Raw genomic sequence first — 71,906 nt, forward strand, 5'->3', positions numbered from 1 at the left:
TAAAACGTGAAAATAGTTTTATTTTTAGACAGTCCAACATGTTTTGAGCACTCTCTTCATCCCAGTACTGACCTTCCTTTGCATTTCACAGGCTCGGGTATGATGGTGTAGTCATTGTAAACTGTGTGTGTGTAGGCATGAAGGGAAAAAGCACCACCAATAACAAAGTCCCCGTCCTTTGAAAATGCAGGTAAACGAGTGCTTCCTTGCAGCTTGCATTTCACAGATGATACTACCGTACCAGCCCAAGCCCCTGTAGACATGGTTGTTTGAGTCAGATGAGCAGCCAATACCAGACCAATTAAAACAGCTGATCTTTCCATCTCTGTCTGACATCCAGCTTGTGCATATGGGCGTACGTTTGTTTTCCCTCGTTTATATAAGTCTTTGGAGAAATCTTTTTTCTTGTTTTTTTTAACCTTCTCAAGTACATCCTCTTACCAAGTATTTTTTTCAAAACCCCCAGATATTAATCATATTCTATGCCGTCCCAGTGTGGTTTGGTGACTTTGAGTTGCCTAGGCCAAAAATCATTTCATAATTAGTTTAACTTTTAACAATTGATATATTTAGAATGTATAAATAGCTTGTCTCACATTAAGAAATTGATCATTTATTAATTATCCATTGATCCAGAACATCCTAAATGTACAAAAAATTAGAGCACTTGTATAGCAGTATAAAATAAGAAAAAAAAAGGTATTTAATTTTTGTTTATTTATGTCACTTCTGTGAAACATCATCAAATGTCAGGCAAAAACAAATTAGGATGTCTTTGCTGTCAAAACTGTTCAAATTTTACCTGAAAATTTTTGCTATCAATAAAAGAGTAAGATGAAACATGTAATGACTTGGATGTAGTGATAGAGATTGTCCCCATGGGGGAGAGATTTGTCAATGGAGCAAATGTTGATGATTGATTTGTAGTTGCAAGGAATAGAGAAGCTAAAGATGTGTTTGACAGATAGGATATTAAGGAGAGAAATGCAGGAAAATAGATGGTGGTGGATTCTGCAGAAAGGATGCAAATGACTATGGAAATAATTATCAAGAGACACATTGTGTACCTAAATAGACACTGAGGGTGTAGTATTAACATCTGTATGGCCTAAGGCCTCTTTCTACATCATTTTCAATTACTATCTCCTGCATAACTTTGACAGTATACCAAGGGATTTGGGAAATTTGAATGCTGAGTTGGCTGTATGAAGCTGTCATTGTAGAACCTATACCTACAGGCTCTGCACATGCGCAGCTTAAAAATAAATGCACAATTGTTAGCAAGACGTTAACATCAGTGTTTGTCTTGATGCATGCTCAATTATCCAGGTAAAGAAATACCCAAAAAGTTGATTTTTAAATACCCAAAACTGAACATTGATTCAGCGTAACATCTTAAAGTTTCTGGCATTGGTCCTCAACCCCACATCCAAAACACCTTGGATTTTGTTGAGAAGGTGATTATGGAGGCAGATGACACAATGGTCTCATATGATGTTACGTCACTTCACTCTTGTTCCAGTCACTGAATCAGTGAAGGTAGTTCGTAAGAGACTTAGCAACACTTGGTCGGTGCACTTGGTCAGCACCGACCAAGTGCGTTTGCTCTTGGAACCGTGAGGATATGAGAAGAGGCAGGTTAGCCTTCTTAAACTGTAAGATTTCCATCAGCAATGGAGGACATTTAACTGTTGATGTGTATCCTGAATATATGCATACAGGTCATAATTTAAGGTTTGACTCTCATCGTCCACCGGAGTACAAACTGGATGTCATCAGGATGCTACAACACAGAGCGAACATTATCCCCAAAGACACAGCACCCAGGGAAGCAGACGAACATCATATCAAGAAGGTCCCCAAGCTAGTGAAACACTTTGGCTGGCCTCTGTCAGTGCACCCCAGGGTGGCTGTGGCTACAATGTAACTTGCCATCATCAGTGTGTGTATGTGTGCGTGAATGGGTGGATGACTGGATATGTAAAGCGCTTTGGGGTCCTTAGGGACTAGTAAAGCGCTATATAAATACAGGCCATTTAAATGTGGTTGTCTGAACTGGAAATACCCAAGCAATCATGAGAAGGACAACTGCTGCCTATGTGTCAGGGGAATTGGAACAGTTGAGCAGATTTTTTTCTAAACGCCACGTCTCTGTGGCTTTTAAACACCAAAACTCGCTGTGCCAAAAATTCGTCTACCCCAAGGATCTGGTTACCCGACACAAACAGAGTAATATAGTAAATGCTGTTAAGTGCCAGTAGGGTTGTCATGATTTATACATTGGGGAAACCAAACAACCTTTGGCTAAGCAGATGGCACAACACAGAAGAGCTAACTGCTAAGAGCTAACGACTCTGGAGTCTATTTACACCTGCAGGCCAGTGGCCACTCTTTCAATGATGAGGATGTATACATCCTGGACAGGGAGGAATGCTGGTTTGATCAGAGAGTCAAGGAGGGCATTTACGTGAAAAGGGAAAGACCATCTCTGAACCGAGGAGGGGGCCTAAGGGTACATCTTTCACCATGTTACAATGCTATGATTGCAGCAATTCCCCAACTCTCTATGAATGGTACTCATTTGTCATTTGGTACTCAATTGTCATGACCACTGATCATTGATAATTTGCATATCAATGACCTAGGAAGTGACCTCACAGTCCATTGTTCATTCAGTGGGCTAGTTTCAGTCATTATTATTGTTTAGAGAGAAGAGGTTAAAGATATTTAACCAGCTTAAAATACTACAGGCAGATGTTGATTTGTGTTACGTGCGTATGTTGGTGGGTTATTTATTTCTTAATGTGTGTATGCAAATTCACCTGTTCAGGAGCTCGGCTGTGATTGGTGGACCTAAGGAATGGCCTGATGTAACTGGTTCCTGCTGTGGACGTGAACTATAAAAGGGCGACTGAAGAGCTGTGGTGCGGGGGTGTGTGGCAGACTTCCCGTGCACTTGCCTCAGGTCCAGACGGAGCAGCCGTAGCCATAGCTACTTGGTTACAAGGTTGGGCATGTGTATGAAGTGCGGAGCAAGTAGGGGGTGAGCTGCCGATTATTTTGGGAAGCCTTCTTTTCTCCTGTGTTTTTAGACCAGGAGGGTCAGACTGTGTTATTTCTTTGTTTTCTTTTCCTTGAACAGGTCAGAGGGGAACCGAAGCCTAGGTTGAGTTTTGTTTGTTGTGTTGGCCTTAGCTCACCCCGAAATTATACATTCACACTACCGTGAGTGCCATTGTTGTGAATAAACTTTTGTTAAAAGTCAGATGCTGTGGCTGTGTCTGTTTGAGCGTGGGAAGTCACGGGACACCCCGCTCTTGTTACGGTCATTTTGAGCCGGGTCGTAACAATTTGTTACAGGAGGCTCATAGGCCTGTCACAGCTACAGATTAATTTAAAACACCTGAGTTTCCAAATGCGTTGTCAGCCTGCTATAACTCTAGGCAAAGGGGAGTAGCAATTTTAATACACAAAAAGTCCACAAATATAGTTGAACAGTATGTCAGCGATTTCGGACTTTGCGACACATGGCATTCATCTCAACCATAAGAAATATACTTTATAGTAGTCAGCAGCTCACTGTTGAGTGACATTGAGTGACAGCTGTCAGCGATCATGCTCCTGCATCTCTAACACGAATACATAAGAAGAACATTCCGCCAAGTAAAAACTGCAGATTTAATACATCACTGCTCAAAGATATAGAATTTACTAAATATTTTAAAAAAGAATAGACTTCAGGCAATAATGACACTCCTGGGACATCAGCATCTCTTCTCTGGGAAGCAGGGAAAGCTGTGATGAAAAGTAAAATAATTTCTTTTTCATCACATAAAAAGTGCCACATGGAGCAAAACTGTTAGCCTTTGTTTGCTCTAATTTGTTATCAACTGCCTGAAAGTTCATCTCATTCTGCTTCCATAATTAAGGTAACACTTAAAGTACAACTTATGTTGATTTTTATTCACGTTGAGACGTCATGTCACTGTCATTAAAGACTAAAAAAAACATGCCCTGTTATGTTGTTTAGACCCCTGCATGTTCCGACCGGGAGACACCATATCATTGTCTTTGGCCATGATACACTGAGATCGGTGAGCACATATTGTATGTCTCAGTTAGTTTTAATCTGTTTTGACCTTTATAGTTGAATAACTGAATTCATCTGAATTGTTTGATTAATAATTGTTGCATATCCAATAAATTTAAAACTTACCAATCGAACTAAGTAATATTTTCATATTGTATTTGGAAAAGTACTTATTTTGCAATTTACAAAAAAGTGTTCTGACAATACATTGCAGTAGCACATAGTTTGTATAAGAGAGATGTTTTATTGTTTTTGCAAATTTGAGTATTTTAGTTACAAATTGATGCCAAATGTGATGTCAACAAAAGCCTAAGTTGTGGATTATAGCTAGAACAGCATAATTAATTGAATTACTCTTCTGACCCTGCCTGTTGACTATGGAACGCCAGGACTGCCATAATGAATTAATTAAATACACCATTAAATAACACCGGTGGTGTCTAACGCGGAGCTCAATCGTGGATAAGGGAAACCGAAGGCAGGAGCGTGAGGTGGTGGCTGACGCGGAGCTATAACAGAGAGCAGCTAGCCACCGGTGTATGTCTCTTTCCCCTCATATGTGGGGAAAGAAACATGCGAGGCAGTGAGGCGGCCGCCGATCGACCGGTGGTGGCTTACGCGGAGCTCAATCGTGGATAAGGGAAACCGAAGGCAGGAGAAGCAGGCGGCTGCTGGTCGGAGCATGAGGTGAACTGAATTTCAGGTAAGAAGTTATGAACTGCACTCTATTTGGGTCAGATATAAACCGAGTTTAGGTGTAGTTTATTTTCGTTGTGCTGACGGTTACAATAACTCGTACTGCGTGCTAGCTAGCACGACGGAGTTTCTATACAGCTGTGTGCGCTAAGTTACTGATGTTGAACTTTGACAGCCTCCCCTGTCATTCTCTCGCCTGTTGAAACTTCAGTCATGAAACTGGTCAATGATCGGCTTTTCTCTCGTTTGTTTATTGCGCTAAACAACAGCAGCAGTTTAAGCTTGATCAGCTGTTGTTAGAATTCATTTGATTTTAATTTCTAGTATCAGCTGATGTTTGCTGGAGCCACAGCTGTAAAAAAGGGCTGGTCGAAACCAGGAGATGTCCTTACTGAATCATCAGAGCTGAACTGGTGATGGAAAAACAGGTTTACCTTTTAGGTGACATGAATGAGTTGAAGGGAAGTTATGAACTGTTTCTGAGAGACAACTAACACCAAGCTCCTTTTTTTGTGTAGCTGACAGCAGGTAACTGTGCAGGGGCGGATCTAGCACAGCTTTTGCCAGGGGGCCAGGTAGGGCATTAACAGGGAGAGGGGGACACAAATATGTACTTTTCTTTCTTACTCTCATATAAAATATTTAGCTTTTATTAAATAGTTATCTGAATCTTACAACCAAAGTTTGTATAATAATACACAAGATTGGCTGTAGACCATTGTTAATCATTCAGAACACTGTGTAAAAATAACAAAAAACAAAAAGTGAGTGCAAAAGTGCATAAATATTTATTTTACGTGTTTGATGTGTGTGGCAGGGCGTGGTCTGCAGTGCCGCTGCAGGGGAGGTGGACCCACCTCAGCGGCATCTGCAATCACGCCTCTCAGGCGTAAAGTCTGTGCTCTCTCGGCTGTTTTTTTTTTTTTTTTTTTGTATGTGTCGGGCTGTGAGATGAAAAGCTACAGCCGGCTGTGTGGGTACAGCAACTATGTGTGAAAAGTGGTCCATAACGTAATGCTTCAAAGCGTGTTCATGCAAACATTGTCAGGTCTGCTTATGAACCTCTGTGCACAGCGTCTGCAAATCGGGGCTGTACGAAGTCACCTCATCTTTACACAAAACTGTAAGCTGTCATCTGTGAGGCGCGAGCGGTGTTTGGTTTTACCATAGTTCATGGTGGAGAATGGCTGCTCTGCTGAGTTTTGCTCTCTGTAGCCGTTTGAATGGCAAACTACACTGATTAGCGGCGGCATAGGCACACTTAAAATTTCTTCTGAAATTTTCGCTTTCTAGTTTATGTTTGATGTGTGTTTATTACTCCCTAAATATCGTCGGTGAAGTTTGCCATGCACGTCAGATTTTCCTGCGCATTTTTATACCTCTGCCAACAGAGAGAGAAAAAAATTCACATTCTAACAGACAGCTGGTGCTTAGAATACAGTTGAATAACTATTAAATAACAGATGATATAATATTTCTGTCCAGGTTGCACACTTCATGATGAACATGAAACCCTGCTCCTCTCGGTGGAAATGCGCCTTCTCTTTCCTCTTTGTATAAAAACATTTTAAAAGTCAGTTTAATCTCAAAATTCACTGTTAAATCCAAAACACACCAGATAAAGAAAAGCGAATAGTTCAGTCTAACACATGTGCCAGTGAACCATTAAACGTCTGTGAAACTATGCAGTTATGAAACGTAACTTTAACCTCAGCCAAACCGATTTGCTCAGTTGTAAATAAAACAGCGAAGTAAACGTGACCCGACAGACAGAACCTGAGTGAATGAAGTCCAGCGTTTAACCACTGAGAGCTAAAACTAAGGTGAGGTTTCAAAGCTGTGTGCCGGTGATTGGACATCAGCCGCTGATGAAGCTGGTTCGCCTATAAAGTGCTCTGTAAGGAAACAAGCTCCAGCAGCTCTGCGCTTGGGGAAAACACTATATTTCCTTATCTTGTGCAGAAAAATGCGCTGACATTGCTTTATATCGAGCACCGGCTGCCCAGTTAAACTGTGACTATCACCAGGTAACGTAGGTGTGTTTCTTGAATTAGCAGCAGGTGTTAAACAGCTAACAGATGAGGAGGAGGATGCATGCAGGTAAACTGAGGGTCTGTTGAGCTGATCGCTGGTTTCGTGAGAAAAATGTCAGCTCGTTCTTTATGTTACAGAAGCACAGAGACACAAGACCAGGCGGAAAGAGACGATCGTTCGGTGAAAATGAGAATCTGCGAATGCAACATGTGGAACACGGAGAGTGGAATATGTAAACAAACCGGTTAACGTAACCCCCTGGGTGCACTCTGCATGCTAATTGTTAGCAGAGCTAGTGAAATCTCTGAAAACATCTGAGCACTTTTGCTATGTTGACAACCTGACCAGACATATGGCGCGACATTCGCGGCTAAAACACTGTTAAAAGTGTAGTTGGTGACAGAAAAACGGGGTATTTTAAAACTACACCACCACCATAGCTGCCTGTGATTTGATCTGCATTCTGGGATACCTGGCTGCCCCAAGTCTACACAAGCAATCGATTATATAGGATCGACCTGTTTTGACTTACTTTGCACGGCAACCAATCAAATGTTAGAGAAGCTGCATGGGCAGCGTTAACCCCGCCCCCTGAGTTTGATGGGTGAGGCTGACAGATAAAATTATTTCAAGATGAGAGCCAGACGCCAGGACTGCCAAAATGAAATAAATAAATATATCATTAAATAATTCATTAAATGTGTCAATAATTAATTAAATGTGTCAATAATTAATTAATTAATTAATTAATTAAATGTGTCAATAATTAATTAAAATGTGAAGTACATAAATAATTAATTAAATGTGTCAATAATTAATTAATTACATGTGTCATAACTATTTATTTAATTAATTAATTCCAATTTTAATTAATTATTGACACATTTAATTAATTATTTAATCAATCAATCAATCTTTATTTATAAAGCACTTTTCATACAAAAAAAATGTAGCACAAAGTGCTTTACATAGTTAAAAGCAGCCCACCCCACCCTCCAACTCACTCCCCACACTCTCATTAACATAAATGATGTGAATACAAACATATCCCCCCCCCCCCCTTCCACACACACACACACACGCACACATGCACACACGCGCACACTTAAAGAGTAAAAATTGGGCTGGGCTCGCATGAGCCAAGTGAGGAAACACTATAACAGGGAACCGTCTGCACCGGGAGCCGGTCACAGACCGCAGCCTCCTGGCTGGGCACACAGCAGGAGGGAGGCCAGCCAGGCTGAGAGGACCCCCAGAAACCCAGCAGCCACAGTCGATCACAGCCCCGGTGCAGAGAGCGCCCTCTGAGGAAACACTGGAGATATGACACAATAGGATATATACAGGGTAAAATGATAAAATAAATAAGAACAGGATACAATATAAATATAAATATAAATAGAGTAAGAAGATTAAAAAATGAATATGGAAAATGAGCTCCTCCGGCAGGCTGTTTCACAGACGAGGACCATACCACTGAAAAGCTGCCTCTCCGTGAGTATGTGTCCTGACTTTAGGGACAATTAAAAGGCCAGTACCAGAGGACCTCAGGGTCCGCGAGGGTTCGTATGGTAAAAGCAGATCTGAGAGATAAGAAGGCCCAAGACCATTAAGACATTTAAAAAACAATAAAAGAACTTTAAAATCGATCCTGAAACACACGGGGAGCCAATGCAGCGATTCTAAAACCGGTGTAATGTGGGCCCGCCCTCTGGTCTTCGTCAGCACACGAGCTGCCGAGTTTTGCAAAAGTTGTAAAGTTGAAATATTCTTCTTAGGAAGACCAGAGAGCACGGCATTACAGTAATCAATGCGACTGGTAATAAAAGCATGCATCAGCATCTCCGTGTTGGCCCGAGAGAGAATAGGGCGAACTCTGGCTATATTTTTTAGATGATAAAATCCAATTTTGGTTACATGTTTAACATGTGGGATAAAACCAAGCTCAGAGTCAAAAATAACACCCAGGTTTTTCACTTGTAGCGAAGGACATAGTGAAAATGCCTCTAATTTAGACAAGAGTTTCTCTCTCTGAGCCTCAGGACCGACGATTAAAACTTCAGTCTTGTCCTGGTTAAGCTGTAAAAAGTTTTCTGCCATCCAAGATCGTATATCTAAGATACAGTTAAAAAGGGCATCCATTGGTCTGGTGTCATCAGGAGACACGGAGATGTACAGCTGCGTGTCATCAGCGTAACTGTGGAAGTTCACTCCATGCCTCCCGATGACACTGCCGAGAGGGAGCATATACAAATTAAAAAGTACAGGGCCTAGAACCGACCCTTGAGGCACACCACATGTCATTCTATGGATCTTAGAGGAGCATGTATCCATACTCACCATAAAAGTTCTGTCAGAGAGATAGGAAGTGAACCAGTTATGTACAGCACCAGAGAGGCCCACCATGTGTTGGTGTATTTAATTAATTCATTATGGCAGTCCTGGCGCTCCATAGACAGGTCAGGTGTTTTTTAGTATACTGGATTGCTCCTCAGGTGGATTCCTCCAGTGAATTACATGGCGAGCCTTCCCACCTGGACTTAAAGAGACCGAGAATCCCTTCTTTTCCACTTGATGATCTGCTGCACCTTGCGGTGTGGTTGGACTGTATCACTCACACGGTTGGTTATGAAAAAGACCACTGACTGACATTTTCCCATCCCTATTTTCTTTCACACCCTGGGAATTTTTGGACTGTACCCCTTGGACGTGTTTTATTTGGGACTGTGCATAATAAGCGGCTGTGTAGAACATTCTCCACATGTGAAAGGTGTGTGAGATTTTCTTATGAATGGACACTGAATTTGAGTCATCGGTTTTCCATAACAGTTAAGGAGTCAGGGTACCAGGGTGCACCCAGCATTAAGGATTAACACTTTTCCAAGTCACTGTTTTAGTAGTTTATGTGTTTTACTTTTCTTTCATTTTTTGTCATTTTCTTTTCCACAATTGTAAAGTGCCTTAAACCTGTGGTTGTCAACCATATGGTTTATAGACCCATTAATACAATCGTTTCAGCAATTCCCCTAACTGTGTTACACTAAGATGAATGATGGCTAGAGTTATTTATTCAACAGAGGCTAACATTGCTAGGATTATGCACTTGAATTGAGAGGAGAAAGAAACTAGAATTTAGTAAATTGCAGATTACATCTGCAATTTAGTCAGGGATAATTTGTGACACAAGCATAGCAGCAAGAGTGAAAGGTAAAGATTACAAGATGATAGTGAGACCTGCTATGATGTATGGTTTGGAGATGATGGTAGTGACAAAAGGGCCCACCAATCACATATGATTGTGTTACTGGTGCCAGACCTAGAGCAAATCTAGACCTGTATCAATAGAAAGAACACTGCAGTTAGCATCTTTCTAATAGCACATGCTTGGTGTCTATTTCGGTATACCAGGTTGTATTTTTCCCTACCACCTGAGCCAGCTCACTACTAGCTGTTGATCAACTGCTATCTATTCTACCACCAATCAACACAATGTATCAAACCCCTAAAGTTCCTACTGGTGGTAGCCGACCCACAGGAGATTGGACACATGTGGCTCTTTCAGGCTAGGCCCAACCAGCCACGAGACATTCCCCTCAAGCCTAATGGTAAATGGCCTGTATTTATATAGCGCTTTACTAGTCCCTAAGGACCCCAAAGCGCTTTACATATCCAGTCATCCACCCATTCACACACACACACATTCGCACACTGGTGATGGCAAGCTACATTGTAACCACAGCCACCCTGGGGTGCACTGACAGAGGCGAGGCTGCCGGACACTGGCGCCACCGGGCCCTCTGACCACCACCAGTAGGCAACAGGTGAAGTGTCTTGCCCAAGGACACAACGACCGAGACTGTCCGAGCCGGGGCTCGAACCGGCAACCTTCCGATTACAAGGCGAACTCCTAACTCTTGAGCCACGATCGCCCTGTACACCAAAGTTCCAGTAACCTTGTTGTGGAAAAGGTAACTGTGCCTCTTGATAATTATTTCCACCCTTCCCACAAAATCCACCACCATCTGTTTTCCTGCATTTCTCTCCTTATAATCTTACCTGTCCAACACCTCTTCAGCTTCTCTATTATTTTGATCTACACGTCCATCAATATCTGCTCCTTGACAAGTCTCTCCCCTATGGGGACACTCTCTATCACTACATTCAACTCATTACACGATTCTTCTTTGTCTTCATCGTGATATTGCCCTAATTTGTTTTTGCCTGAAATTTGATGAATTTTTACAGAAGTGACATAAATACACAAAAAATAAAGATTTTTTAAATTTCATACTGCTATGAAAGTGCTTTAATTTTTTGTGTATTTAGGATGTTTTGGGTCAATGGATAATTAGTAAACTATTTATTTATGTGAGACAAGCTATTTATAAATTCTAGATATATCTGTTGTTTAAAGTTAATCAAACTTATTATGAAAGGATTTTTGGCCTGGGTAACCCAAAGACACCAAACCATACTGGGAAGGCGTAGACTATCATTAATATCTGAGGGTTTTGAAAACACTACTTGGTAAGGGGATGTACTTGTGAAGATGAAAAGAAGAAAAAAAATTCTCAGAAGACTTATATAAACCAAGGAAAACAAACGTACGCCCATATACACAAGCTGGATGTCAGACAGAGATGGAAAGATCAGCTGTTTTAATTGGTCTGGTATTGGCTGCTTATCTGACTCAAACAACCATGTCTACAGGGGCTTGGGCTGGTACGGTAGTATCATCTGTGAAATGCAAGCTTCAAGGAAGCACTCGTTTGCCTGCATTCTCAATGGACGGGGACTTTGTTATTGGTGGTGTTTTCTCTCTTCATACCTACGCACACACAGTTTACAATGACTACACCATCATACCCGAGCCTGTGAAATGCAAAGGAAGGTCAGTATTGGAAAGAAGAGAGTGATCAAAACATATTGCACTATGTAAGAATGAAAATGTTTTCACGTTTTATTTTCTGTGGTATTACATTGCTTCTGTATGGTTCTGAAAAAAATCACCAAGAAAAATATTCCAATAGTCAGTCATTTATATTTGTGGAAGTAATATTTGTGTTTTTGAAAACAGAAATCATATTTTTAAACAACAATCTTACAAAAATCAAACAGGAAATGACAAGCCTTTACATATTTATTTATACATTTTTGTGATTTATCATGATAATCATTTCTGCTGAATTTAACTGATGAAGCAATGTGTTGAAGTGCCCGTAAAAATTTAAGTCATTATTTGGCCATGGTCAAAACCCACAACTCCTACAATGTTTTCTTGTGACATTTAACCTAAGTCTGTAGTTTAATTTCTAAAAGTGAGTTAACTTTCTGCAGGATTAATGATCTGCAATCATTACGTGCAATGATCTTTGCCATAGAAGAGATTAATAACAGCACAGAGCTGCTGCCCGGAATTAGGCTCGGGTATCAGATCTATGACTCATGTGCATCAGTGGCTGTGGCAGTGCATGTGGCATTTCAGTTTCTAAATAGCTTCGACCCTGTGTTTTTCATTGGTAACAATTGCTCACAATCTGGTATGGTGATGGCCGTTGTTGGGGACTCTGGGTCTATGACATCCATCAGTTTGTCACAAGTCATCAGTTCTTTTAACATTCCCCAGGTAAATGCCAATTTCCAATTTCTGTTCATTTTTGTATTTAAAATATGCCATGTGATATTTGTGTTTGCAGTATTTTCTGAGCTACACTTTTTTATTTCTTTTGGTTTAGGTGAGCCACTTTGCCACATGTGCATGCTTGTCTGACAAGCAGCAGTACCCAAGTTTTTTCAGAACAGTCCCCAGTGACCAGATTCAAGCTGAAGCACTAGCCAAGCTAGTGAAACACTTTGGCTGGACTTGGATAGGTGCTGTTCGGTCAGATTCGGATTATGGAAATAAGGGCATGGCTTCTTTTCTCCAAGCAGCACAGAAAGAGGGGATTTGTGTGGAATACTCTGTGTCTTTCTATCGGACAGACCCACAGAGCAGAATTCAGAGAGTGGCAGATGTTATCCGCAGGTTTCTTCATCAGAGATAATTATTGTGCATTGACTTGTTTAATTATCTTTAAAATAAACATTTGATGATGTAAAAAGACACAAAAACATTTTTCAAATGCACTATGTCGTCTCAGCAGGTCTACAGCTACAGTTGTGGTGGCATTTGCAGCTTTAGGAGACATGAAGATATTGTTGGAGGAGCTTTCACGTGAGCCTTCCCCACTACGCCAATGGATAGGCAGTGAGTCATGGATAACATACTCAGAATTAAAGAGATTCCATTTATGTGCTGGGGCCATTGGATTTGCGATTCCGAAGTCAGTAATTCCAGGTCTAAGAGACTTCTTGTTGAATCTGTCTCCCTCTGAAGTGGCTGCTTCTCAAGTACTTACTGAGTTTTGGGAAGATTCATTCAACTGCACACTTAAAAACAGTAAGGAATGTTTCTAGGTTTAAATGATCCTGTCAAACTTCTGGTGTTACAAGGTGCACTGTTGATCCATAAGCTTAGCAGTTTTCAATTAAATATTATACACACACGCACACACACACACACACACACACACACACACACACACACACACACACACACACACACACACACACACACGTATGGTTTTCAGAATATTGGTCACAGTGGAAAGTACATAAAAGAGATCTGAGACTAGTTTGAATTTCAGAGTTTAAAATGTCAGTTCTGTCTTTGTTTATTTTTAGATACTGTTGCAGACAAGAAGGTATGTGATGGAAAAGAAGACATAAACAGTCTCCATAATCAGTACACTGACACATCTCAGCTCAGAATTACTAACATGGTGTACAAAGCTGTGTATGCAATAGCACATGCCATTCATAATGCAATGTGTCGAGGAGCAAATGTCACAGCTCAGTGTGACACATTAACCAAGTTGCAGGCCAAACAGGTCAGAAGAAATAAATATCTTAATGGCAGTTTCCCTCATCACCTGCTTGAATTCAATTTTGTATTAATATTGATTATTGCACTATTTTATCTATTTCCTTTCTCTCCCACCCTCTCTCTTTATTCATGTTTACAGATTTTAACTGAACTGAAAAAGGTAAATTTTTCCCAAAATGGATATGATGTGTCATTTAATGCTAATGGTGATCCTGTGGCTATTTATGAGCTCGTTAACTGGCAGAAAAGTGAAAGTGGCATCATTGATATTATAACTGTAGGGCTTTATGATGCATCACTACCAGTGGGCCACGAACTTTGGATTAACAGAAATATAACCTGGATGGAGGATAGCAGAAAAGTAATGACTCAAAGGATGAGAATCTAACTCTACTGAACAAGATAATTTATATTTATTATGCCACCTTTGTGTGTTGACAGGTGCCAGTGTCAGTGTGCACTGACAGTTGTTCTCCAGGAACTCGTAAAGTACTGCAGAAAGGAAAACCCATCTGCTGCTATGACTGTATAGCGTGTCCTGAGGGAGAGATCAGTAATACAACAGGTAAAATGAAAAAAATTCTATGCATGTAAAATGTTTTTATTGTGAACATATGAAAATTACAGAAATTACAAGGAGCCTATATATTTTTTTTCTCTCTTATTCAGATTCAGCTGACTGTTTACCCTGCCACAAAGAATTCTGGCCTAATGCAAAGAGAGACACTTGTATCCCTAAACCTATAGAGTTTCTTTCCTTTCAAGACATCTTAGGAATCACCTTGGCTACATTCTCAGTCATTGGTGCCTGTCTGGCCATTATCACTGGAGTTGTATTCCTTTATCACAGGACATCTCCAATTGTCCGAGCCAACAATTCTGAGCTGAGCTTCCTGCTGCTCATCTCACTGACTCTGTGTTTCTTATGTTCATTAACTTTCATTGGAGCGCCATCTGAGTGGTCCTGCATGCTGCGTCACACTGCATTTGGTATCAACTTTGTTCTCTGTATTTCCTGTGTACTTGGGAAAACTATAGTGGTTTTAATGGCCTTTAAAGCTACAATTCCAGGTAGTAATGTGATGAAATGGTTTGGTCCTCCACAGCAGAGAATGACTGTTATGTCTTTCACATTTATTCAAGTTTTAATATGTTCTTTTTGGTTAGTATTCAGTCCCCCTTTTCCAATAAAAAATCTAACCACATACAAGGAGAAAATCATATTGGAATGTGCATTAGGCTCTCCTGTTGGCTTCTGGGCTGTTCTCGGGTACATAGGGCTACTTGCTTTGTTTTGCTTTGTTTTAGCCGCCTTAGCCCGCAAATTACCTGATAATTTCAATGAAGCCAAGTTTATCACCTTCAGCATGTTGATATTCTGTGCAGTGTGGATCACCTTTATCCCAGCATATGTTAGTTCACCTGGGAAATTTGCTGTAGTTGTAGAAATCTTTGCCATTCTGGCCTCCAGCTTTGGACTAATAATGTGTATATTTGTTCCAAAATGTTTTATCATATTGTTTAAGCCTGAGAAAAACACCAAGAAATGTTTAATGAACAAAAATTAATCAGAGTATATTGGACTTTTCACAACAAGCTAGTATTCCATTTTTAAGCTGAAATTCTACATATTCAATATGCATAGGAAAGTTTTGGTTACTTTGTCAAATTAAGATTATTTCTGTTGTGATTAATAGCAAACACAGAAATGTATTTACAAATTAAGGGAGTGATTTGAAAAGATGGATGGGATACTTTTTAAGGTCTTTTTTTTTCTGGAAAACCTGATTAATTTGCACAATAACTTTTATGCAATAAATTGGACAATATTGCCAGATGTAGCAAAAGATGATACAAATTAAATTTCATTTATGACTGATAATTAATTTATTTTATTTAAACGGTTCAGAAGTTTCAACATTTCCTCCAGTTAGGGTTAGGGTAATTGATTTACTGACCATCATCCAATTATTTAGGGAAAAACAGCTATCCAAAGTTTCCTGGCCCTGGAAAAGTAATCGCCCTCCCCTTAGTGAGAGCCATTATCCACAAATGGATGAACCTTAAAACCAATTACCTACCGAATTTGTCTCAGTTAGGGTGAATGTTTGTGATTCAAAAACAAGAAAGAAACTGGACAAAAATGGTATTCATGGGGGAGCCGCAAGGCAAAAACAACAACAAAAAACTGCTGACCAAAGTCCAAAGAATACCAAACTGGATATCCTGAAGGCAAATGCTCATGCTCTATAATTTAAGTACAGTCAGATTATGTAGCAGGACAATTATCAGAAACACACTAACAAATCTATTTTATGCTCAAAAAAAGGAAAATAATGATTTTGAAGTCACCTGTAGCTCAGGTGGCAGAGCAGGTCAGCCACTAATCAGAAGGTCGGCGGTTCGATCCCTGGCTGCATGCCAAATATCCTTGGGCAAGATACTAACCCCGTGTTTGCCTACTGGTGGTGGTCAGAGGGCCCGGTGGCGCCTGTGTCCGGCAGCCTTTCCTCTGTCAGTGCGCCCCAGGGCAGCTGTGGCTACGATGTAGCTTGCTATCGCCAGTGTGTGAATGGGTGAATGACTGAATGTAGTGTGAAGCGCTTTGGGGTCCTATGGACTAGAAAAGCGCTATACAAATGCAGGCCATTTACCATTTATTTGTAAAATCTCTAATGTGATGAGTCAGTGAAGCTCACTTCTGTCTAATGACAGCAATACTGAAGTGTGTTGTACTCAGAGACTTTGCAAATAAACTCTAATAGAATAGGAGAATGGTATCAAAGTGTTTATCATGGCATCTAATAAGAGAACTCTAATATTTGATTCTTTCAAAGTCATTATACAAATGATAAACTTTCAATTTGGCCAACAATCTCAACTGGAAATAAAAATAATATATACTTTTTTTTTTTTTTTTTTACCACAGAACTAATCTGTTTGTCAAAGTTGGCACTAATAGTTGTTTCCTAATTTATGCACCCATCTGCTACCAGAAGAAGCATTGTTGGTGAGAAATGCTATCAATCTGTTAACCCTTTAAGACCTACCATAGAACCAAGTCTGCCAGAGTTATCTTTATATTTTTACATGCTGTAGTGCCATTTTTGGGAGCATTCCAAGTTGCTATACATCAGTATAACCATTATAACCCAAATTTTAATAATATTTCTGCATTAAGTCTATAATAACTACACAAATTGCAACAAAGTGCAATTTACAAAAAAATAGAAAATCGTTTTTGTTTTTTGTTTTTTTTACATATATTTCTAGTTAGAGAAATTTAAGAGGTTTGTCCCTCAAAACTGTAAATACAAAAAAGTTGCACAAAATAGTTTCTTTCAACAGGAAATTTATTTTGAGTGTCTTCATAGTTTTATTTTTGAGATACACCAATTTTTATATACTGTTGGAAAAAAAATATTACAATGCAAATTTGCAAAAAAACCAGCATGTGCATCAAAATAAACTATTTCCAGCAGTGTAACATGACTTTTAAAAACACCAGTACAGGCTTATAAGGCCCCAAAGGTAAAAATCTACATTTTGTGCGAATAATCAGAATCAGAATCAGAATACTTTATTGATCCCTGGGGGAAATTATTTTTGTTACAGTGCTCCATTTTAAACCAACATTAAGACAAGACAGACAATACGCTAACTAAGAATAGTACAATATATACATATATATACATACATACATACATACATAAGTCACTTATAAATAAATATTTGGAAAAGAAACATGTGTAGTTGTAGCAGCAAACAGTGTGTTAAGTGGATGCGTTGTACAGGGAGATGGCCACAGGCAGGAATGATTTCCTGTGTCGTTCAGTGACATCACTTCCAGTTTTGGCCAGGTAATGGTGGACACGCGATAGTTCACGCTGACGTCTATTCCTTTTTTTTTTTTCCTGTTCTTTCTCTCTTTTTCTTCCCTGATGGGAACACACACTGGTCATTTTACTATTTGAATAAATGTTCCCCGACTGACAGCTGCCTGTCTAACTTACTTAGCACAATTAAACTGAATCTTTGCCAACCAAAACCTCTCAGCCCATGACAGCTGGGATATGAGCAAGGGTTTCAGAAAATGAATGGATGTTGTGTGATTTGGACTGGAAAGAAAGAGCATCCAAAGAAAACCTGTGAGTACCTTCATAAGCCAAAAGTTCATGTGCATGTCTTGTGTTTAGGCAGTGAGGTAAAAAATGGTAGCTGCTGTTGATTATAAATGTAGTATTACTCAAAATTATAATCAAGGAAGTCTGGGAAATGTTAAAAAACTATAAATGCACCCCAGCAGCTACTGGATTCTAGAGGCTCCAATTCCTTGTTAGCTATTGGCTGTTATTTATACTGTCAACAATAAAAGCTGTTGTTACACGTGGGTCACTAAACACTTGCACAAAGTCTAACTCCTTGGGATTGCTATATGATGAATATTGATTTAAAAAAAAGAAATAAACATGTTTCAGTTTACTGGGGTATTTAGCATGACTGATCTGCTGCAGTCCTGTTCCTATTTGATGAGACAAACCCTCACAAACGGATCCCCCTCATGCAGCTCATCCCTTCCAATCTCTCCCATATGGGACAGATTGAGTTGTGACCACAGCTCCTCACTCCCATCCTGAGTAAAGCCCGCACAAATCAGTCTCCTTTCACACTTTCCTGAGGCCACACAGAAAGTAGAGTACTCAGGTCGGATGTAAATCCCCTTTAGGTCGGGGGTCAAGTGTTTTCATCATGTGTGCAGCTATTATTTTACGCGTCATTATCAGCTGTGCAATACCGTTACTTAGGCAGGAAACGGGCGTAGATGCTAGCGAGGAAGTAAAGAGACGCGGGTGGATGGCTTGTTGCCCTGCAGCTGTGATTTGAGTCTCCCCCCCCCCAGGACCTCACACAAGCCAATTCACATCCATCCACCAAGTCCTCACCATTTCAGAATGTGAAGGAAGCAGCTGCGTTTCATCCTCCCAACCACCGTTGGCAAGCTGTAGTGACCATCAATGGGCCCAAAGCGCAACTTCCTTGTCTTCTGACCACAGCTGCTCAGATTTTTGATAAGCTTAGAAGTTTGAAGGCTGTTTATTAGATCCCAGACTTCGCTTCCCACCAAAATCAACCCATTCTTATATATCCTACAAGAAGAGCCAAAATACATTAGCATCGTTGTAATCCAATCCAAGTGTTGCATGTTAGTGCTGATAGAAAGCAGTGAAGTAGGGACTCCATCAGTTTCTAAAAGGTTTCTCTTGTTTAGATTTATTAGCCGACACTCAAGTATTACCCGGGTTTGGGAATAAATTTATTATGAAGTAAAGGCTCACACTTTTCCATTAGACTGGCTACTGCTCCGCCACACACATCATAGATGTCCCTGCCCAACATCAATAAGTTGTGCTGTTAACAGATGAAGCCGTGATTATCTCTACATAATGTAAATGTTGTCTTCCCTCCCTGTGCATTAAGAGGCAACAAGAAATATTTTCTCTGTTGCATAGCAGCAAATGACTGCTAACTTGGCAAAGTGCTCAGATGTCTGGCCCCGGGAACAAAATTTATAGCCTGCATAATATTTAAAAAAACGCACACATACAATTACGAAGCAAGATGATTATATTATAGTCTGTCTTTTACTCTTTGCAGTAATGGAGTGTTATCATTTACGGCAAAAGCAAGTTTTAACAAAGGTCAGTCAGTGAATTAAACATCTAAGGTCTCACATTTCTTTATTTGTATCTGTTTCTACCCATTAATGGTCAAATCTAATGTCTTGATATCAGTATATTAACTTTATAAACAGGACAACTGGATTGACCTGATGTCCTATAAGCTGTTTTGTGTTTCTCGAGGTCATCCATCAAACATAATTTACAATAGCAGTTTCTAGGAGCAGTTAATAGTGCTGAACCAAACGGCAACCTCAAGGGTTTGAAAATGAAGCCAACAGTCTCTCCAGTGGTCAGTCCAAACAGGCAAATGTTCAACCCTACAGCATTAAAAATGATGTTTACAACACAGCACATGGATAGTTTTCACCTTCTAACAACTGTATGGCTATAACCATCCAATTACAGAACCGTAGCCTCACTTTTGTAATTACAGTGACCAAACTAACCTTCTACATGTTTTGTTGATATCATCTGGAGATTTTGAACATACATGGCTGGATTTGACACATATGTTTGTGCTTCTAGTGAGTGAAATTCTAGCAGTTTACTAGTCGGCTACAATACACCTTTTCATCTAAGTATGGTGACTTCTGGCTCCAGAAATAGAAAAAGTGCAAGAAACACGAGGATTGAAAAACAGTGGGTGAAAGAAACTTGTAAGTTTAAGGGTGTTTACTTAAAACAACATAATAGTTTAGTCTAATCTACATATGCTACCTTTTATACATATGGCAATCTATTCTGGTATATCTGTTCTGAAATGTTTGTAGTCAGCCTGGTGCCAGAATAAGACTTAGTTGGTGTAGCACACTTATTGTGTGAAGTGTATGTCAACATACTTGAAGTCCTGGGCCCTATTTCAGGAAGCCGGTTTAGAAAACTCAGAGTGAAAAACGATACTCAGGGTTGAGTAACCCCGAACTGTCCAACTCGGAATATTCGGTTTCAGAAAGGCTGATAACAATTAGTTCAGTCAACGCGGAGTTGCTTTAACCCCAAGTTAAGCACGCGCACGAGGATACATAAAGCCCTAATTAGTGGAGCACAGATTAAGCGAGTCACCATGGAGACGGAGGGAAAGAAGGCGCGGTCAATGTATTTTACAGCGCTTGAGGCCGAAATTCTGATGGCAGCATATGCCGATAACATGCAAATTGCGCGGAAAAAAAAAGAAAGGGAGCATGCATGGCAAAACAAAGCCGACAGAGTCAATGCGTGAGTGTTAATTTAAACATTGATCTAGGGATTTCCACCCATTTAACACGTTATTGTCATGGTCTTGCGGCCATGACTGAGTGACTTTGTGTTTGTGTCCCTTATTGTTATTATTCTCTTTATTATTCATGGGCTGTTTTGGGATGGTTTGTGTTTTGGGATTTTAGATACTGGGTTCTGGGTTTGTGCTCCCTCTGTTGGTCCCTGGTGTTAGTGTTCCCCTGTCTCGTCAGGTTAATCAGGTCCAGCTGTTTCCCCCACCTGTGTGTGATTTCCCAGTGTCTCTTTGTGTACTTATAGTGTGTGATTTCCTCCGCTCCTCGTCACGTCGTCTGTGTTCATACCCGGTGAATCCCATGCGTGCTCTCCCTGCTGTTCTCCCTTCATGTTCAGGTTTGCCACTCCCTTTGTGTAGTTTCTCCCAGTTTAGTTCGTCCTTAGTTCTGTTTTGCCATCTCCACTTTATGTTCAGTATTGTCAATAAATCACCTTCACATCTGAGTAAGTGCTGCATCTGAGTCCTCCTTTCCACTCTTCACACGGCCGCTGCCCCGGACCGTGACAGTTATTTTATTATATTATATTTTATTTTTTATTTCATACATTTTATTTTGTGATGTGATGTGAGCGCAGGTGCAACCCAACAGGCCCCAAACGTTCCTGGCAGCAAGTAAAAATGAAATATAAAAATATAGTCCAAACAGGTAAGGTGTAATTGTATTATGAGCCATAGTGCTTGGTCTGTTTGTCCGATGTAAATCAATTGCAGTTAGAGGCTACATTAATTTCCCCTCTGTAAGCACTTATTGAAATTATCTGAGCACATTACAAGTACATATTTGCTTACTCTGTATGCTCATATGCGACCCGTTATAGCCAACAGAACAAAAGCGGAGGCCCGAAAAACAGGTGGGGGTCCTCCACCACCACCACTCACAGAGGCTGAGCAGTTGGCTTCCACATTTGTGATAATGTTGGCAGCATCACATATGATCTTCACAGTGCAGAGAACACAAATTAGCATCCATTACTATAATGAAATAATCTGTTAGTTTGAAATGCTACAGGGAACTATGTACCTGTACATTAATGCTGTGGAAAGACTTCCTGTTCACATACTCTCCTTCATTTACTGAAGGAGCAATGATTGGAATGTGAGTGCCATCTATACAGCCAATCACGCCTGGGAACCGTGAAAATAAATGTAAAATTTAAGTAGTAGTTCAAGTATCACCACATCATGGATTAAGTTTTGTTCATCCTGATACCTGCAATTTTGTGGCATCCCTCTTTGATAAATCTTGTGGGTCTATGACCGGGGAACACCACAAACGAGTACAGGAGACGTTTCAGTGCAACTGTAACATTCCTGACTGCCCGAGAGACGGTAGCCTTGGAAACGTGCTCAGCGTCACCAATATTATACAGAAAGCTCCCGTTTGCAAAAAACCGAAGTGCAATACAAATAATATGTACAGAACTGAGAGAATGTCCGCGATGTGTCACATGAGCAATATTAGGCCTGAGGATGTTATTCAAATAAATTATAGGTTGTGCTGAAAAACGGTAACGTTCACACAGGAAATCATCAGGAAATGATAAAACGCGCTCTAATCACTCTCTCCTGGCGGAGAGCTCTGCGGAGAATTTGGGCTTCAACATCTACTGGCTCTTCAAGGAAGGAGCACGCAGTGTCTGACACTTCCTACAGTCAGGTTTCCGACAAAGAGGCGGAGAAGGTCAGGGTTAGTTGAAGTAAACCTGCTAGGGGGCAGGTTAGCTTCACGGAGTGTGTCGTCATAGTAACTCACTCAGAATTAATCTAAACTCGCTTTGTGAAACCGAAAGCCCAGAGTTTTCGTTAACTCAGCGTATACTTACTCAGAGTTTGCACTAAACCGGCTTCCTGAAATAGGGCCCTGGAAAGGAAATTTTAGGGTGCCACCAAAAACTTTCTGGCAGTGCATCTGTTCTAGCAAAGTAATGCAATTATCCTTAAATTGCTACATCTAGCAATTAAGCACCTTAACTGTGAAAATGATGGTAAATAACACTTTAATAACTGTTACCATAAAATAAACGCGCTTGCAAGAGAATTTTGTTTACCACTGCTCTACTAGTGCTTTTTATGCTGTTTTTGCAAGGCCATTTGTGGAAGGAAACTGTGACTTAAGACAAGCTGATGGTATAAGATGTAAGTACAACTCCTCTGGTTTCATGTGCAAAAAACAATTATTGTGCTAGCTTACGTGGTTCCAGTTCTACAGGGATTTAAAAATAGTTACTCAAAACGGAGCGTTCCCGCTCCGACTGGTTTTAAAGGGTTAACCTCGGCCTGATTTTTTTTTTAACACTGTTTTGCTAGTTCTTTTAAAGGGAGAAAAATGAGATTGGTGATACACACGGCAGGACGGCAGGAATTGCGAGAGATTGTATGTATCGCCTGCCCTGGGAAAGCCTCATTGTTTTATGTTTGTGGAGGTGACTGGTGAGATGGAGGTATATAAAATACGTAGATCAACAAAAGGCTTGTTTGAACAGAAAAGTTTTTAACTGCTTTTTAAAAGAATCCACAGAGCAACTAAGGTGTGTTGCTTATGAAATCCATGAAGTGCGGCTGTCCAATTGGCCTCCCTGCTGCTGCGGAGCCTGGGACGGTCTGCTTGCCTCCACCCCGGGGGGAAGGGTAACATCTCTTGGGTCTGGGTGCCGTTTCCCCCTCTGGGGGCGAGGGTACCTGGACCCGGGGTATAGAGTATGTTTGGGGAGTGTGATTGTGTGTACATGTCCATTTATGTCAATCCTTACGTTGGGTGAGTGCTGAGTGTTTGTATATGTGTGCATGAGGGTGGGAATGCATGTTTGTGTCTTTACGTGCCTGTTTGTCTGTGTCTATGTCAGGTCGGGTCTTAGACTCCACCTCTTTGGGAACTCCCAGGCCCTCCAAGGCCTATCTCTCCTCACCAAACTCCCTGCCGGTGACTGATGCCCTCAGGGGTCGGTGCATTGGTGGTTCTTGGTGTCCGGGGCTGGGCACTCAGGTATGTACCGGCTCACTCCCGGTGGCTACTTGGGGGGGGCTGGCGCCTGTTGCTCGGTCAGGCTTCCTCCGGGGTGCGGGGGGCCCTCGGGCCTCCGGCCTCTGGGCCTGCGGCTCGGTTCACTCTGGCACAGCTGGCTGCCGGCAGAGCCGGCGGGCACGCGGGTGCAGCCCCCTCTAGCTTCTGCTCGGTGGCTACTGGGTGACGCCTCGTCTGGGGATCCTCAGCCCTTCCCATGAGGGTGGCATGGATGCCCCTCCGGTGGTCCTCCTTGGGCTCTCGCACTCTGGGGCCTCTGGATGTCTGGGGCCTGGATCTCCTCCATGCCTGCTTCATGCCCTGGGGGACAGGGCTATGGCTCTCTACATCCTCTTGCAGACCATTACATGTGGAAACCATTTGAATACAAGCGCGCTGATCCACACAGGTATGCACACGGGTGTTCACTGTTCGTAGACTTAAATTACACCTTTCTTGGCTGCTACTTCAAAGCACATTGTGCGCTGTCTGTCCTGCGTGCTGCACAACAACATTGAATATTTAGTATTTACTCCTGTTTACACTTAGCTAGATTAATGCGATGGTGTTGTGTTTAGTATGTTGCTTTGGGTTTTTTTGCTTGTTTTCTCTTCTTTCTCTCTCAACAGGTGATCCAGGAGATTTTTTTTTATTTTTTTTTCCCCCTTTCTCACTGTCCCTCTCCCCTTCTGTTTTTCTTTTCCTTCCTCTTTCTTTCTCCCTTTCCTATTCCTCACTCATGTCTGTCCCGTCTGTAACAACTGAAAATAAAATTAAATAAATAATAAAAACAAAGGTCGATCAAATGGACCAATACGGCAATGCCATGATGATCCATTTGGCAAAATAAATCCATTGGGTATCCTTGTTGGTCTTCAGACAACAATTCTGACGGCTAAAGAACCAAAGGGGACAAGCAAAAAAAAAGAAAAAAAAGAAGAAGAAATCCATGAAGTGCTACAGAGAAATTTACATTTTATTTATGTAATTAACACATTTTGAACTCTTAAAGAAATATAACAAAAGGAAAGACACCCAGCTGAACTAAAAGGATCCATGTAGCAAACAAAACTGTTGTGAGCCGCCACCCTCATATCGCCTTTGAACTTTTGGAGCCTTGACCTGACTTTTAAAAGTAATTGGGAAAAAAAGCACTATGCTGCGAAAAAAAAGTAGATATTTGCAAAATTCTGCCTAAATATGTATTTTATCTGGTTAATGTGTGTGGCGGGGCGTGGTCTGCAGTGCCGCTGCATGGGAGTCGGACGCACCTGAGCGGCACCTGCAATCACGCCTCGCCGCCTTAAAGTCTGTGCTCTCTCTGCTGTTGTGTTGTCAGGCTGTGAGCTGAAAAGCTACAGCTGGCTGTATGCGTACAGCAACCGTGTGTGAAAAGTGGTCAATAAAGAAATGTTGAAAAGCAGCGGGTCTGCCGTGGTATGTTTACAATGGAAGTAATGCTCCTGAACCTCTGCGCATATCCCAAATGCGCACAGCGTCTGCAAATCAGGGCTGTACAAAGTCACTTTCATCTTTACGCAGGATTGTAAGCTGTCATCTGTGAGGCGTGAGCGGTGTTTGTTTTTAACATAGTTCACGGTGGAGAATAGCTGCTGACATAATGTGGATCCGAAGATCCATAATTGGCCTACCTGGGGTTGAATGAAATTTGCCTCAGATCGGTCCTGGTAACGCGCTTTCTGATTCTCCCATTTTTGTAGCTCTGATGTGTGCATCAGTTTAATCGGCTTGGAATACAAAGCGCGATTGAACGCGTTATTTTTTTATGTGTTATTTTGTGAAATTAATGAATCACAATTAACGCGTACTATGATCTAGGACAGCGGTCCCCAACGCCTGGGCCACAGACCAGTACTGGTCTTTGAGTCATTTGGTACCGGGCCTCTAGAGTTAAGGCTTAATATAGTTACAAAATACCACAGCTTTTGTCTTGGATAATTTTATTTTGTTGTATTTATCCGGGACACCTTAAAGGCCGGTCTGTGAAAATATTGTCTGACATTAAACCGATCCATGGCGCAAAAAAGGTTGGGGACCACTGATCTAGGACATCCTGGTGACTGTAGTATGCCTCTGCATGGCATTACAAAAGACTTACTAGTACAAAATGTTAACTTTTTTGTCAGCCTTGATAAACAACAGAAGCCCGTTTAAGCTTGATAAGCTGTTGTTAGAGTTTATTTAATTTTACTTTTGAGTATCACCTCATGTTTACTGGTTCCACAGCTATAAGAGCTGTTGGTCATAATATCGGTTTGGATATCTGGTGAGAGGGAACGCCTTGTCTTCCCCCGAACAAGCTGGCGAAGTTGGCCAGGGAGAGCGAGGTCTGGGCTTAGGCTACTGCTGCCACAACCCGGCCCCAGATAAGCGGAAGAAGATGGATGGCTGGATGGATGGAGAAAGAATTTTGATCATTTGTCAGAAGAGGAATTTATGAACATCGTGCAAAAAAATTATTAAAGCTTTGCCAAATAGCTCAATATACACTGCTGAATAAAACATTTCTGGAAAATTGGTCTGGTCATATAGTAGGAGAGGGGATTGTTAATCAGTTTTAACTCGGTTGGTGTCATTAGAAATAACAACAGGTCCACTAGACTGTCAACAGTAAGACAACTCACAGAACAGGAGTGGTTTTACAGGTTGCCACTCGGTTGTCTTTCTGGCTGCTTTTCTTTTTCACTTGCTTTGCATTTGGCTACGGTCAGTGTCAGTACTGGTAGAATAAGGTAATACCAGAACCCTACAGAGGTTGCACAGGTAGTCCTACTCCAAGAGTCTCCAACTTCAGTACTCGAGAGCTACTTACCTGCAGCCTTTAGATGCATCCCTACTCCGACACAGCTGAATCAAATGGTTGAGCTACCTCTTCAGCATGCCATCAAATTTGGCAAAGGCCTCGTAACAAGTCAATAATTTGATTAGGTTTGTTGGAACAAGGATGTATCTAAAAGGTGCAGGGCTGTACAGTGGCGTGTCCAGCGGGGTGGCCTGGGGGGGCACAGGCCACCCCCCCAACCAGACTGGCCACCCCAGGTGCCACCCCAAAGGCAAAACAATAAAATTCAATCAAATATCAAATGTCCGATTATGTTTTCACGGTGAAGCTCAGATATCCGAGTGTAAGTGAATGCAGCATCGGCTTCTGCGCTATGTGCATCACGTTAGCAAAGGTAGGAGAGCCAAGCACGAAACACGGCACTGCAGGAAAAGAAAATGAGGACAGAATAAATGTCCCGGTAAGTAATATTAAGTTTGTTGAGTTTAGTAAACTTTGGTGAAATTAGAATACCAAGGAAAAAATAACACTTAAAGAATTATTGCAGCCGTGGAATACAATGGGGCAAAAAAGTATTTAGTCAGCCACCGATTGTGCAAGTTCCCCCACTTAAAATGATGACAGAGGTCAGTAATTTGCACCAGAGGTACACTTCAACTGTGAGAGACAGAATGTGAAAAAAAAAATCCATGAATTCACATGGTAGGATTTGTAAAGAATTTATTCGTAAATTAGGGTGGAAAATAAGTATTTGGTCACCTCAAACAAGGAAAATCTCTGGCTCTCACAGACCTGTAACGTCTTCTGTAAGAAGCTTTTCTGTCCCCCACTCGTTACCTGTATGAATGGCACCTGTTTGAACTCATCATCTGTATAAAAGACACCTGTCCACAGCCTCAAACAGTCAGACTCCAAACTCCGCCATGGCCAAGACCAAAGAGCTTTCGAAGGACACCAGGAAAAGTATTGTAGACCTGCACCAGACTGGGAAGAGTGAATCTACAATAGGCAAGCAGCTTGGTGTGAAAAAATCAACTGTGGGAGCAATCATCAGAAAATAGAAGACATACAAGACCACTGATAATCTCCCTCGATCTGGCGCTCCACGCAAGATCTCATCCCGTGGGGTCAAAATGATCATGAGAATGGTGAGCAAAGATCCCAGAACCACACGGGGGGACCTGGTGAATGACCTGCAGAGAGCTGGGACCAAAGTAACAAAGGTCACCATCAGTAACACACTACAACGGCAGGGAATCAAATCCCGCAGTGCCAGACGTGTTCCGCTGCTGAAGCCAGTGCATGTCCAGGCCCGTCTGAAGTTTGCCAGAGAGCACATGGATGATACAGCAGAGGATTGGGAGAATGTCATGTGGTCAGATGAAACCAAAGTAGAACTTTTTGGTATAAACTCAACTCGTCGTGTTTGGAGGAAGAAGAATACTGAGTTGCATCCCAAGAACACCATACCTACTGTGAAGCATGGGGGTGGAAACATCATGCTATGGGGCTGTTTTTCTGCCAAGGGGACAGGACGACTGATCCGTGTTAAGGACAGAATGAATGGGGCCATGTATCGTGAGATTTTGAGCCAAAACCTCCTTCCATCAGTGGGAACTTTGAAGATGAAACGAGGCTGGGTCTTCCAACATGACAATGATCCAAAACACACCGCCCGGGCAACAAAGGAGTGGCTCTGTAAGAAGCATTTGAAAGTCCTGGAGTGGCCTAGCCAGTCTCCAGACCTCAACCCCATAGAAAATCTGTGGCGGGAGTTGAAAGTCCGTGTTGCTCGGCGACAGCCCCAAAACATCACTGCTCTCGAGAAGATCTGCATGGAGGAATGGGCCAAAATACCAGCTACTGTGTGTGTGCAAACCTGGTAAAGACCTATAGTAAACGTTTGACCTCTGTTATTGCCAACAAAGGTTATGTTACAAAGTATTGAGTTGTATTTTTGTTATTGACCAAATACTTATTTTCCACCCTGATTTACGAATAAATTCTTTACAAATCCTACCATGTGGATTCATGGATTTTTTTTTCACATTCTGTCTCTCACAGTTGAAGTGTACCTCTGGTGCAAATTACTGACCTCTGTCATCATTTTAGGTGGGGGAACTTGCACAATCGGTGGCTGACTAAATACTTTTTTGCCCCACTGTATATCAGACAGTATGCTACTGAGGGCAGCTAACACAAGAGTTATGAGTTATAATATATAATCTAAGTCGTAACAATGCTGTATGGAGCTGCAGATTTGGTTGCAGGTTAACATAGCTGGACTGGCCATCGGGCATACCGGGCATATGCCCGGTGACTTATTTTTTATTTTTTTTTGTAATGGCATGAACAATGAGAGGTGGTGGTTTGGCCAGATGCAGGTCGATGTGTAAAAATAACTCAGTTGTTTTTAGGTGGTTATGGCGGAGCTTCCACAGAGGCCAGGTGGATGAGGGAAGGGGAGGCAGGAGGAGAGCCCCGAGGCGGCCACCAGTCCGAATGTCAGGTGAACTGAACTTCAGGTAAGAAGTTATGACCTGCAGTCTATCTGGGTCAGATATAAACCAAGTTTAGGTGTAGTTTATTTTCGTTGTGCTGACTTTTTACTGTCAGTTACAATAACTGGTACTGTGATGGAGAAACGGGTTTACCTTTTAGGTGACATGAATGAGTTGAAGGGAAGTTATGAACTGTTTCTGAGAGACAAATAACACCAGGATCCTTTTTTATGTAGCTGACAGCTGGTAACTGTGCAGGGGCGGGTCTAGTAAAGTTTTGCCAGGGGGCCAGGTAGGGCATTAACAGGGAGAGGTGGGCACAAAGAAATACTTTTCTTTCTTATTCTCATTTAAAATATCTCACTTTTATTAAATAATTATCTAAATCTTACAACCAAAGTTTTTATCTGACGTAAAATGTATAGAAATCATACATATACCAACAAGACTGTGTACATCACTGTCACAACAGCATTTGTTTTCATTCAAAGTCTTTATGGCTTTAATACCTGGTGGGCCGGTCTCTAGTCAAAATGCCCGATTTTCTGTCCCAGTCCAGCCCTGCAGGTTAATACTGGCAGTGTCACCATGCCAGCTGACTGTATTTCATCATCAGCCAGTGTTGTTCTTTATCAATATTACCAAAGTTTACCATAAGGCAGCATAGAAAGTATTTACTTGCTTTCAGGTTTTATTCAAATGATAGTCTTTTCATTTGTTTCCCCACTTTTTTCCTGTTTCAAAATCAAACACCAGTTTGTGAGAAGATTATCTTCTTTTTTTGATTGGCACATAAAGTTTTACATTGCCATTGGCTAATTTGTTTGTTTCAATTGTTTGTTACAAATGTTTGTAGTTTAATATTCAAAAATGTTTTTGCCCAAAACATATGTGCACTACATGTCAGTAAAAATACTATGCAAATATTGATGTCCTTGACTGCTGAATAAACATTGACTGATTGTATCTCTTGTACTTTATCAACGCAGTATCTAAAAACTTTGCACCGTAGTGGTTAAAATCTCATTCTAATAAGAGTTAAAAGTGCATTCGGTTATTAGGTTTATAGGGTTACTGAATTATGGTTAACGGTTGGTAGAATTTTTTTAAACATTATCTGCCAATTACATCTGCCACCCTTCTCTAAATCTGTGCCCCTACCTGGCCTCCCCAACAAAAATTTTCTAGACACACCACTGGGGCTGTAGCTCTCAAGGCCTAGAGTGGAGACCCCTGTCCTACTCTTTCGGGATGGTACATTAATACCTGCCATTGCCAGAAGGGTTGTTGCATCTCCCAAGACAGTCTAAAGAACAGGAGATTCCAGGACACAGACAGTTACTCTAAGAGAGCTGGACAGGGCCATAGAAGGTCTTTAACCCATCATCAAGATCGTTATCTGTTCCTGTGTGCTATAAGAAACGGGATGAGCATAGGCAGCAGCCTACAAAATTACCTCACAGACCACCACTATGAATGTTTCTGACCAAATAATCAAAAGCAGACTTCGTGACAGTGGCCTAAGGGTCTGATATAATCTACTGGGCCCAGTGCTCATAGCTCAGCATCAAGGGGACCCACTTGGTTTTTGCCATAAAATACTAGAATTGGCAGGTCTACCACTAGCGCCCTGTGCATTTCATACGTGTACTCCGACAGGTTCACCCGGAGTACATGTAATAAATGTGAAAAGGTCTGGAGAAACTGTGGAGAATGTTGTATGACTGTGAAATTGCTCACCATGACTGGTTTGGTGATGGGTCAATGATAATCTGGGAAGGCATATTATAATTTTACACTTTACTTTATGCACACCAAAAAATATCATTTTTCTTCAGGCTAAGACAGTAAACATGAATTTAATTAAACTGATTACAGTAAAGTCTAGTCTTAAGTCACGAAAAAACATGCCTTGAAATCACATCCCTGGATGGCCTAAAATTGGCAATCTTTAAATATAATTTAGAAAAAAACAAAACAGTGTTAATTTTTTGGGCTATTTATACTATTCATACTATGACCGAATTTACTCAGTTCACATTAAAATTATATTTGCACTTGGTGGCTTGGTGACTGATACAAATTCAAATGCTAAAAGAAATCAAAATGTTACAAGAAATTGTATCAGACCATTGAGAAATAACTCAGAACAACACACTGTTTCAATGTGACTTTACATTTATTCATACAATTAACTTTCAATTATATATGTTCATACACTAAATAAATAAATGCAGAAAAAATTATGGCATATGAATATGAACTTATTTAAGAAAAAAGTAGTAAATATTTCATTTAACTACAGAATGAAGAACGATTGGAAAATTAACATTTTGAGATTATTAATATATTATGACTGATTTTTGTTCATTAAATATTTCTTAGTGTTCTTTGCAGGCTTAAACAATATGATAAAACACTTTGGAGCAAATATAAATATTATTAGCCCAAAGCTGGAGGCCAGAATGGCAAAAATCTCCACAACCACTGTAAATTTCCCAGGAGAGCTGACATATGCTGGGATAAAGGTGATCCACACTGCACAGAATATCAGCATGCTGAAAGTGATAAGCTTGGCTTCATTGAAATTATCAGGTAATTTGCGAGCTAAGACAGCTAAAATGAAGCAAAAGGAAGCAAGCAGACCTATGTAACCGAGCACAGCCCAGAAGCCAACAGCAGAGCCTAATGCACATTCCAGGATGATTTTCTCCTTGTATGTGGTTAGATTTTTAATTGGGAATGGAGGGCTCACTACCAACCATACAGTACATATTAAAACTTGAATAAAGGTGAAAGATACAACAGTCATTCTTTGCTGTGGAGGACCAAACCATTTCATGACATTGCTACCTGGAAGTGTCGCTTTAAAAGCCATTAAAACCACTATAGTTTTCCCAAGTACACAGGAGATACAGAGTACAAAGGTTATGCCAAACGCAGTGTGACGCAGCATGCAGGACCACTCTGATGGTGCTCCAATGAAAGTTAATGAACATAAGAAACACAGAGTCAGTGAGATGAGCAGCAGAAAGCTCAGCTCAGAATTGTTGGCTCGGACAATTGGAGTTGTCCTGTGATAAAAGAATACAGCCCCAATTATGATGGCCAGACAAGCACCAAGAACTGAAAATGTAGCCAGGATGATCCCTAGGATGTCTTGAAATGAAAGAAACTCTACAGGCTTAGGGATACAGGTGTCTCTCTTTGCATTAGGCCAGAACTCTTTGTGGCAGGGTAAACAGTCAGCTGAATCTGAATAAGAGAGAAAAAACCCAATAAGTGTCAAGTAACAGCTGTGTGCAGGCAGGAAAAGGACCCAAAGTGCAGACTCCTCGACAGGCAAAAGTATACTTCAAAACTCAGCTTTATTGCTGGATGGCAAAACGTAACAAAACCCGAAAATACAAAATAAACTTTCACAGGCATGCATAAAGACAGAACACACAGCATAAATGGGGGTAGATCACAACACAGACATAGAGAAACACAGGGCTTAAATACACAGGGGGAGCAATTAGGGAATGGGTAACAGTAGGGAAACACAGCTGGGGCAAATCAGGCCTAATGAGACAAGGGGACGCAAAACCAGATACATTAACATCAGACATGGACCTTCAAAATAAAACAGGAAACATAACACAGACTGAACTAAAGACACAGACTCACATGCAGGCACTGCAACAGAGGGAACAAAGACATGGGACCAGGGCAGACAGACACTGACTGGACACAGGATATAGCAACTAAGGATTACACAGAGACATAAACCATAAGACATAACTCTAACGAAGAAACCAAAGAATAGAAATGATAAATGATATATAAACTCAAAACCCTGGGTCAACGACCCAGGCATCCTAACAATAAGAGGCTACTAGGAATTAAATCATTGTAAATTGTATTTTTTCCAGTATAAAATGATTTTAAATGCATGGAGAAACATTTGATTTTACCTGTTATATTACTGATCTCTCCCTCAGGACATGCTATACAGTCATAGCAGCAGAGAGGTTTTCCTTTTTGCAGCATTTTACGAGTTCCTGGAGGACAACTGTTAGTACAGACTGACACTGGCACCTGTCAAGACAAGGTAGCATAACAGATATAAATATTACAGATATAAAGTAGCAGCAACTTGTTCACCAGAGTTTAATAAGTCAGATTCTCATCATTACTTTTCTGCTATCCTCCATCCAGGTTATGTTTCTGTTAATCTTAAACTCGTGGCCCACTCGTAGTGAGGCATCATACAGCCCTACAGTTACTATCTCAATGATGCCACTCCCACTTTTCTGCCAGTTAACCAAGTCATAAATAGCCACAGGATCCCCATTAGCATTAAATGACACATCATATCCATTTTGGGAAAAATTTACTTTCTTCAGCTCAGTTAAAACCTGTAAAGACAGTAAGAGAGAGAAAGAAGAACATGGGACATTGCAATAACACACATTGATAGTTCTTTTTATCTAAGTTATATTAGGAGTTATGAAAGACATTGGCATTAACATGTTCAGTTCTGCTTACCCGATTGGACTGTAACTTGATTAGTTTGTCACATTTTGCTATGGCATTTGTTTTTTGACACACTGCATTATGGATGGCATGTGCTATTGCATACACAGCCTTATACACCATGTTAGCAATTCTGAGCTGAGATGTGTCAGTGTACTCGCTTTGGAGATTCTGTATGTCTTCATTTCCATCACACATTTTCTTCTCTATGGCAGGAGCTATAATTACAAAAACACAGATAATAGTGTTATCGAGCCTGTAAGTAAAACTAGATTACAGGCCTGTTACATAGATATTAGAAAATTATTTTAGTAGAATGACTTACATTTGTAAATGGATAAAATTATATTGATATACAAGAAAAATTAAACTAAACCACTGGAACTTGACCTGAAAAGTCATTATATCAAGGGAGAATATATGCAGACATATGCCTGCGTTCACTTCATATTTGACCATTACCATTAGTGGAAAAAACATGAGCAGCAGTAGCTGTTGTAACACTACAATTTTGGGAAAATGATTTAAAAGCAAATGAAACTGTTACTTTTTTTCAGACTGCAGTTGAATGCATCCTCCCAGAACTCAGTAAACACTGGCGAGGCAGACACTTGAGTGGGAGACAGATTTAACAGGAAGTCTCTGAGACCTGGGATTGCAGACTTCGGAATACCAAATCCAATGGCCCCAGCACAGAAACTGTACTGTGTTAATTCTGTGCTTGTTACCCATGATTCACTGCCTATCCACTGGCGAGGTGGGGAAGGGTCACGTGATAGCTCCTCCAACAGGATCTTCATGTCTCCAAAAGATGCAAATGCCACAACAACTACAGCTGTAGACCTGGAGAGACAATGTAGTGCATTAGGAAAATGTTTTTTAAATGTCTTCACATGATCAAACATTTATTTTAAAGGTAATTACACAAGTCAATGCACAATAATTATCTTTGATAAAGAAACCTGCGGATAACATCTGCTACTCTCTGAAATCTGCTCTGTGGGTTTGTCCGATAGAAAGATACAGAGTACTCCACACAGATCCCCTCTTTCTGTGCTGCTTGGAGAAAAGAAGCCATGCCATTATTGCCATAATCTGAATCTGACCGGACAGCACCTATCCAAGTCCAGCCAAAGTGTTTCACCAGCTTGGCTAGTGCTTCAGCTTGAAACTGGTCACTGGGAATTGTTCTGAAAAAACTTGGGTACTGCTGCTTGTCAGATAAGCATGCACATGTGGCAAAGTGGCTCACCTAAATCACAAAAAATAAAATAGAATAACTCTGAAACAGCTGCACAAACGCGAACAGTCAACAAATACGTTTTCTAGAAAGGCAAAATATTTACCTGAGCAATGTTAAAAGCACTAACAAGTTGTGACATGGTAATAGATGGCGTAGACCCAGAGTCACCAACAACAGCCATCACCACACCAGACTGAGAGCAGTTTTTACCAGTGTTAAACTGAGCCTCCAATCTATTTAAAAACTGAAATGCCACATGCACTGCCACAGGTACTGATGCACATGAATCATAGATCCGATAACCAAGCTCAATTCCAGGCAGCAGCTCTGTGCTGTTGTTAATCTCTTCTATGGCAAAGACCATCGAACTTGTGGATTGCAGCTCAACAGTGTCAATGCTGTAAACAATCATGTCATTTTAAAATTTTGACTGTCAATTCAGGTAAAGATATTATACGTGATAAATTCAGCTCAGCGGCAATAATGTTGCAAACAGCTAGTTTAGGTACATCAAATCACTGCCTGACCAGAAATCAATATAAAATTATAGATAACAATTTACTGTTAAATATTTATAATATAAGTAAAAAATTCAGTTCTGAAAACACAAAAACACTATTTTAAAAATCTAAATGACTTACTATTGTTAGAAGAATTATATTATAAATACTTATATACCATGAATCATCATACATGTGAAAACATTTTTAATTTTACATAGTCCAACGTGTTTGTAGCACCCTCTTCTTCCACTTACTAACCTTCCTTTGCATTTCACAGGTGCAGGCATGTTGGTATACTTATTATAAGCTGTTTGCGTGTAAGAGTGAAGGGAGAAAGTGCCGCCAATAATGAAGTCCCCATCCTTTGAGAATGCAGGTGGACGTGTGCTACCCTGCAGCTTGCAATTCACAGATGATTCCACAGTACCAACCTTGGCGCCTGTAAGCATAGCCCTTTGACTCAGATCATCTAGGCACACAGCCAAGGCTGTGTTCAGGTGAAACAAACACACAGCCAATACCAGACAAATTATAAGATCATCCATCCCGCATTGATGTCAGTTGTGTGTATACGGGTGGAAATGCTTTTTTACTGGATTGTATAGCTCTTCAGACAAGATTTTTTTTAATGATCACTAGGACATCCCCTTTCTTGGTCATCTTTGAGTAAGTCTTTATTTTGTATGAAATGTGTGCATAGCCTTACTATTACTATTGTTTTAATCTATCTGTTCTCCTCTTATAAACTACTTCAGGAAGCACTGTGCACTATTCAATAGTGATGTAATAATGTGGACATACAGAGGTAATACACATTGTACCATTAATTACACACCAAGGTATTACTCAAATGACTTGTTATGAACACTTTTTTGTTTGTTTTTGCTTTTAAGATAAGTAATATTAAATTGAAATTTATATGATTTGTATTTATATAAAAAATGATACATTATACAATCAATCATATCCCTCAAGATATTCGGCAGGCAGGCTCTGTGGAGGTTTTTAAAACTAAGTTGAAGACACATTTGTTCACCTTATCCTATATGTCTTAATTCTATGGCTTTTAGTTTTTAAATTTTTATTGTTTTTAACTTGTATTGTGTCTCTTACCTGTATTGCTATGTATTGCTTTTATTTTATTTATCCCTTTAGTTGTACAGCAATTTGAAAGCGCTTTATAGATAAAGTTATTATTATTGTTATTATTATTATTATTTATGCAATTACGTAAAAACTAGATACCTCTGAGGTGAAAATGACTTTCCCTTGGAGTTAACAGCAGGTGGAGCAGTCAGATCACAGAAGTGAAGTCATCTTCCACAAATGACACACACTCCAAGATTGGATACCAAGACATGTTGAATACCAGAGCAGCTGACCTGAGACAGAAGATTATGGCTAAGCTGGAAACCTGGCCCCTCTTTGGCCAGTTACTAAGACTATATGAAGTACCTTCTGAAAGTCTGCTAAGCTTGACCCTACTATTACCCAGCTGATACATAAGGAGATAGCCACAACTGATCATATGCTTAGTGAATATCTCACATAGCAGAAAGTTCTAGAAATACCATAGGCTGAGAGAGGAGCTAGAGAAGATGTGGAAGGAGAATGCAATGGTGGTCTCTGTGGTAATCAAAGCATTTCACCAGTGACCTCCCAAATTGGGGCAGTGGCTCCGGCAGGTTTCAGAAATGAAATCTGAGATGTCTGTCTAGAAGAATGCAGTCCTAAGAACAACAGAGATTCTTCACAGGATCATCAGTCTCCCAAGACTCTGGTAGAGGACCCAAGCTTGAGGGATAAAGACTACCTGCATGCAGGACTAGTGGAGAACTTTAACCTGTTGAAACGTGAAATTCTGTGCAGTATTTGGACTCAAATGTTTCATGATATAATGTCTTATACATGATATTTGGACACTATTATATTGTTATAATGCTTTTTTTTTTTTTTTTACCTGAAAACAGTTGTAGTAGTTTCAGAGTATTAACTATAAATCAGACATGCAAAATGCATTTCTGATTTTTCTACTTTTGTTAATAATATATCTATAGTAATCCATAGAAAATCATGTCTGTATTTTCTAATGCCTGTGTTTTAATCTTGAATCCAGCATTGTTGTCATTTTATATTAAACCACTAGGACCTAAATAATTAATAAGTTGCTATACAAATTAAATGCTAATCTAACTCATCAAGTCATAGTTTTCAAACAATTTATTGATAAGCAAAAATAAGATGTTGTGTCTTCAAAAACCTGCTCTGATTGCATAATAAGAGGTATGAAGGGAAACAAAAACAAACCAATTACTGTTCTTTAGCACCTTCCCTACATGGCAGCACTCTTTACTTATCTTATATCAATGGAAAAAAAAAACCCTCTAAAAAATAATTTAAGTCAGCATTAACAATAATGTTCAGCTTTCTGAACCTGAGTTGAGAAATACTCAACGGATACATTTAGGCTTACCTCAATGCACAGGATCTACAGTCTGTCTCCTGTAGAGAGGTTGGATTCTGTTCCAGTGAAAGGAACTGGGCAGGGGTGGCATATTTGCATGCTCCTGTTTCGGTGCCTGTACATTACGTTTTTCCCTGGTTCTGACTGTTGTTTGCCCTTTTGTGCTTAACAGCAGTTCAGAATACTAGGCCTTTTGGGAGTCCCAGGGTCTGGGAAGGTGCCCTTACCAGGGCATCAATTGTGCTTTTAGGGGACTAAAATGCTTACATGAGCAATGGCAGTGTGATCTGGAAAGGTGTGACTGGGAGGAGTAGATCCTTACCTTACTGAGTGGTGTTTTGTTATTGGATATCTGTGCTAACCATAGTCTGCCCATAACAAACACCATGTTTAAGCTTGAGTGTCCACAGGTGCACTTGTAAACAGAACACTACAGTTTGATGATTGATGATCATTTTTGTAATGATATCATCAGCTCTGTGGCCAGATGTCTTGGACATTCAGATGAGAAAAGGAGTAGCACTGTCAACTGATCAAGACTTGATTGTGAGTTAGATCAAGTAGCAGGGCTGGTAGGGGTGGCCAGGTAAAGTGTTTCTCTTCTTTACCTGTTTGGCTGGCATTTTTCTGGACATATTTACTGTCAGCTGTTAGCATCAGCTGTTAGCATCAGCTGTTAACATCCGCTGTTAGCCGCTGGGCTGCTTTCGGACAGACGGCTTTCAGACATTATACCATCATGACTGTTAAGGTCCTGTTCTTCCGGGCTCTTCTCGCTGGGTTTGTTCTGCAGTCCTTACATACAAGGCCTGTCTCCTCCACTCTAACGGTGTGTTCACACCGAACGCGATGGACGCGAACAAAACGCCCCAAACGCCCCTAATTTGACACGTGCACATTCGCGTCTCAACGCGTGTCCAAGAAAAATCCATCGCCGCGTGAACCGGAAATGTGGGAGGAATGTGGGAGGAAGTTGTGCCAGACCGGTATCTTTGCAAGATGGCAGCTGTCGAGCTAGCGCTTGAAGAGAGAGTCTCCCTTCTCTATTTACTGTGGAGAGCAGAGCAGCGGCGTAAAAGACGTCCTCGCCGTACCTGGGTCCATCAGGTCCTCCAGAGGCGTGAGCAGTTTGGTGAGTTTCACCATTTGCTCCAGGAGCTGCGCCTGGATGACGGCCGATTCCAGCGCTATCACCGTCGGCCAGTTTGAGGACCTGCTTTCCCTCGTCGGTCCCAGCATCGCCCGCCTAGACACCAATTACAGGCGCTCAATCCCACCTGCAGAGCGCCTGTCCGTCTGCCTGAGGTTAGTAAAAGTGTTTAATACGGTAGTGTGGTGGACCACTAGAGGGCTCCACTCACACCCAGTGTATAGGAAGTGTGTTCCTGTGTTTTGTGGCGCGATATGCGCAGTTGATGTTGGAGACGAATAAAGAAGGAGTGAGAACTGAGAGCTGTGTCGTTGATGCTTACCTCCACAGTAGTCCTTTATTGATAACTGTGCTAATATGCTAAACCATCCATTTATACACTGCTAACATGGATGTGCTATGCTAACAGTGAATGCTGTCGGTGTTTACTGATAGCAAACTGTGGTACAGAGACGACTGTTTATAATATTTCTAGTGATACTCAGAAGCTCTCATCAAGTCCCGATTTAATTCGATTTATGCTGTTATCAGTGTTTGCGATGATAGCATGGCTGTGGTGTCCTATCAATGTATGCGCTCGGTGTTTGCTGATATCAAACTGTAGCATTAGGACCACTGAGTTAACCTTTGTAGTGATACTCACTCCTTTTTATTTAGACCTGGTTTGATTCAGGGATAGTTGAATATTTGTATATAATCCCTGCAGCTGTCAGACTCTATAGCAGGGGTCACCAGCCTTTCTTAAAACAGAGTTAGATAAAACTGTGAACAGTTTGGTTCATCTTTAGTTACATGGTTCTATCTTGATAAGCTATGTCTTATCACAGATTAATTTTTCAAAAATATTAATGATTTAAGCAAGGAAAGGGCTACATGTCAACATACAACTCTTTATTTCTATTAATGTCTTACTTCATTCCTACCTGATTGACATGTTTAGGAATTGTGAGTGATTGGCTCACTGTAGTTGTAAAAGTTGCTACCAATCAAATTATGATATGTTAAAGTTAAAACAAAACACAACTGTTTTAGACATTACCTAATATACATTTTGTAATTATCCTTATAATTACAAAATGTTTTATGTAAGATTTAAGTTTTGTGATTTAAATCTGACATCACAAAAGTATTTTGGAATTTGAATAATGTATTTTGTAACTGCAGTACACATAATACTGATTTTGAACAATTTTGTCCAGGTTCCTTGTCACCGGGGACTCCTTCACGACCAAGCATTCAGTTACAGAGTCGGTGTGTCCACGGTGAGCCAGATCACCCCCCAGGCAGCGACGGCCATCTGGGACTGTCTAGTGGACAACTTCATGGCTGCGCCTTCACCTGGAGACTGGCAGTCCATCACAGAGGGATTCCAGGAACGCTGGAACTTTCCTCTGTGCTGTGCAGCTCTGGATGGGAAGCACGTCCAGACAAAGGCACCCCATATATCATATAGGAGACACACACATTGATATACACTAAATATTTATTTCATTTCTTTTTTGTGGTGCCCAAATTGATGCACCTGCTTGATTTTGTTTAAACAATTATTGCACACTTTCTGTAAATCCAGTAAACTTCTTTTCACTTCTCAAATATCACTGTGTGTGTCTCCTGTATGATATTTAACTGACATTTTTTATTGTAACAACCAAGGATTTATACAGGAAAATAATGTCTATTAACAAGGTTGCCCAAACTTTTGCATCCCACTGTATTAGTATATTTTGTCATTAGTATAATATGAAATAAATTCTACATGTGTCAAGTCGTGTGCCAACATTTGCTGTGTAGTAGAACTGAGACATTAGTCATTATAAAAATTTATTTGAAATAATATTAAAATTCTCAAACAGAAAAACATTAAACATAAATATATAAAATATAAGAATTTACAGAGAGACAGGAATAAAAAGGACCAGCTGCTCTCCAGAGCAGGAACAAGGCTGAGGAGGAAATGCTCCATTGGAGACTGGTGTGGCCTCTTCAGGGACACCAGGATGGCCAGCTCCACTGCCGATGGACCGTCCTGGGACCCGTCCCTCATCTGCCTCGGAGCCGTCCTCCCCTGTGGGCCTGTAAAACAGCACAAAACACAAAGAAATGAGAAGGCTGCTATTAGATTTTAATTTCAACATTGAAAAAACAAAGCAAAACCAAAAACAGGATATAACCAGATTGGTTGTAGATATTTAGTAAAGGTGATCACAAGGCAATCCCACCGACTAAAAAGGTATCAGTGCTTGCTGTACATATCTGTGGGTGCAGCAGCAGGAGCTCAGGGACTGGGGATGCTCTGCTGCAGAATCAGTTGGTTCTATCAATACAGTATTAAATGTTAACAGGTTGAATATAATAATCATAGAGTAGACAGTGGTCCCTCATTTATTGCAGCAGGGGTTCTCAGAATAACTAGCCCCTGGTCACGCACTTTATACACTGTTTTCCCCACACACATGAACATTGGTCACAGTTTTCACAATTGATTCTCAAAGTGCAAACCTTTGTAGATTGCAAAACGTAAAAGTATTATTATGCCGCGGTTTGTCTTCATCTGCCCGCCACTTTCGTGCGCCTTTTTCCCTCGCGGTGCAGGTGTCTATTTCTGAATGAGGGTCATAGTTATGGGTGTTTTTGTGCTGTTTTTTCTATTGAACGTAATGGTTATCAAAACCAAACGTGATAAATTTGGCAAGCGCAGGAGACACGGCACGGAGCAGATTTGTCAATCAGGCTGCAGAATGCAATGCTGTACTGTGCAATAAAAAATCAGCGAAAAAGCAAAGCAGTGACGGATGAACAGTGGGACCACTGTGTGCTGTTTATTAATAAACAATAAAATATATTCCTAAATGACAACATGCATAAAAGCAGAACGGTATTTGTACGTCAGTGGGAAAATAGCAGTGGCTTGCTAGCTTTTGTGCGGCTTCCCCGGGTCAGTAAAAACTTTCAAAAGAAAGAAATTACAAGAGAGAACTTACCAGGTTGCCCGATCTCTTCACATATCTTCCTCCAAGCTCGGTCCTTTTTATTCCTGTCTCGGTACAGAAAGCAGCTGGTGTCGTACAGCTCCGAGTTGTTTGCTACCGCATTGATTAGCCTTCCCTCCATTGAAGTATGAAGGGATTTGGCTGGATCTGCCCCTTTGACCTAGGTCACAGCCACGTCACCAGGCTCCTGATTGGTTGTCGCGGCGCGATTTGACGCTGGAGTTCAGCTTTTTCCAACTCGAGCGGTAGACGCGAAACGCGCATATGCACAAAATGCAACACAAAAACTCCCACATGTGGTTTTATTCGCGAGTCAAACGCGCCAGACGCGCTACACTGACACGCGTTTCACGCGTTTTGGCGTTTTCGCGACGCAAATCTGCTTCCGAATTTTCGCGGGACCCGCAATCGCGTGTCATCGCGCCTTTCCATTGCCTTTACATGTAAACCTGACGCTCTATTCGCGTCCATCGCGTTCGGTGTGAACACACCATAAGATACACTGCATCATTGTATCTCATTTACGCTTCCAGCACCTCTTGACCCTTTCACCAGCTTTACTGCCCCACACAGACATTGTCTGGCACCCTCGTTGAAAGTATGTCCACTGCGGATCCATGCAGAACTACAAGATCGACAGCAGGAACCCGATACATCCCTGTGGTCATCTCAGCGCTGCTCTGCTAGGAAGCCTCGTGGATGGACTGCTAACCGTAGTGTGCTTGCTAGCCTTGCCAGGTCGACTTACAATGCTAGCAGCGACTATCCTGTCTCTGTTTGACTGCTCAATGTCCGATCGCTTTCCAGCAAGGGGCCACTTGTCTATGATCTTCTTAATAATCAGACACTTATGTTATGTTACTGTTTGGTTAATTTTATGTTTTAAATGTTAGTAAAATGCGCCACCCAGTGGCCGCTTTAAGTCGATATTTTATGACAGTAGAAGAAGAGTTAGAGAGGAAGTTGATGTTTTCTTGCTATGCTGTTTCAAGATGGCCGCTCCACCTCTTTTGGGTGTTTGTTAACGCATTGTCTGTAAGTATTTAATGGTAAAAAGCAGTGAGACACTCCAAGTGTTGTCTTTATGTTTGACAGATGACAGTTAGCACATTTTCAATACGCTATTCATATGTAAATGAGATCGCCGGTTCATATGCTAATTTACGGTGCTAATCGTCATGCTAGCTTCTCAATCGCATTGTTAGGTCATTGGTTTAAGGCACATATTGTTGTTAACAGTAGAGATAAGTAATGTACATTTCCATACATACGCTTTATTGTTGCAGTTTCACAAAATGAAAGAACCAGTAAACTTCATAAGATCTCATCTACTGTCTGGAGTTCCTGGGTTCATGTTTAGCTGTTTGGATAGCTAGTCAGACTTCTAGCAAGGCCAATTACAGCGAAAAGACAGCACCACGGCAAGCAGCAAAGCTACAGAAGCCACTGCGTGGAGCTACGACAATCCTATTAAGCCAAGTAAAGTACATATGGACGCAATCAAAATACAAGAAATCTAAAATGTCTGAAAATAAATTTTTCAAAAGCGAGACAGGGTCAGTCCGTTCCCACAAACCACCATCAAAGGCAGGCTCGTCAGCTAGCATTGAACTGCACAGAGCAAAAGCAAAGGCTGAAGCTGCTCAAGCAAGAGCCTCATATGCAAAGAGAGAAATAGAAATTAAAGTTGAGCAAGCACGTTTACAATCTACTCTCGATGCACTGAGAGCAGAACAAGAGAAGGAAGCTGCCATAGCAGAAGCTAATTATTTAGAAGCTGGTCTACTTGAATTAGGCTTCAAAACACGCAGTGTAGCTTATGGCCCATCCCTAGCTGAGATCCAAGAACACACTGCAGAGTATGTTTTGGAACAAACAGCTATCAGTGCAGCCGAATCAACAGCCCCAGTAAAAACTAAATACAAAGACCCTGCACCTGCCTTTCAAGAAATTGCTGTAAAAGGAGGAAACAAAACAAACTGTGCTGCTTCTCATAATGAACTGTACAAGCCCCTATCCACCAGCTACAAAGACTTTACCCCTCTTGTTCAGACACCATATAAATCCAATTGTGCTCACCGTGACCATGCCCCGAGCCAACCGACTTTGCCAAATATCTAGTTCCTGGGTTCATGTTTAAGATAAGATAAGATAAGATAACCTTTATTAGTCCCACACGTGGGAAATTTGTTTTGTCACAGCAGGAAGTGGACAGTGCAAAAGTTATGAGGCAAAAATTAGAATACAATAAGAATAAATACAGTACACAACTGTACAGAATAGAATAAAATAAAATACTATATACAGTAGAATAAAATAAAATAAATATACAATAAGATAAAAATAGAATACAAATACAAATACTATATACAACTGAGTAAAAATACAACGATGACAGAAAGGATTATTGCACTTAGTATTATTGCATATGTATGGATGTGTGTGCTTGATCAGTTAAAGTCTTTATTATGGAGTCTGACAGCAGTAGGGAGGAAAGACCTGCGAAATCTCTCTGACCCACACCGTGGGTGCCGCAGTCTCCCACTGAAGGAGCTGCTCAGTGCTGTCACAGTCTGCTGCATGGGGTGGGAGATGTTGTCCAACAGGGATGACAGCTTAGCCGCCGTTCTCCTGTCACTCACCACCTCCACTGGGTCCAGAGGGCATCCTAGAACAGAGCTGGCCCTTCGGATCACCCTGTTCAGTCTCTTCCTGTCCCCAGCAGAGATGCTGCCGCCCCAGCAGACCACACCATAAAAGATAGCAGAAGCCACAACAGAGTCATAGAAGGTCTTCAGGAGTGGGCCCTCCACTCCAAACGACCTGAGTCTCCGCAGCAGGTACAGCCTGCTCTGCCCTTTCCTGTAGAGGGCGTCTGAGTTATGAGTCCAGTCCAGTCTATTGTTCAGATGAACACCAAGGTACCTGTAGCTGTCCACAGCCTCAATGTCCATACCTTGGATGTTCAGTGGTTGCAGTGGAGAATGCTTGTGCCTGCGGAAGTCTACCACCAGTTCCTTGGTTTTACCGGCGTTGATCTGGAGGTAGTTCAGCTGGCACCAGTCCACAAAGTCTTGGGTCAGACCTCTGTACTCCTTGTCGTCCCCATCAGTGATGAGGCCGACTATTGCAGAGTCATCAGAGAACTTCTGCAGGAAGCACTGGGTGGAATTGTGGGAGAAGTCTGCAGTGTAGATGGTGAAGAGGAACGGAGCCAGAACCGTTCCCTGTGGGGGCGGGAACGGAGCTGTTTGGACAGCTAGTCACACTTCTAGCGAGGCCAATTACAACTTGACTTTCTAACAGAGACTTGGCAGTGTCCAAATGATTTCGCCAAACTCAATATCACCACTCTGCCTGGATTTGTTTACACCTGCCAACCCCGTGTGTCTGGATGTGGGTCTGGACACACGGATGAGGTATAAGGTATCTTGTCTCTCTGCTCCTGCCTATTCCTCTATTCAATCCATTATCAAACAAATTAATGGCCCAATTCCCACACTTTTAGTTGCTATTTACCATCTATCATAAACCCAACTTTGACTTTTTAACATACTTTTCTGACTATCTTTCTGAAATTCTACTCATATCTCCAAATAAATATACTACTGCTGGGAGATTTTGATATTGACATGGACAGCACATCAAATTCATCCACAAGAGATTTTATATCCTGTCTGAACAATTTCGACTTACACCAATATATGGCTATTTGCACACACTCCAAATGACATATTTTGGATCTTCTCTGCTGCACTGGTGTCATCCTGAAGAACTGTGCTGTATTGGACATGCATTTTTCAGATCATAAATTAGTTTTATTCAGTGTTAGTCTCCTACTGTACAAAAAAAAATAAAACCACCATAACGGTGGTTTACGGACACTGTCACCTCCTATATCCACTTCTGTGAGGACAGCATTGTGCCATCACACACCAGGGTGAGTTATAACAATGACAAACCCTGGTTTTCTCCTAAACTCAAAAAGCTGTGGCTGGAAAAGAGAAAGGCGTTCAGAAGCGGAGACAGGGACTGCTACAGAGAGGCCAAGTACAGGTTCACTAAAGAAGTGGACATTGCTAAACACCAGCACTCTGAGAAGATGCAGCAGCAGATCTCAGTGAATGACTTGGCCTCTGTGTGGAAAGGTTTTAGGAATATCACCAACTACAAGCCTAAAACCCCCCACTCCACTGATGACTTGCTCTTGGCCAACACCCTCAACGACTTTTACTGCCGTTTTGACGAGCCATCAGGCAGCCTTCACACCTGCAACGGCCCCAACAATAAGAGACACTTTGGACACTCATTCCCCCACCTCTACCCCCTCCATAGAGCCATCACCACCTTCAAACACTTCACCTACAACACCCCCCTCCTCACCCCACACAAAAGAGGATTTCACACCACCTCCTCCCACCACAACTCTTCATATTCATGAAGAAGGTGTGAGGAAGCAGTTTAAGAGTCTGAATGCTCAAAAAGCTCCCGGCCCAGACGGTGTGTCTCCTGCCACCCTCAGACACTGTGCAAACGAGCTGGCCCCAGTGTTTTCTGGCATTTTCAACTCCTCACTGCAGGCATGTCATGTGCCTGCCTGCTTCAAGTCCTCTACTATAATCCCTGTCCCCAAGAAACCTAGGATCACTGGACTAAATGACTACAGACCCGTGGCTCTGACATCTGTGGTCATGAAGTCTTTTGAGCGCCTGGTTCTCTCCTATCTCAAGACCCTCATGGCCCCCCTCCTGGACCCCCTGCAGTTTGCATACAGAGCCAACAGGTCTGTAGATGACGCCATCAACATGGCCCTACACTTCATCCTGCAGCATCTGGACTCCCCAGGAACCTACGCCAGGATCCTGTTTGTGGACTTCAGCTCTGCCTTCAATACCATCCTTCCAGACCATCTCCAAGGCAAGCTTTCCCAGATGAATGTGCCTGATCCCATCTGCCGGTGGATCACTGACTTCCTGACGGACAGGAAACAGCATGTGAAGCTGGGAAAGAATGTCTCGGACTCCCGGACCATCAGCACCGGCTCCCCTCAGGGCTGTGTTCTTTCTCCCCTGCTCTTCTCCCTGTATACCAACTGCTGCACCTCCACCCACCAGTCTGTCAAGTTAATCAAGTTTGCAGATGACACCACCGTTATTGGACTCATCTCGGACGGGGATGAGTCTGCCTACAGGAGGGAGGTTGAACGTCTGGTGTCCTGGTGCAGCCACAACAACCTGGTGCTGAATGCCCAGAAGACAGTGGAGATTATTGTGGACTTCAGGACGCACACAGCCCCACTCCCCCCCCACCATCCTGACTGACACCCCCATCACCTCTGTGGACTCATTCCGCTTCCTGGGTACCACCATCACCCAGGACCTGAAGTGGGAGCCCACCATCACCTCCGTCATTAAGAAAGCCCAGCAGAGGATGTACTTCCTGAGGCAGCTGAAGAAATTCAACCTGCCAACACGGACGATGATGCAATTCTACACTGCAATCATCGAGTCCATCCTCACCTCCTCCATCACCGTGTGGTACGCTGGAGCCACTATCAGGGACAAACAGAGACTGCAGCGTGTTTTGCGCTCTGCTGAGAAGGTGATTGGCTGCAGACTTCCATCTCTGCAGGACCTGTACACCTCCAGGACAATGGGGCGTGCAGCTCGGATCACAGCTGACCCTTCTCACCCTGGACACAGTCTGTTTGACCTGCTCCCCTCAGGCAGGAGGCTCCGGTCCATTCGCACCAGAACCTCTCGCCATAAGAACAGTTTCTTCCCCTCTGCTGTTGAACACATGAACAATAACCGTATGACTGTTCCCACCACTAACACATGACCATACGCTGTGTTCACTGCATCATTCCATGTTTGGCACTGATCACCACCTGCACTCATGTATATATCATGTATATATCTATCTACTTAGCATTTTTAATTCTTATTCTCATTTTTATTTTCATGTCTATTTAAGCTTAATTTATAACAGTATGTTTGCACTGAAGCACCGCAGCAATTTCCTAATGTTGTAAACCCGCTCAACATTTGGCAATAAAACCCTTTCTGATTCTGATAAAACCAGCGAAAAAAACCCCCTAAACTTCCAAGCAAGCACCGAGTGCGCAACGACGTAATGGGAAATTCACAGAGAAACTCGTGGATTCTTCAACTGACCGCGGCACACCTGCACCAGGGTAAACCTCTGCCTACCGCTGTACTGCTTTACAGGCGAAAATAGAGCAACAGGACCGCTGAGTCTTTGACTTTATTTATTTTCTGCTGTGTTTTACTTGCATCTATTTGAAAGAGTGAGTGTAAACACAAAAAATATTTTATTTTATGTGCTGGAATGTGCAGAAAATAGGTTTAAATGTTAAACTAATTTATTCAAGTCAGAGAATGTTGCATATAATTAAATTTTTGCTTGATGCATAAAGTTAAAAGATTAAAACTGATAAAACAAGTTAAAAAAAAGAGAATTTTCCATTTGATTACATTTTGTATGATGGATTATGTAGAAAAAGTAGAATTGGGCTGAAAGATCTATCGCTTTATCACCTCTTCAGGTTGTAAATCGTGTTTTTAAAAAGTAACTAAGTAACTAAGTAATTAATTACTTTTGAAAATAAGTAATCAGTAAAGTAACGGGATTACTTTTTGGGGAAGTAATCAGTAATTAGTTACTGATTACTTTTTTCAAGTAACTTGACCAACACTGCATACAATACACAAACATCACATTGGGGAGACAGGTCAGGCTAGGTAGCGAGGAAAAAAACATCGAAATGTGTAACACAAAAGGATAATACAGGAATGCACAGGTATCAACACACCATAACACAATAAACACAGACAAGCAACATGGGAAAGTGTTCCAGTGTGTACATCTGATCTGGGACCGCTGCAATCTTTGACTGCGCCTCCAGTTGACCCGATGTCCACATCAGAGGGGAGGTAAGCGTTGGAGGTGGCGTTGGATCCGGGGAGGAGGGTGATGCGTCAGTGAGTGCTTATCAGAATCAGTATATGTATGTGTGTGCGTGTCCATAGTTCAGCTGAGATAGTGCCCTTCGCCCTGCCAGGCTAAGTAAACAGTCTTCCAGCCAACCCAGGTGGCCTTGCATGGAATGGGAAGGAACAGACTCAACACAGTCATTATCAGGGAGTTTTTGTTCGGCCTTAGCCTTGAGCCCACAGCTGGCGCCGAAGGGGTAGCCGGATTATGATGGTAATTTTTCTTTTGCAACAACTCATGAGAATTTCAAAGCTGTTCTTTAACACTCTGACACTGGTCTCTCAATCTCCCGTTGGAGAACCACGAGCTTCCCCATGATGGTATCAAACTTGCGTTCCGTGGTGTTGTCATTCTTTTGCTCAGAGAGCCAATTCTGAGAGCTCACGACTGCATAACCTCGCTCCCCCAAATTTGTCTGATCTTCTCCATACATACTCACCCCCTTGTACACTGCAGTCTTCTTCAGCTTCCCTTTTGTCTGTTCCACCTGCTCTCCTGACTACTCAGAGCCTTTAGTTGTTCTGGCCCGAGACTTTGGAATGCACTTCCATCAGGTTTCCGGACTACAAACGCTCTCTCCACTCTTAAATCATGTCTTAAAACTCATCTATTTAAAAACTGAATACCCTACATCATGATTCCATCTTAGTCGATTTTTTACCGTGTTTACTTTTATACTTGCTTTTACGGTGTGTTCACACCGAACGCGATGGACGCGAATGGAGCGTCAGGTTTACATGTAAAGTCAATGGAAAGGCGCGATGACGCGCGATTGCGGGTCCCGCGAAAATTCGGAAGCAGATTTGCGTCGCGAAAACGCCAAAACGCGTGAAACGCGCGTCAGTGTAGCGCGTCTGGCGCGTTTGACTCGCGAATAAAACCACGCGCGTGAGTTTTTGTGTTGCATTTTGTGCATACGCGCGTTTCGCGTCTACCGCTCGAGTTGGAAAAATCTGAACTCCAGCGTCAAATCGCGCCGCAACAACCAATCAGGAGCCTGGTGACGTGGCTGTTACCTAGGTCAAAGGGGCAGATCCAGCCAAAGCCTTTCATACTTCAATGGAGGGGAAGGCTAATCAATGCGGTAGCAAACAACTCGGAGCTGTACAACACCAGCTGCTTTCAGTACCGAGACAGGAATAAAAAGGACCGAGCTTGGAGGAAGATATGTGAAGAGATCGGGCAACCTGGTAAGTTCATTCATTTCTCTTTTGAAAGTTTTCACTGACCCGGGGAAGCCGCACAAAAGCTAGCAAGCCACCGCTATTTTCCCACTGACGTACAAATACCGTTCTGCTTTTATGCATGTTATCATTTAGGAATATATTTTATTGTTTATTAATAAACAGCACACAGTGGTCCCGCTGTTCATCCGTCACTACTTTGCTTTTTCGCTGATTTTTTATTGCACAGTACAGCATTGCATTCTGCAGCCTGATTGACAAATCTCCTGCGCTTGCCAAATTTATCACGTTTAGTTTTGATAACCATCGCGTCCAATAGAAAAAACAGCACAAAAACACCCATAACTATGAGCCTCATTCGGAAATAGACACCTGCACCGTGAGGGAAAAAGGCGCACGAAAGTGGCGGGCAGATGAAGACAAACCGCGGCATAATAATACTTTTACGTTTTGCAATCTACAAAGGTTTGCACTTTGAGAATCAATTGTGAGAACTGTGACCAGGGGCTAGTTATTCTGAGAACCCCTGCAATAAATGAGGGACCACTGTCTACTCTACGATTATTATATCCAACCTGTTAACATTTAATACTGTATTGATAGAACCAACTGATTCTGCAGCAGAGCATCCCCAGTCCCTGAGCTCCTGCTGCTGCACCCACAGATATGTACAGCAAGCACTGATACCTTTTTAGTCGGTGGGATTCCCTTGTGATCACCTTTACTAAATATCTACAACCAATCTGATTATATCCTGTTATTGTTTTTTTTTTTTCAATGTTGAAATTAAAATCTAGTAGCAGCCTTCTCATTTCTTTGTGTTTTGTGCTGTTTTACAGGCCCACAGAGGAGGACGGCTCCGAGGCAGATGAGGGACGGGTCCCAGGACGGTCCATCGGCGGTGGAGCTGGCCATCCTGGTGTCCCTGAAGAGGCCACACCAGTCTCCAATGGAGCATTTCCTCCTCAGCCTTGTTCCTGCTCTGGAGAGCAGCTGGTCCTTTTTATTCCTGTCTCTCTGTAAATTCTTATATTTTATATATTTATGTTTAATGTTTTTCTGTTTGAGACTTTTAATATTATTTCAAATAAATGTTTATAATGACTAATGTCTCAGTTCTACTACACAGCAAATGTTGGCACACAACTTGACACATGTAGAATTTATTTCATATTATACTAATGACAAAATATACTGATACAGTGGGATGCAGAAGTTTGGGCAACCTTGTTAATAGACATTATTTTCCTGTATAAATCGTTGGTTGTTACAATAAAAAATGTCAGTTAAATATCATACAGGAGACACACACAGTGATATTTGAGAAGTGAAAAGAAGTTTACTGGATTTACAGAAAGTGTGCAATAATTTTTTAAACAAAATCAAGCAGGTGCATCAATTTGGGCACCACAAAAAAGAAATGAAATGAATATTTAGTGTATATCAATGTGTGTGTCTCCTATATGATATATGGGGTGCCTTTGTCTGGACGTGCTTCCCATCCAGAGCTGCACAGCACAGAGGAAAGTTCCAGCGCTCCTGGAATCCCTCTGTGATGGACCGCCAGTCTCCAGGTGAAGGCACAGCCATGAAGTCGTCCACTAGACAGTCCCAGATGGACGTCGCTGCCTGGGGGGTGATCTGGCTCACTGTGGACACACCGACTCTGAAACTGAACGCGATGGTCCTGAAGGAGTCCCCGGTGACAAGGAACCTGGACAAAATTGTTCAAAATCAGTATTATGTGTACTGCAGTTACAAAATACATTATTCAAATTCCAAAATACTTTTGTGATGTCAGATTTAAATCACAAAACATGAATCTTACATAAAACTTTTTGTAATTATAAGGATAATTACAAAATGTATATTAGATAATATCTAAAACAGTTGTGTTTTGTTTTAACTTTAACATATCATAATTTGATTGGTAGCAACTTTCACAACTACAGTGAGCCAATCACTCATAATTCCTAAACATGTCAATCAGGTAGGAATGAAGTGAGACATTAATAGAAATAAAGAGTTGTGTGTTGACATGTAGCCCTTTCCTTGCTTAAATCATTAATATTTTTGAAAAATTAATCTGTGATAAGACAGCTTATCAAGATAGAACCATGTAACTAAAGATGAACCAAACTGTTCAGTTTTATCTAACTCTGTTTTAATAAAGGTTGGTGACCCCTGCTATAGAGTCTGACAGCTGCAGGGATTATATACAAATATTCAACTATCCCAGAATTAAACCAGGTCTAAATAAAAAGGAGTGAGTATCACTACAAAGGTTAACTCAGTGGTCCTAATGCTACAGTTTGATATCAGCAAACACCGAGCGCATACATTGATGTGACACCACAGCCATGCTATCATTCAAACACTGATAACAGCATAAATCGAATTAAATCGGGACTTGATGAGACCTTCTGAGTATCACTAGAAATATTATAAAGAGTCGTCTCTGTACCACAGTTTGCTTTCAGTAAACACCGAGAGCATTCACTGTTAGCATAGCACATCCATGTTAGCAGTGTATAACTGGATGGATTAGCATATTAGCACAGATATCAATAAAGGACTACCGTATTAAATAGTTTTACTAACCTCAGGCAGACGGACAGGCGCTCTGCAGGTGGGATTGAGCGCCTGTAGTTGGTGTCTAGGCGGGCGATGCTGGGACCGACGAGGGAAAGCAGGTCCTCAAACTGGCCGAGTGAATGACGGTGATAGCGCTGGAATCGGCCGTCATCCAGGCGCAGCTCCTGGAGCAAGTGGTGAAACTCACCAAACTGCTCATGCCTCTGGAGGACCTGATGGACCCAGGTACGGCGAGGACGTCTTTTACGCTGCTGCTCTGCTCTCCACAGTACATAGAGAAGGGAGACTCTCTCTTCAAGCGTTAGCTCGATAGCTGCCATCTTGCAAAGATACCGGTCTGGCACAACTCCCTCCCACATTCCTCCCACATTTCCGGTTCACGCGCGTCAAAATATCATATTTTGACGCGCGATGGATTTTTCTTGGACACGCGTTGAGACGCGAATGTACACGCGTCAAATTAGGGGCGTTTGGGGCGTTTTATTCGCGTCCATCGCGTTCGGTGTGAACACACCGTTATACTTTCATACTTGTTTTTTTTATTTTTCATTTACCTTGTGTTTTTATTGTACTAATTAACCCTTTAAGACCTACCATAGAACCAAGTCCGCCAGAGCTTATATTATATTTTTACATGGTGTGGTGCCATTTTTGGGAGCATTTCAAGTTGCTATACATCAATACAACAATTATAGCCCAGATTTTAATAATATATATTCATTAAGTGCAGAGTAATTACATAAATTGCAAAAAAGTGCAATAAATTACAAAAAAATTGAAAATCGTTTTTGCTTTTTTTAACATATATTTCTAGTTAGAGAAATTTAAGAGGCTTATCCCTCAAAACTGTAAATAAAAAAAAAGTTGCACAAAATAGTTTCCTACCACAGGAAATTTATTTTGAGTGTCTTCATAGTTTTATTTTTGAAATACACCAATTTTTATATACTGCAGGAAAAACGAAAATAAATATTATACTGCAAATTTGCAAAAAAGCAGCATATGCATCAAAATAAACTATTTACAGCAGTGCAATATGAGTCCTAAGCATCCCAGAAAAGACACAGAAAGTCATAAAGTCAAAGATAACTTTTAAAAACACCAGCATAAGCTCATGAGGCCTTGATGGTAAAAAAGAACTACATTTCCGCGAAAATGACATCACTTCCGGTTTCAGGCAGGTAATGGCGGACATGCAAAAGTTCGCGCTGACGTCTGTTCCAACGTAGGAAGTGTTATGAACAGCTGATTGGATCGGCAAGGCGTGTTTCTGGAATATCATGTTTTTGTTCCTGCAAGCGCTTTTTATGCAGTTTTTGCAAAGCTATATGTGGAAGGAAACTGTGACCTAGGACAAGCTGATGGCATAAGATGTAAGTACAACTCCTCCGGTTTCATATGCAAAAATAATTATTGCGCTAGCTTACGTGGTTGCAGAGCTACCGGGATTTAAAAATAGTTATGCAAAACAGAGCGTGCCTGCTCCGACCGGCTCTAAAGGGTTAAGGGGACCTTGAGGGTCTTTAAAGGCGCCAATAAATAAATAAATGTATTACCACCATTACCATCATTTATTTATGTGCTTAAATCACAATAAAACATTCACATATTAAAGAGTTACACATATGAATAATAAATAATTTAACTATTGGCATGTAAGTACAAAAAGCACAATTTCAGTTCACAATTGCAATATTAAGAATTTTTTAATTATTAATATACTATGACTGATTTTTTCTCATTAAATATTTTTTCGTGTTCTTCTCAGGTTTAAACAATATGATAAAACACTTTGGGGCAAATATACACAGCATTAGTCCAAAGCTGGAGGCCAGAATGGCAAATATTTCCACAACCACTGTAAATTTTCCAGGAGAGCTGACATATGCTGGGATAAAGGTGATCCACACTGCACAAAATATCAGCATGCTGAAGGTGATAAGCTTGGCTTCATTGAAATTATCAGGTAATTTGCGGGCTAAAACAGCTAAAACAAAGCAAAAGGCAGCAAGCAGGCCTATATAACCGAGCACAACCCAGAAGCCAATAGCAGAGCCTAATGCACATTCCAGGATGATTTTCTCCTTGTATGCGGTTAGATTTTTTATTGCAAAGGGAGGGCTCACTACCAACCAAATAGTACATATTAAAATCTGAATAAAGGTGAAACACATAACAGTCATTCTTTGTTGTGGAGGACCAAACCATTTTATCACATTACTACCTGGAAGTGTCGCTTTAAAAGCCATTAAAACCACTATAGTTTTCCCAAGTACACAGGAGATACAGAGCACAAAGGTGATCCCAAATGCAGTGTGGCGCAGCATGCAGGACCACTCAGATGGTGCTCCAATGAAAGTTAATGAACATAAAAAACACAGAGTGAGAGAGATGAGCAGCAGGAAGCTCAGCTCAGAGTTGTTGGCTCGGACAATTGGAGATGTCCTGTGATAAAAGAATACACCTGCGGTGATAATGGCCAGTAAGGCACCCAGAACTGAGAATGTGGCCAGGATGATTCCAAGGATGTCTTGAAATGAAAGAAACTCTATGGGTTTAGGGATACAGGTGTCTCTCTTTGAGTTAGGCCAGAACTCTTTGTGGCAGGGTAAACAGTCAGCTGAATCTAAATCAAAGAAATACATTTTTTTTAAAAAGAAAAAGAGAGATTCTTTTTTTATTTTATTCAATTTTACAGATATTGATAATAATCATCATTCAGTTTTACCTGTAATATTATTAATCTCTCCCTCAGGACACAGTATACAATCATAGCAGCAGATGGGTTTTCCTTTCTGCAGTACTTTACGAGTTCCTGGAGGACAACTGTCAGTGCACACTGACACTGGCACCTGTCAAAGACATAAAGGAAGTGTAATAGATGTAAATATTTTCTGCACAGCTATAAGGATTTCATACTCATTGAATTTAATTATATAGATTCTTGACTCATTACTTTTGTGCTATCTTCCATCCAGTTTATGTTTCTGTTAATTCTAAACTCCTTGCCCACTGGTAGTGACGCATCATACAGTCCTACAGTTACTATCTCAGTGTTGCCACTCTCGTGGTTTTGCCAGTTTACCAGCTCATAGATAGCCACAGGATCCCCATTAGCATTAAAAGACACATCATAACCATTTTGGGAAAAATTTACTTTCTTCAGTTCAGTTAAAACCTGAAAGGATGAGTTAAGACAGAAAGAAAAGAAATAAAAAAAGTTTGATATTTTAAAAATTAATAGTAATATTACACGTCATCCATGTGAGATCAGAAATAATAAAAGACAATGACATTAACATATACGTTTAATCTTACCTGTTTGGGCTCTAAGTTGGTTAGTTTGTCACACTGAGTTGTGACATTTTTTCCATGACACACTGCATTATGAATGGCATGTGCTATTGCATACACAGCCTTGTACACCATGTTAGTAATTCTGAGCTGAGACGTGTCAGTGTATTGGCTTTGTAGATTCTGTATGTCTTCATTTCCATCACAAACTTTCTCGTCTACAGTAGCAGCACCTACAGAAAAATGAACAAACATAAACATATCTTTTCACCACTGAACTTTGATCTAGATTTCATACTTTTTATTTTGATAAATCTTACAAATTAGATGTTTTTCTGTAAGCAAGAAAACTTTCTTACTTTTTTTCAGTCTACAGTTGAATGCATCCTCCCAAAACTCAGTGAGCACTGACGAAGCAGCCACTTCAGAGAAAGAGAGATTCAGCAGGAATTCTCTGAGACCTGGGATTGCAGACTTCGGAATACCAAATCCAATGGCCCCAGCACAGAAACTGAACCTCGTTAATTCTGTGTTGGTTACCCATGATTCACTGCCTATCCACTGGCGAGTTGGGAAAGGCTCACGTGAAAGCTCCTCCAACAGGATCTTCATGTCTCCAAAAGATGCAAATGCCACAACAACTAAAGCTTTAGACCTTGAGATACAACATAAAGCATTAAAAACATTTTTTGACTGTCTCATGATATGACATGAAATATTACTTAAAAAAGGAACCTAATTTCAACACATACAATAATCCACATGTTATATCTGTGATATAGAAACCTGCGGATAACATCTGCTACTTTCTGAATTCTGCTCTGTGGGTCTGTCCGATAGAAAGATACAGAGTATTCCACACAGATCCCCTCTTTCTGTGCTGCTTGGAGAAAAGAAGCCATGCCATTATTTCCATAATCCGAATCTGACCGAACAGCACCTATCCAAGTCCAGCCAAAGTGTTTTACCAGCTTGGCTAGTGATTCAGCTTGAAACTGGTCACTGGGAATTGTTCTGAAGAAATTTGGGTACTGCTGCTTGTCAGACAAGCAAGCACATGTGGCAAAGTGGCTAACCTAAAACAAAACAAAAAAACAGTGCTACTCATTAAATAACTGTGCATTCAAATTTTATGGAGATGTAAATTTTGTGCCAAAATTAAAAAAAAATACATACTTGAGGAATGTTAAAGGGACTTATGAGACGTGAAATGCTGATGGATGGTGTAGACCCAGAGTCCCCGACAACAGCCATCACCATACCAGACTGAGAACAATTGTTACCAGTGGAAAACACAGGGTCGAAGCTATTTAGAAACTGAAATGCCACATGCACTGCAACAGGCACTAATGCACATGAATCATAGATCTGGTATCCAAGCTTGATTCCAGGTAGCAGGTCTGTGTTGTTATTAATCTCTTCTATGGCAAAGATCATTGCACGTGAGAAGTGCAGCCCACGGGTGTCAATGCTGTAGACAGTCAAGCAAGTGTTAGAATTAAGGCTACAAGGCTACATATGAAGGACATTTTGGAGGATTGAACCACTGTCAGATAACTACTGGAATTTATCTTTTGTTTTCTGGGTTGACACTTATGAAACTGTTGCTTAACACACTTTAATTTATGAAGCTTTTAAAACTGGAATAAAACTTAAAATTAAATGAAAAATTGCAAATTATCCAGCATTATTGCTTTACATTTGTTTTTGGTGCGACACAGAGATAATTCAGCACCTTTAAACACAATACATGTCAACTTTAATCCCCCATTATACAATCCAATATGTTGTTATCACACATATCTCACTGTTACTGACCTCCCTTTGCATTTCACAGGCTTTGGTATGCTAGAGTAGTTGTTATAAAATGTATCCATGTAGGCATGAAGGGAGAACGATCCCCCAATAATAAAATCTCCATCCATTGAGAATGCTGGCAGACGAGTGCTACCCTGGAGCTTACAGTTCACAGATGAAACCAGTGTACCAGCATGAGCTGCTGTAAACCTATTCCTATAATTCAGACAATCTAGGCACACAGCCAACACAATAACTGAGTTCAGCTGAAAAAAATACACTGCTAATATCAGACCAATTGTAAGACCCGCTGTCTCCATCCCTGCCTGATGTCAGTGGTTTGTATATGAGTGTAAGAGAGTTTTACTGGTTTATATAGGTATTTTGACAAAGGCTGTTTTTTTTTCTTTTTTGTTTTCTTCAAGAGGGCGTGCCCCTATCCAGTGGTGGTTGATCAAGTCTTGAGTGTAACCTCTACAGTGTTTCCATGTCTGTGTTCTCTTCTTGTAAAATATTTTCAGCTGGACTTTATATTACAAATTAGAACTAACATTATAATAGTGGGGTATTAATTTTTAAGTAGGGAGAAAATAATAAAAAATTACAATTTATTTCTATGAAATTATCAAGATGTTACTGAACAGGAAGCGGAGTATCAACTATGGATTTTTAAATTTAAAGAAACTGAAATTTAATTAGTGAAATAATAAATAGTGATCATGAATGGCAAGTAAAATAACAATGTCTATGAGGCAAAAATTTTATATTTTATATATTATAGTTATATAGTATTTTTATTTGAGTAATTTTAGTAACAATATGATAATCTATATGCTATAATGTGATAACGTAGCCTTTGGAAGATTTTTTTCAAATTAGTGACAGTAATCTAGAAGTAACCTCATTTTATTACTGGAGTTTGTATCACAACAATAGGGAGTAAATGCTACCCAAACAGTGCAGGAGCCTCCTTACATCCCAGACTCTGTATTGCATTGTGTTGGACTGGGGTCCATTGTGTATGGATGTGACTTCTACTTGTCCCCTACTTTGTGCTGTGGTTGTGTTGTTCTGAATTGAATCATGTAGCGCATGATCAAGCTGATTATTTTGAGGTGTGAATGGCTTGCCTAAAACAAACTGTGTGAGACTGGCTAGCTGGCAAATGATGTTATTATTATTATTATTATTATTATTAAGAAGAAGAAGAAACAGAATAACCAAAGCAATAATTGTACTAGAATTGTTGCTTTCCAACAATCCCACCAATGATAAAGCTTGTTACCAAATTTCGTAGTTCATGTGTAATCACATTTGTTATTACATGTTTGATAATAAGAATCGGGAGTATTAAATGGAAAATTGCCTGTTTCAGTTTTCCATGTTAATAACCTAATAAACCAAACTTAATTCAATTCAATTTTATTCATATAGCACCAGCAGTTACCTTAAGGCACTTTATATAGTAAGGTAAAGACAATAAAAAAAGAAAACCTCAACAATAAAATAACACCCTATGAGCAAGCAATTTAAAAGAGCAGGGAGTGAAAACTCCTTTTTACTAGAAAGAAAACTGACAGAGCTATGTTCAGGGAGGGGAAAACATCTGTGATGGGAGGAAGGCAGGACAAAAAACAAACTGTCAGCCAGGGACCAATACTAAGTAATGATTAAATGCAATGTGTAAGTACATAGTAAATGAAAAAGTAATTAATGAAGAGACACTTTGGTGTTGGTGGGCCTACAGGAGATCAGGTCATGCCGTTTCTTTGGGCTGTGCCCCGCCAGAAACATCTCAGTGAATTGGCACCTTATTGTGGTGGACTGGTTTATAGTTTCCAGTGATCCCAATGGCTATGTTGTCAGGGAGCTTTATCTCCCCCCGGTAGGGTCTTCTAAGGCAAATTGGTCAGAGGTGAGAGGAAGCAGTTCAGTTGCACAGTGTTACTGGACCCTTACCCTGGAGCCACGGCTGTGGAGGGAGTTCAAGAGAGAAAATCTGTTTGCTGTACATAATTATAAACCTGTGAGATTGTTAAAAAAAATATTTTTCTCTAATTCTTAAAATTCTATTTGCAAAATAATTCATACTTTTTTTTTTCAAGAAAACGTTAAAAGATTATTTGTTTCAACAGAACTTTTGGTATTTGTCAGCCTGGATACAGAGCTTACCATTAGAGAAGTCAGAAAGAAACTCTGAATGAGAGCCAGGTGGGTGATAGATATGTCATACTCAGTATTAGTTCATTTTGACTTTTTTTTCCTCCAGGTCTGAGACACTGAGCAAGCAGTCTCCAGCCCATTCAATTCATTTCAATTCAATTCAGTTCAGTTCAGTTCAGTTCAATTCATTACATTACATTACATTTTTTACCAGTTGCTTCAAGGCACTTTATATTGTAAGGTAAAGACCCTACAATAATACAAAAAACCCCTGAAAAGACCCAAACAAGCAGATGACCCCCTCTCTAAGCAAGCACACTCTGGCAACAGTGTGAAGGAGAGGCTCCTTTTTAACAGGAAGAAACCTCCAGCAGAACCAGTCTCTGGGGGTGGGTGTGTGTGTGTGTGGGGGGCAATATGTGAAAGAGAGCTAGAGATTAATAACAAGTAACGATTCAGCGCAAAGTAGTGTATAAACATACAGCGAGTAAAAAATGTGAAGGAAAAAGAAACATTCCGTGAAACATGGGAAGGCTCAAGCAGCCGAGACCTATTGCAGTTTAACTAAGGGAGGATTTGGGGTCACCTGATCCAGTTCTAACTATATGCTTTATCAAAAAGTAAAGTTTTAAGCCTAATCTTGAAAATAGTCTAGGTGTATTGAACCACAAGCAAGCAGTAGGGATGAGTATCGTTTAGGTTTTATCCAATACTAGAGATGGCACGATACCACTTTTTTATGTCCGATACCGATACCGATATCATAAATTTGGATATCTGCCGATACCGATATGAATCCGATATAGTGTTTTTTAATCAACAAAACTGTTTTTTAAATATCTTGCTGCATTTTGTATAAGTTCATACTCAAGTTTAAAACAACAACTACACTAAAGCTATTCTGTTATACCTGTATGCAAAAAAAAATGTCATAGTTCAGCAATACTGATCAATCTAATAAACTTAAACCTACACCATCCTCCCTATTCTGGTATTTTAAAGAGTACTTAGCATAAATATTAAGCAACCTAACTAATAGGGTTCCAACTCCCAGCAACAACAAAAATAAATAAATAAAAAATAGGGAACCACCCCTCACGCTCCACCTCATGATGCTTAATTGACGTAATCAACCTTAATTTGATGCAGTGTGAAAAAAAATGCACAGAAATCAATTATTTTTCAAGAAATATTAAATAGATTCAACATCTTTCTTCAACAAAATTGCAGACTGCACAGATGGTACCTTCCCAAAGGAAAAAGTACTATAGCTTACTAGGGTATATATATTAGACTTAATAGTCACTATATACAGTAATGGACTTCTATTCATTTTGCATCAAATTAAAACTTTGGGTGTCAGATAATTATTTATTAAAAGCTAGACATTTTAAATGAGAATAAGAAAGAAAAGTATGTCTTTGTGCCCCCTTTTCCCTGTTAATGCCCTATCGGCCCCCCTGGCTAAACTTTGCTATATCCGCCCCTGCACAGTTACCAGCGTCAGCTACGTAGAAAAAGATCCTCGAGTAGAAAGTAATATTAAATACATTCTAACAACAGCTGATCAAGCTTAAACGTGCTGCTCTATCACGTGATGCATACTGCTCCGACGTGCTAACATTCTGAGGTGAGTTACGGCGTGTTGCAAGTTTTGTGAGGTGCTTTCGTGATATTTAATGGATCGGATTACATTTTTTATTTTTCTCCGATATCCGATCCAGTAATTTAGGTCAGTATCAGACCGATACCGATACGTAATATTGGATCGGTCCATCTCTATCCAATACTAGTGCCAAACCGGTACTTTTGAAACGGTGCCAGTGCTCAAACGGTGCTAGAACTGGTGCTTAAAGAATGGAGAACACAAACGTTGTCCAAAAACCTCTTATGTTTTTATTTTTAGCAGTCTTTTGTTTTATGGTTACTCCACCGTTGAAAATGGATGGAGATCTTTGTCTATAAATTTTGTCGCTGCCCTATGAATTTCGTCCACTTTTTCTTTGGTAATTTTAGCCTTTTTGGCCAGGGTTAAAGGAGTATCTGCCATCAAACAAGAAGACAGCCGCATGTAACTATGACTGTGTTTGCTAGTTCACCTTACATGCATTAATTTAATAACGTGGTTAGCCTACTCAACGTAAATTACACACAGACAACATTAAGCTACTCGCCGAGAGAAGAACGGCTGCTGCTCCCTAATCAGTAAAGTAACGGGATTACGTTTTTGGGGAAGTAATCAGTAATTAGTAACTGATTCAAGATGGCAAAGCGATTTCGGATCTCAGCGTTATATCGGTTGCGGAAATCGCAATCCTTGAGCTTGGCAACATCGAAAGGGCGTACGCGGCAAGCATCTTGTCTTGTTCGTTTGAGCCGCAACTGGAGCTTTGCCATAACAAGATAGTGGTCAGACCCAACATCCGCGCCGCGTCGAGTGACTACGTCAGCAGTAGCTGACCTCCATCGCCTCGATATGCAAATGTAGTTGATCTCATTTGCTGTTAGACCACCAGGGCTTTTCCACGTCTTCTTGTGAATTTGCTTATGACGAAAGTATGAGTTCCCGACGCAGAGATTGTTTGCCGCACAGAAACTAGTCAATCGCAGGCCATTGTCATTTGTATTCGCGGCCGATCCATGCGGGCCAATCATCTGCTCAAAGCCATTTCGATCAGGTCCAATCTCTGCGTTGAAGTCGCACGAGTATGACGATGTCATGCCGGTGCACCTCGTCCAGAACCATTTGAAGCTCGTCGTAGAAGGCGTCCTTGTCCATGTCATCGGCGTCCTCGGTCGGAGCACAAACTTCAGTCACAGTGGTTTTCGCATGGGTGGAGATAAATCTTGCCACGATCAGTTGTTCAGAGACTGGTCGCCAACTGACCAGTGCGGCTGCCACTCGTTCGCCCATTTCCAGTCCATCTTACCTCGCTCAGGCCCAAGATGTCCAACATGTATCGCTCAAACTCGCGCAGCACTTGTGCTAACCGTCCACTTTGGACTAAAGTTCTGACGTTCCAAGTCATCAGACGGCGCTCTTCACCGCTAACATCTCGTATTCGATATTTCTCTCTTGTCGTTTCCGTAGCGGTAAAAGTTTTTATGGGGTCGAGTTGCTAGCCCAACGCCCAACCCTCCTCCTTTCTCATCCGGGCTTGGGACCGGCCATGGTGGAATTCAGGAAAGAAAAAAAAAAGCACCGAAATAAAGCACCGAAATGTGCGTTGCTTTTTGGTCTGGTTACTACCGTTTATGTCAGATATCGGTACCCATCCCTAGCCAGCAGTCAAATTGCACTTTTGGGATGATATGGTACTATGAGGCATAGTTTTTCAACATAACTCTGGGACAGGATGTTTCTGATTTTAGAGATATTGTGGAGCAGGGAAATTATTTTACTGCTATTGTTAAATAATCATCATCATTACCATTGCATTAATAATATAATCTGCAGCATTGATATTGTATTCAGAGGTTTAAACAGTGTGTGTCTTTTAGAAAGACTAAGTTGCAGCCTGACAGGAAGTTGCAGAGAGTTTGCAGAAGTGAAAGCAGAGTCTAAGTTATTCTGAGCAGGTTAGACGAGGCTATTTGAATTACTAGGTTATTCAAATTGTCTGTTATACTTTTATATTCTTTTACTAAGCTCTTAGTAGAGGTTCTTGATTAAAACATTTATTCAACATAGTACATATAGTTTCAGTTAGGTTATTACACATAAGGATGAGCCTCTGGTCTGGTAAAAGGTCAGAAGTGCAACGGGTGAGATGAGAGGGCATGTAAGGTCAACACATACACACACACACACATTAGTAGACTCATTTATAGGTGAGAGGTTGGTCATGTTTGTCTCTGTAAAGAGGAACAGCGTCTGGTAGGATGTGGGGCTTGTGTTCCAGACGAGACGAAGACAACGTTCTTTTAAACTGTGTTAAAAGTCATTGTGGTTTTGATTTGACGTGTGTATATATTCTGTCTGTGACGTATGAAGGGGCGTCGTTAATTCAAACCCTGATGCTATAAAAATCTGTGTATGCTTTGATTAAGTCGAAGATTAATTCCTGTCTGCATACAGAGTGGTCTTCCCACGCCTGTATTCATTAAAATCAATTGTTTGACCAAGATATTCTGGACCATGGTTGTTTGTACTCTCCTTCCTCAATATTATGTGAACCTTAACAATATTATGCCAATGTAAGAAATGCACTCCTGCATATTTGTTTAAGATGCACTTTGAAGGACATATTTTAGCTCGTAGCCACCTTGCTATCAGCATGGCCTCTTCACCTGTCCCTCCTGCACTTTCCTGCTCATTGTGTCAGATGTTTAGTTACTCCTCAGCCTCTAGCAATTATGTTGCTTGGAATAAATGTAACCTATTTTTAACTCTGGAGGCCATGATCAATGAATTGGAGACTCGGCTTCGCACCCTTGAAAACCACATAGCTAGCCAGTCCCCTGTAGCAGACTATCCCAAGCAGCCAGGGAAACAGGCTGGCTGGGTGACGGTAAAGAGGAAGCATAGTCTTAAACAGGTCAAAAGCAACTCGAGGAACTCCAGGAAGTATCTGGTTAAACACCATGTTCCAGAAATGTTAAGGCCAAGTACAAAAACCTCAGTTTTATCTGAATTTAGAAAAAGGAACTTAGAATTTTGGTCATCCAAGTCTTTATGTCTTTAAGACATTCTTGCAGTTTAACTAACTGATACATGTCATCTGGCTTCATGGCTTTAAGATTAAAGCATTAACTAATGGTAAAACATCTTTGAGAAGTCCTTTAGAAATGGGGTGTAGCAGACAAGTTGATGATTTGTAGGAAGTGATTACGAAAGTTAACTGTTGCAACTAAGAACCAAATGTCTCATAACAATGGGCCAGACACCATATAATCCAGAAGCACAACCCAAAATACACTCCATGTGATGCGATTAGTGCATTTTCCAAGTCCACAAGACACATGTAGAATGGTGGGGCAAACTCGCACAAACCCTCAAATATCCTTGAAAGCATAAAGAGCTCATCCAGCAACTAGAACAAAAACTGTATTGTTCCTCCTGCATCTGAGGTTTGACTAATGAACGCTAATGAATGCAAATTATTAGACATGTTTAAATAAAATACCAGATATATTATTGATAGATGCTGAAAAAGCTTTCGACTCTGTGAGATGGGAGTTTTTATTGCAAGCAATGCTTAGATTTGGGTTTAATGGGTCCATCATTACAATATTGAGGGCTTTGTATAATAGCCCAACTGCAAAAATAAAGATTAACGGTGAACTTTCAGATGCTTTTAAGCTTGAAAGGTAAAATAAAAGGGATTAATATTGCTGGAAGTGAGCAGAAATTGGCCTTGTTCGCAGATGATGTCTTGGTTTACTTATCAAAACCTACTGAATCACATATGGAGCTCATGTCAGTGGTAAAGGAGTATGGGCTATACTCGCAATATAAATTGAATATACAAAAAACACAAATTCTTAGTAGCTTTTATAGCCCCCCCCCCCCCCCAAAAAAAATAAATAAATAAATAAATGAAAATAAATAAAAAATAATAAATCTGCTCAGCAAATACAAACTAAGCTGTGACAAAAGAACTATCAAATATCTGGGCATAAACTTATCAATGGATATAACCAGTTTGGAAGAAATCAACTACCCCCTACTTAAAAAAGATATCATGCTAGATATTAGCAGATGGTCATTAACCCCTTATCTAAGCATCTCTTCTAGAGTGGATATCATAAAAATGAATATGCTCCCAAAGATACTGTACTTATTCCAGTCTGTTTCTATAGAAAACCCTGATAGATACTTTGTAGAATGGGATATGATCCTCTCAAGATTTATATGGGTGGGTAAAAAGCCAAGAGTTAAGTTCATAAAAATTCAGCTTCCCAAGGATAAAGGAGGATTAGGCCTCCCTTGCCTACAGGACTACTACAGTGCAACACAAATAAGAAATCTGGTGGGCTGGTGTAAACCTGGATACTGTTCAAGATGGAAAGAAGTGGAATTGTCCTTGGGAGGTAATTTCCCTATCGGGGCACTGATAGGAGATCCGTCAGAGTTACGACTCCTGGGAGACCCGGGCAACCCTTGGATAGTAAGTTCAATAAAGATATGGGAAAGAGTACTTAAAAAGTATCAATTAAACCAGAGGGCCGGATTCCTTAAGTGGTTTGCATATGACCCAGAATTTTTGCCTAGTAAGCTCGACTCGACATTCAAAACATGGGCAAATAAAGGTCTCACCACATACAGTACCTTGTTGAAAAATGGAAAAGTGATGAGTTTCCAGGACCTTAAGAAAATATTTGGGTTAGAAAATCAAGATTTTTTTAGATACTTGCAACTGAGGCTCTTCCTGAATATGAATATATGAATGACTAACCTCGTATTGTGGATGGATTATCTCAGTTGTTCTCCTGGCTGAAGTTTGGTCCTTTTACAGTATCCTGCCATGCGATTACATTTGTTCCTGACCACCGAGAACACTCACGTTAACTTTTATCGAGTGGAAAAAAAGTTAGCTTGTTTATATTATGCTAACATAGCTGTGTCGCTAGCGGTCACGTAGCACATCATTGTATACCAGCTAGCCCAACTTCAGTAACCCTACAAACCTCACTGCTGTTTAGTTTTCTGTCTTCATTTATGCTGGAAGTGATAGCAGAGCTGTACGTTTTAATTTGTTTCCAAAACCCCGCAGTCAGGACATGCTATATTGTATTTAGATAGAAGCTAGCGAGCTAACTCCCTGCTAACTTCTAACTCCGTTAAATGTCATAAATTCCGTTTTCATGGATGCCTGGATGTTAAACTCAATTGTTACACCTGGTAGAGCAGAACGCTGATCATTTTATTAAAGATGAAAGACTTTAGACAGTTTTTCAACTCTCAGTAATGTCATAGTGATCATTTGATATATGGACCTGCAGCGGAGTTTAGACCCAGACACGGCTAGTGATGTCAGACTGAACAATCGGATACAATATGCATGTCCTTCATTCATCACTTTGTGGAACTTCAACGCACTTCTGCTCTCCCCCATATCACCTGCAAAGCCAGGCTTCTACCTTTCTACCTATAAAACCCGGAGAGCAGCCAAATGGCTGGTAGGCTTTTAGCTAAGCTTTAGCTTCAGCCAAGTGGAAGCTAAATTGGCTAGAATTCCCAGGTAACAACCTAATATACATATGAATGACTAGCCAATTTAGCTTCCACTTGGCTGAAGCTAAAGCTTAGCTAAAAGCCTACCAGCCATTTGGCTGCTCTCCGGGTTTTATAGGTAGAAAAGCCAAATGGCTGCTCTCTGGGAGTTTAAATATTCCATCTTCACAAGCATATCCTATGTGGAGATTGAATAAAAATTAGTTGACACTAATTAATGGCACAAATAATCCGGTAATCATTTGCAGCACAGTAAAAAAAAAGGAATCCTTTTTGAGCCATTACTTGTGTAAAGTATTTTTTTTTATGGGAGATCATTTTCAGGCTTCAAGTAGCACCAATATACCAATAAACTGCCCCTGTCTTTATTTATACTTCAGTGAGCGTTTGTTCCTTACAGGCTGAGTTCCTTCCTTAGAGTGTGGCCCCATAAACGACTTCCCTTAACCTGCTGGTCTGGAAAATCCAACAGTTCATCTATATGTAAAGAAGCACTTAAACTAAAACTGACATAGCTACGTTAATCCTACCGTAAAACAATAAGACAAGGTACGACCTCTCTCATGCTCCCAGGATGTGGGGGTGAACACCCTAGAATGTTACAGACCTCCTAGGATGAGACATTCTTTCAATATGCCACCAACTATATACTTCTACACACAAATGATTACATGCAGTATTCTACCATATGCAAACTTATATCATTAAAAGATTATACTGACTACTAAGTACAATTTTCCTATTAACACAGACACATTCTGGAGGAAAGCAGAGACACATCGTGTCTTCGTTACTCTGCTCTTCACCGGCTTTTACAGGTAACATATTTGTCATCGTGGTCTTCATCCTTGGGACCCGTAACAGTGGCAGGCGGACTCATTTGAAGAATATTGGTTGAAATGGTTGAAATATGTCCAAAACGGAAGGCCCGATTTTGTATAATGTCATTGTATTTCTTTGTTTGTTTGTTTGTTTTTGTGTTATGTTTGGTTTTGTTTTGGTCCTTTTGTTTCTTTTGTTGTTGTTGTTGTTTTGCTTTGCTTTTCCCCCCACGGTGATTAAGTTGAATTTGTTGTACATGTTGTATAAATAAGAAAACTAATAAAACATAAATTAAAAAAAAAAAAGAAATAGAGTATCACATATTAGCTTCTCTACATTGACTTCCTGTTAAATCCAAATCAAATTTAAATCCATCCATCCATCCATCCATTCACATCCGCTTATCCTTTTCAGGGTCACGGGGGTGCTTGAGCCTATCCCAGCTGTCATAGGGCAAGAGGCGGGGTACACCCTGGACAGGTCGCCAGGGTTAAATCCATCTCATTAAATACAAGATGTTGAATAATCAGGTTTTACTTATCTTAGAGACCTCATAGTACCATAACACCCATATAAACAGCTTTGCACTTGGACTACAGGCTTATTTGCAGTTTCTAAGTTATTTAAAAGTAGAATCGGAGACAGAACCTTCAGCTTTCAGGGCCCTTTTCTGTGGAAACAGCTTTCAGTTTGGATTCAGAAGACAGACAACCCCTCTACCTTTCAGATAATCTTTTAAAGTTTCCTGTTTGATAAAGCTTATAGTTAGGGCTAAATGGGATGACCCCACCTCATAATACCATATCACCAGAGTAGAGTACTCCGATCTTGGCCTGCTGGCTTACTTGGTAGGTTATTGGTCTGCTTGGGGAGGTCCAATCATTTGATTAAATGCATTTATATGTCGGCTACACCTCAAAGTAGCATCAACATGAATTTCAGTGACACATATTTCCGAGGAGAACACTGCATGAACGTGTGTTTAAAATTGTGAAAAATAGGTGGATAAGACAATCATAACACCAAGCTCACGCAGTTGACATTAAAGTGACATCTGCAATTTTAAACTTGCTTTGTAGTAAAATAGAATAATTAACAGCAGCTGTGTCAAACTACTACCTCAGAACAATCTGGTTTTATTAAGAAATGTAAACTTATATTTATTTATTCACTTAAATGAAGTATTTGCACATTAAACAACAATTGGCAAACAATGGATAATGGAAATCCTTTATTTAAATAACATCAGAAAATGAAAATCTTTGTTATGTGCACTGAATACGTACAATTTGCTGCTGCTGTAGGAAGAGCAATAATTAACAAAGCTTTGATACATTATGATTGGTTTTTGTTCATTAAACATTTTTTTGTGTTCTTCTCAGGCTTAAACAATATGATAAAGCACTTGGGAGCAAATATACACAGCATTAGTCCAAAGCTGGAGGCCAGAATGGCAAAAATTTCCACAACCACAGTGAATTTCCCAGGGGAGCTGACATATGCTGGGATAAAGGTGATCCACACTGCACAAAATATCAGCATGCTGAAGGTGATAAGCTTGGCTTCATTGAAATTATCAGGTAATTTGCGGGCTAAAACAGCTAAAACAAAGCAAAAGGCAGCAAGCAGGCCTATATAACCGAGCACAACCCAGAAGCCAACAGCAGAGCCTAATGCACATTCCAATATGATTATCTCCTTGTATGTGGTTAGATTTTTTATTGGGACTGGAGGGCTCACTACCAACCAAATTGTACATATTAAAACTTGAATAAAGGTGAAAGACATAACAGTCATTCTTTGCTGTAGAGGACCAAACCATTTCATCACATTACTACCTGGAAGTGTTGCTTTAAAAGCTATTAAAACCACTATAGTTTTCCCAAGTACACAGGAGATACAGAGTACAAAGGTGATCCCAAATGCAGTGTGGCGCAGCATGCAGGACCACTCAGATGGTGCTCCAATGAAAGTTAATGAACATAAAAAACACAGAGTGAGAGAGATGAGCAGCAGGAAGCTCAGCTCAGAATTGTTGGCTCGGACAATTGGAGATGTCCTGTGATAAAAGAATATAGCCGCAGTTATAATGGCAAGAAAGGCACCTAGAATTGAGAATGTAGCCAGGGTGATTCCAAGGATGTCTTGAAATGAAAGAAACTCTACAGGTTTAGGGATACAAGTGTCTCTCTTTGCATTAGGCCAGAACTCTTTGTGGCAGGGTAAACAATCAGTTGAATCTAAATGAAAAAAAAAAGGAGAGGCTGCTAGGAATTTATTCATTGTAAATTGTATTTTTCAGTATAAAACGATTTTAAATACATGGACACACATTAGATTTTACCTGTAATATTACTGATCTCTCCTTCAGGACATGCTATGCAGTCATAACAGCAGATGGGTTTTCCTTTCTGCATTACTTTCCGAGTTCCTAGAGGACAACTGCCACTGCACACTGACACTGGCACCTGTGAACGACATAAACGAACCATAATAGATTTAAATGTTTGCTATATAAGTGTAAGGATTCCATGCTCCAAAATTTAAATATTTAGATTCTTGTCCATAGACTTACGTTTGTGCTATTTTCCATCCAGGTTACATTTCTGTTAATTCTAAACTCCTTGCCCACTGGTAGTGACGCATCATACAGTCCTACAGTTACTATCTCAGTGATGCCACTCTCGTGTTTTTGCCAGTTTACCAGGTCATAAATAGCCACAGGATCCCCATTAGCATTAAAAGACACATCATAACCATTTTGGGAAAAATTTACTTTCTGCAATTCAGTTAAAACCTGAAAGGATGAGTTAAGACAGAAAGGGAGGGGAAAGAAAGAAAAATGTTTAAAAGTTAAATAATTAATAACAATACCGCAATTCATCCTTTGTTTAATCTTACCTGTTTGGGCTCTAAGTTGGTTAGTTTGTCACACTGAGTTGTGACATTTTTTCCATGACACACTGCATTATGAATGGCATGTGCTATTGCATACACAGCCTTGTACACCATGTTAGTAATTCTGAGCTGAGATGTGTCAGTATATTGGCTTTTGAGGTTTTGTATGTCTTCAGTTCCATCGCACACTTTCTCGTCTACAGTAGCAGTACCTACAGAAAAACGAACAAACATAAACATATGTTTTCACCATTGAAGTTTGATCTAGATTTCCTACATTTTGTTTGACAAATCTGAAAAATTCTAAATGTAATAGAGTTAAATACATAAAATCTATACCATCCAAACAAAGCCACTCAAATTAAACCTTCGAAGTAATTAAATCAAAGACATTCAACCTTTGTTAATCTCATATTCATCATCAGAATTGTTAGAGTATGAGGATGTCTTGGTTTATGAAGCAGCATTAGCCTTTGTAACACCAAAGGGTTTTCTGTAAGCAAGAAAACTTTCTTACTTTTTTTCAGTCTACAGTTGAATGCATCCTCCCAAAACTCAGTGAGCACCGATGAAGCAGTGATTTCAGAGAAAGAGAGATTCAGCAGGAAGTCTCTGAGACCTGGGATTGCAGACTTCGGAATACCAAATCCAATGGCCCCAGCACAGAAACTGTACCTCGTTAATTCTGTGTTGGTTACCCATGACTCACTGCCTATCCACTGGCGAGGTGGGAAAGGCTCACGTGAAAGCTCCTCCAACAGGATCTTCATGTTTCCAAAAGATGCAAATGCCACAACAACTAAAGCTTTAGACCTTGAGATACAACATAATGCATTAAAAACATTTTTTACTGCATTATAACATGACATAAAAATTTACTTAAAAAAGGACGCTAATTTCCACACATACAGTAATTCACATGTTATGATATAGAAACCTGCGGATAACATCTGCTACTTTTTGGATCCTGCTCTGTGGGTTTGTCCGATAGAAAGATAAAGAGTATTCCACACAGATCCCCTCTTTCTGAGCTGCTTCTAGAAAAGAAGCCATGCCATTATTTCCATAATCCGAATCTGACCGAACA

The 71,906-nt window shown here is 40.7% G+C and overlaps 5 protein-coding genes across 5 annotated transcripts in view; 1 reads left to right on the top strand and 4 right to left on the bottom strand.

Annotated features, from left to right (window-relative positions):
* The first annotated feature begins 11,562 nt into the window (after positions 1–11,562).
* On the top strand, positions 11,563–15,313 carry LOC101484194 (extracellular calcium-sensing receptor-like). The gene is made up of 8 exons (XM_012917087.5): positions 11,563–11,711; positions 12,158–12,446; positions 12,556–12,845; positions 12,964–13,259; positions 13,544–13,749; positions 13,885–14,106; positions 14,187–14,310; positions 14,415–15,313. Exons 1-8 carry the CDS (start codon positions 11,605–11,607, stop codon positions 15,311–15,313), a joined length of 2,433 nt encoding a protein of 810 aa, XP_012772541.4. The 5' UTR covers positions 11,563–11,604.
* Positions 15,314–31,354: 16,041 nt separating this feature from the next.
* LOC101483919 (extracellular calcium-sensing receptor-like) lies at positions 31,355–35,570 on the bottom strand. Its single transcript, XM_012917135.4, has 8 exons — positions 35,527–35,570; positions 34,869–35,163; positions 34,485–34,774; positions 34,070–34,365; positions 33,535–33,740; positions 33,183–33,404; positions 32,961–33,084; positions 31,355–32,259 (listed from the first exon to the last, which is right to left on the bottom strand). Exons 1-8 carry the CDS (start codon positions 35,553–35,555, stop codon positions 31,355–31,357), a joined length of 2,367 nt encoding a protein of 788 aa, XP_012772589.3. The 5' UTR covers positions 35,556–35,570.
* Positions 35,571–50,417: 14,847 nt separating this feature from the next.
* Positions 50,418–52,988, bottom strand: LOC143412524 (uncharacterized). Its single transcript, XM_076873563.1, has 2 exons — positions 52,675–52,988; positions 50,418–51,787 (listed from the first exon to the last, which is right to left on the bottom strand). The coding sequence occupies exons 1-2, from the start codon at positions 52,986–52,988 to the stop codon at positions 51,517–51,519; spliced, it is 585 nt and encodes a 194-aa protein (XP_076729678.1). The 3' UTR covers positions 50,418–51,516.
* A 1,401-nt stretch (positions 52,989–54,389) lies between these two features.
* On the bottom strand, positions 54,390–57,878 carry LOC101473248 (extracellular calcium-sensing receptor-like). Its single transcript, XM_076873564.1, has 8 exons — positions 57,781–57,878; positions 57,139–57,433; positions 56,749–57,038; positions 56,337–56,617; positions 55,987–56,195; positions 55,625–55,846; positions 55,397–55,520; positions 54,390–55,294 (listed from the first exon to the last, which is right to left on the bottom strand). The coding sequence occupies exons 1-8, from the start codon at positions 57,837–57,839 to the stop codon at positions 54,390–54,392; spliced, it is 2,385 nt and encodes a 794-aa protein (XP_076729679.1). The 5' UTR covers positions 57,840–57,878.
* An 11,378-nt stretch (positions 57,879–69,256) lies between these two features.
* Positions 69,257–71,906, bottom strand: part of LOC101483629 (extracellular calcium-sensing receptor-like) — a 3,662-nt gene continuing 1,012 nt past the window's right edge. The window contains exons 3-8 of the mRNA XM_076873565.1: positions 71,757–71,906; positions 71,337–71,632; positions 70,823–71,031; positions 70,497–70,718; positions 70,266–70,389; positions 69,257–70,161 (exon numbers count right to left, since the gene is read on the bottom strand). The exon at positions 71,757–71,906 is cut by the window's right edge and continues 140 nt beyond it. Coding sequence (XP_076729680.1) covers positions 69,257–70,161; positions 70,266–70,389; positions 70,497–70,718; positions 70,823–71,031; positions 71,337–71,632; positions 71,757–71,906 — 1,906 coding nt within the window. The remainder of the gene's footprint in view (positions 70,162–70,265; positions 70,390–70,496; positions 70,719–70,822; positions 71,032–71,336; positions 71,633–71,756) is intronic.

The sequence above is a fragment of the Maylandia zebra genome, linkage group LG14 (assembly GCF_041146795.1).
Source record: "Maylandia zebra isolate NMK-2024a linkage group LG14, Mzebra_GT3a, whole genome shotgun sequence".
NCBI classification, from domain to species: domain Eukaryota; kingdom Metazoa; phylum Chordata; class Actinopteri; order Cichliformes; family Cichlidae; genus Maylandia; species Maylandia zebra.

Bases quoted from the DNA above. Each gene is read 5' to 3' on its own strand.
- LOC101484194 (XM_012917087.5), top strand. From the start codon at position 11,605: ATGGACGGGGACTTTGTTATTGGTGGTGTTTTCTCTCTTCATACCTAC. The intron at 13,260-13,543 runs GTAAGGAATGTT...GTTTATTTTTAG, and splicing joins CAACTGCACACTTAAAAACA to ATACTGTTGCAGACAAGAAG. The intron at 14,107-14,186 runs GTAATGACTCAA...GTGTGTTGACAG, and splicing joins GGATGGAGGATAGCAGAAAA to GTGCCAGTGTCAGTGTGCAC.
- LOC143412524 (XM_076873563.1), bottom strand. From the start codon at position 52,988: ATGGCAGCTATCGAGCTAACGCTTGAAGAGAGAGTCTCCCTTCTCTAT. The intron at 51,788-52,674 runs GTTAGTAAAACT...AATTTTGTCCAG, and splicing joins CGCCTGTCCGTCTGCCTGAG to GTTCCTTGTCACCGGGGACT.
- LOC101473248 (XM_076873564.1), bottom strand. From the start codon at position 57,839: ATGGATACATTTTATAACAACTACTCTAGCATACCAAAGCCTGTGAAA. The intron at 57,434-57,780 runs GTCAGTAACAGT...GACTGTCTACAG, and splicing joins CCTGTGAAATGCAAAGGGAG to CATTGACACCCGTGGGCTGC. The intron at 56,618-56,748 runs GTTTCTATATCA...TTGTATCTCAAG, and splicing joins GTAGCAGATGTTATCCGCAG to GTCTAAAGCTTTAGTTGTTG.
- LOC101483919 (XM_012917135.4), bottom strand. From the start codon at position 35,555: ATGCCTGCACCTGTGAAATGCAAAGGAAG. The intron at 35,164-35,526 runs GTTAGTAAGTGG...GATTGTTTACAG, and splicing joins CCTGTGAAATGCAAAGGAAG to CATTGACACTGTTGAGCTGC. The intron at 33,085-33,182 runs GTAATGATGAGA...TTGTCTTGACAG, and splicing joins GGATGGAGGATAGCAGAAAA to GTGCCAGTGTCAGTCTGTAC.